Below are 51,125 nucleotides of genomic sequence, written 5' to 3' on the forward strand. Positions count from 1 at the left end.
AGCCCAGTACGGACCATACAAAATGGAGTGTGGTCGCACAGGGGTCAGTGCGGACCGCACAAAATGGAGTGCGGTCCTCATAGGGGTGGGGTTCAGAATACCCACCCTTTGTATCTAGCCAGTGCAGACTGCACAAAATAGTAGTGCAGCCGCACAAGGGCCAATACGGTCCGCACAAAATATAGTGCGGCCGCACAGGGGCCAGTACGGTCCGCACAAAATGTAGTGCGGCCGCTCTGCCCAAAGTTCAGCTTCCCAGAATTCATCAGTGCGGTCCGCACAAAATGGTACTACAGACCGCACAAGGGCATCACGAACCACATAGAATCGGCTGCGGTCCGCACTACGTGCCTAGTTTTGGCACTAAATTAGGGTTCAAGGATTTTTGCTTTTAAGTCCAATATTTCACCTAATTAGTGTTCCTAAGTGGTTGCCTAGTTCGTTAAACTAACTAATTCTAATCTAATCGAAAAAATTAACAACCTTAACCTACTTAATTGAAGAAAACATGGAAAGCAAATAAAATTAGATGAGAAGAACAGAAAAATAAAGGAAAAAATAACAAAATTAAAGCCATGAAAAAGAAATTAAAGTACCAGATGTGAGATGAAAATGATGATAACAATTCCAATCAATGAAGTACGAGTAAAGAAACAAAGGAATAGTGATTTAGGCTCTGAGTTTCAAAATTGCGAAAAGAGTAAAAGGAGGGCCTCAGGCCATATTTATAGAAAAGGACCTGGGGCCCAGTCTCACCTACCAGTGCGGACCGCAACCCGCACTGAACTGTTATGTTCAAACTTGAAAAGGCAATGCTTTGCGGTCCGCACAAAAGGGATTACGGCCGCAGAGATCCACCGCGGACAACACAAAATGTAGTGTGACCGCGGTGGCAAACTTCAGAGAGGCTATAGTTTACCCTTCACCAGTGCGGTCCACACAGAATGTAGTGCGGCCGCACTGGAAACTTTAGAGACATGTGCATTTTTTTCCACTATGTCTTACACTGCATCAACACAACCCTGTAACATCTCACAATCAGTTAGCCCAAAAATCAATCCTATACTTCAAAGAAAAATCAAAGAAGAACAAAAAGAAAAACACATGGGTTGCCTCCCAAGAAGCGCCTGATTTAACATCGCGGCACGACGCAGATTACCATCACATCATTTGAAATGAAGAAGTTCCACCACATGGCTGTCATCAATTTTTCCAAGATAATGCTTGACCCGATTCCCATTAACTCTGAAAACTTCACCATTTTTGTTCTTTAAATCAAGAGCACCAAACAGGGTCACACACACCACTTCAAAAGGTCCACTCCATTTTGATTTGAGCTTTCCTGGAAACAGACGTAATCGGGAGTTGAACAAGAGAACCAAATCACCTACTTTGAACTCCTTTCCACGAGCATATTTATCATGAAGGTACTTCATCTTGTCCTTATACAAGGACGTACTGGAGTAGGCATGGAATCTGAATTCATCAAGTTCATTGAGTTGCTCCACACGAAGATTGGCTGCAACATCCCACTCAAGATTAAGCTTTCAAAGCCCACATGGCTTTGTGCTCTAACTCAACCGGTAGATGGCAAGCTTTCCCAAACCCCAACCGATACGGGGACATACCAATCGAAGTCTTGAAAGTCGTCATATAAGCCCATAGAGTGTCATCCAACTTCTTCAACCAATCGGTCCTATTTGCATTGACCGTCTTTGACAGTATGCTTTTGATTTCCCTGTTGGAGACTTCCACTTGACCACTTGCTTGAGGATGATAGGGGTAGAAACTTTGTGATTGACACCATACTTAGAAAGCAACGTGTCGAAAGATTTATTGCAAAAATGAGACCCCCCATCACTTATGATTGCATGAGGAGTACCAAACCTTGTAAAAATGCTTTTCTTGAGAAATGCAACAACACTCCGGGCTTCATTATTGGGTAAAGCCACTGGTTCAACCCACTTTGAAACATAGTCCACCGCCACAAGAATGTAAGTGTTCCCACAATAGCTAACAAATGGTCCCGTGAAAACAATGCCATATACATCAAAAATATCAACCTCAAGGATGGTATTGAGAGGCATCTCATCTTTCTTCAAAATTCCACCCGCTTTTTGGCATTCGTCGCATCTCTTCACAAAATTACCCGCATCTTTGAACAAAGTTGGCCAATAAAACCCACAACTAAGAACTTTAGAAGCCGTCCTCACCCCGCCATGATGGCCACCATAGGGAGAGGAATGACAAGCCTCCAAGATACTCAATTGCTCCTTCTCCGGGACACACCTTCGGATCACACCATCCGTGAAAATCTTGAACAAGAATGGCTTATCCCAATAAAAATCCAAACTATCCCGCTTGAGCTTCTTCCTTTAGTTAGAAGAGAGCTCACATGGGATTATTCCGGTTACAAGGTAATTAGCAATATCGGCAAACTATGGCATATCATTTACCGACACCACAAGGAGTTGTTCATCGGGAAATGAATCATTGATCTCTAGGCCATCACTAGGCCTCCCCTACTCCTCCAAATGGGACAAGTGGTCCGCCACTTGGTTCTCACTACCTTTCCGGTCCACAAATTCTAGATCAAACTCTTGAAGTAGTAATCGCATCAACCTTGCCTTGGAGTCTTTCTTTATCATCAAGTACCTAAGGGAGTCATGGTCGGTGTGCACTATGACCTTGGCCCCCATAAGATACGGCCGAAACTTTTCCATTGCAAATACTATGGCCAACAACTCTTTCTCGGTAATCGTGTAGTTCCTTTGAGCCTCAATCATGGTCTTGCTTGTGTAGCACACCGGATGCAACATCTTGTTAACCTTTTGACCCAAGACAGGCCCAATCGCAACGTCACTTGCGTCACACATGAGCTCGAAAGGCAAGTTCCAATTTGGTGCGGTAGTGATAGGGGTAGTGGTCAACTTAAGCTTGAGAAGCTCAAATGCTTGCATACATACCTCATCGAACACAAACTTTGCATCCTTTTCTAGTAGCTTGCACAAGGGGTCTACCACCTTTGAGTAATCTTTTATAAACCTCCAGTAGAACCCCACGTGCCCAAGAAAACTCCTCACCCCCTAGACGGAAATGGGGGGAGGAAGCCTTGAAATCACCTCTATCTTGGCTTTGTCAACTTCAATCTCACGCTTTGAAATCTTGTGGCCCAACACTATGCCTTCCTACTATGAAGTGGCATTTTTCCCAATTAAGTACAAGATTTGTGTCTTCACATCGGGCCAAAACTCTATCAAAATTTCCCAAACACTCTTCAAATGAATCTCCAACCACACTGAAATCGTCCATGAAGACCTCCAAAATATCTTCCACCATGTTGGTGAAAATAGCCATCATGCATCGTTGGAATGTCGTCGGGGCATTACACAACCCAAATGACATCCGAGAGAATGTGTAGGTTCCATATGGACAGGTAAAGGTGGTCTTTTCCTGGTCCTCCAGAGCGATTAAGATTTTATTATACCCCGAGTATCCATCCAAAAAGCAATAAAAAGCATGCCCCGCAAGGCGATCAAACATTTAGTCAAGGAATGGCAATGGGAAGTGATCCTTGCGGGTCACCTTGTTCAGCTTCCGGTAGTCCATGCATACCCTACATACTGTAACTGTTAGAGTAGGAATAAGTTCATTGTTGTCATTTGTCACCACTTTCATACCACCCTTTTTTGGTACACATTGCACCGGAGAAGTCCACGAGCTATCGGAAATGGGGTACATAACCCCACATCCAACCACTTGATCACTTCTTTTTTCACCACCTCTTGCATTGCCTCATTCATTCTTCTTTGATGCTCCAAGGAAGGTTTTGCATCATCCTCCAAGATAACTTTGTGCATATAGAATGCGGGGGTTATTCCCCGAATGTCAGTCAAAGTCCATCCAATTGCCCTATTTCACCTTTGAAGCACCGCCAAAGTGGCCTCAACCTGCATGTTAGTTAGGCAAGAAGAAAAAATAACTGGTAAAGTAGAATTTGAGCCCAAGAACTCATACCTGAGGTATGGAGGCAGTGGTTTCAACTCCAACACCGATGGCTCCTCAATTGATGGTTTTGTTGGTGGAGTTTTCCGGTTTTCAATATCCAAAGACAATTTTCTAGGCTCACAGGAATAAGAGCTCATCCCATGTAAGGCATTCACGCACTCCAATCTGCTTGCATCATCATTGACATCAAGATTTAATAGCATGGCCTCAAGGGGGTCCTCCACGTTGATCATAACACTGGTGTCATCCACAATCACAGTTGTGACAAGGTCTACAAATGAGCACACCTCCGTGCTATTGGGTTGCTTCATAGATTTGCAAACATGAAAGATGACCTTTTCATCTCCCACTCGGAAAGTGAGCTCACCCACTTCAACATCAACCAATGTCTTCCCCATCACAAGGAAAGGCCTCCCTAGAATGATTGGGACCTCATAGTCCACTTCACAGTCCAAAATCACAAAGTCGGCAGACAATATGAATTTGTCCACCCGGACAAGCACGCCATCAATAATGCCCAAAGGTCACTTCATCGATCAATCCGCCATTTGTAACCTCATGGAAGTCGGTCTAGGTTGCCCAATACTTAAAGTTTTGAAAACTGAGTAAGGAATCAGATTGATACTAGCTCCCAAGTCACATAAAGCCTTGGCAAAATCCGCACTCCCAATGGTGCAAGGAATGGTGAAAGCACCGGGATCCTCAAGCTTCGGGGCCATTGAATGCACTATAGCACTAACTTGGTGAGTCATCTTTATAATATCACAATCCATAGAACACATCTTTGTGACCAAGTCTTTCATGAACTTTGCATAGCCCGGCATTTGTTCAAGAGCCTCCACTAAAGGCACATTGATGGACAAGCTCTTCATCATATCAATAAACTTTTTGAACTGATTATCATTTCTCTGCTTTGCGAGCCTTTGAGGATAAGGTGGAGGTGGCCTTGGCAAAGGAGCCTTGGCTTTTCGCACAACCAGCTCTAGCATGTCAATCATGTGTTCCCTAAACGGGTTCATGACATCTTAAGTTTCCACCTCGGCCTCATTAATGTCAATCCTCACTTCATTGTTCACATTGTCATCAACCACATCTTCAACTACCAAAGGAACTTCATCTTCTTGCAACTCAACATCATCATCCACAACTTGCTTTTGTTTCGAGGCATTCATATCACGCCTCTCCCACTTCTTGTTGTAATCGCTATGACATGATTGTTCCCACCCTTCGGGTTCACTACCATATCACTTAGTAGAGCACCCTTAGGGTGAGTATTCAATGACTGAGAGATTTGGCCTAATTGTACCTCCATGTTTCGGATAGAGGTATTGTGAGAAGCCAACTGTGCGTCAGAATCCGCATTCTTCTTCATCATTTGCTCGAACATCATTTCAATTCTACCCATATCATTACCCGAAGAACTAGGACCTTGAGATAGAAATAGGGGTGGATTATTTGGTTGTTGGTACATTTGGGGCCTTTGAAAGCCTTGCCCCCGGTTCCCTTGGTTTCCATTAATCCATCCTCCTTGGTTATTATTGTCACCCCAATTATTGTTGTTACCATTCCAATTCCCTTGATTGTCTTGATTATTGTTCTGATTGCCCCAGTTGTTGTTTTGGTTGTTGTTCCCCCAATTATCATTGTTTTGTTGTTGGTTGCCCCAATTTCCTTGAGGTCGTCACTGTTGTTAGTTGGAAGAGTTGCCCCGTTGGCCTTGATAGTTGACATATTGAACCTCTTCACTTTGGTCATCATAACCATCATTTTGAAACCTATCACATGCATCATCATATTGCTCAGAATTCCCTTGGTTTTGTTGCCTACTTTGCCTTCTCTTGTTGACAAGCATACTTACACCCTCCATTGCATTCACTTGGCGAGGATTTTAGACTTGTTGCAACTGTGCCTTAGCCAATTGGTTCAAGGTAGTCGTCAACTCCGCTATAGCTTGCCCATGGTCATGTAATTTCTTATGCAAATGAATAACCGTAGGGTCACCTTGAGGCACATTGGCTCTACTTTGTCATGCAAAAGAAGTGTTAGCCATCTCATCAAATACATAACATGCCTCATCATATGACAGCTTTATAAAGTTGCCCCCGACAAGTTGGTTCACTATGCATTGATTTGTTGTATTGATGCCCCAATAGAAGGTTTGTTGTATCATAGCCTTGGTCATATCATTGTTGGGGCATTCCTTCACCATCGTTCTATACCGCTCCCAAATCTCATGCAAAGGTTCCGTGGGCTCTTGCTTGAAAGCCAATATCTCATCTCGAAGTGCCGCCATATGCTCGGGTGAAATGAATTTAGCAATGAATTTATCCGCCAACTCATCCCAAGTTGTGATGGAATGGTTGGGAAGTCTCTCGAGCTAATCTAATGCCTTCCCCCGAAGTGAGAATGGGAAAAGTCTCAATCTAAGAGCATTCTCGGACACATTCGTCTGTTTGCTCTCCCAACATGTATCCACGAACCCCTTGAGATGTTTGTAGGAATTTTGATCTGCAGCGCCCGTGAATTACCCACGCTGCTCAAGTAAGGTCAACATCACATTGGTTATCTGAAAGTTGCCCGCCCGGATTTTGGGTGGGACAATAGCACTTGCATATACCTGGTTCGGAAGTACTCTGGGAGCCACTCTTGGAGGTGGCGGAGGAGGGTCTGGAATATTGTCATTTGGATTAGCATTGGCATTGCGACCTCTACATTGTCTTTGAGGTATAAGAGGCACCTCATCTTGTTCAACATCAACTACCTCATCCCGCGCAATCACATTTCCAAGAGGTTCATTTGCATTGTTCAATGCCATTTTAGTACCTGGGTAGTGACACAAACAAGTAAGTAACAAAGAAGGAAAAAAGAACAATACACAAAACTAACTAAATAGATAGCCAAACCATTAGCTCCCCGGCAACGGCGCCAAAAAGTGACCGCAGCCTACTCCGCACCACTAATAAGTACTGAGAGAGGGTTGCAATAGCTTTTACCCAATTTTGGATCGGGATCGATTTCCATAGAGAGCTAGAAATGGAGTGGTGTATCTATTCATCTTTGGATTGTGCAGAGTTCCAAATTGCACTTCTCATAATTTTGGGGGTTTTCTTTTAATTCTACTTTTAATAAACTACAAATTGTAAGTTAAGCTAAGAGTTAAATGCTACAGGTTATTCAAATAGTTTAAAGGCACTAGGGTAGTGATATCCGCTTAGGTGGTCAATTGACGGGTACTTGAAACTGAGGCACAATTGACATGATTGGGGAGTATGATATAACCGTTGCACTACTTTACCCACTCTACACCTCTCAGTGGTTCAATTGATTTTGCCCAATTGACTTTCTCAAGACCAATTGGGTATGCAAATTTGCACAAGCAACTTAGGGTTCAAGTCGGATATTACTCTCTCGAGGTTTAACTCTTTTATTGGGGCTATCAATCTCTTGAGTACGCCCCAATATCTTATTGGATCAATTTCAGAAACTTAGGCTCTCTTTCTCAAGAAGATCCCTAGTCAACTAAATACAAACTAGTATTTGCAACCACTAATTCGGCAATTAACCATGAAATTGACCCAAATATCAGACACCCATAGTCAATTTAGCCCTAAAATGCAAGACCCATCAATTACCCACACTAGGGTTGAGCGATAACCCTAGCTATGGGGTCTAGCTACTCATATTTAAAGAAGAAAAACAAGAAATAGATGAAGATAAGCACATATTAATTAATTGCTAAGTTAAATACAAAAATTCAAGGATAAAAAGTTAGTAAAATTGCCCAAAATGGCTATAAGAGTCATTCCCACGAGCCTAGCTGCTTCTATAATCTGTCTCCTCACCTAAAAATGGAAAAAGGTTCTATTTATACTAAGCTGAAAAATCTGGACAAAAATGCCCCTGCGGGGTTAGTGCGGACCGCACAAAATGGACTGCGGCCGCACTAGGACTCTTGGCTTCAAAATCCAGCTCTCTAAACTCAGGCTCCGCGGACCGCACAGAATGGACTGTGGTCGCGGTGACTTCTAGTGCGGTCCGCACAAAGTGGACTGCAGACCGCATTAGCTTGAAAGCTCCAACTTCAACTTCTCTGAATCTTGGCTCTACGGATCGCACAGAATGGTAGTGTGGCCACATGGAGTCCAGTGCGGACCACACTAAATCTAGTGCAGTCGTATTGCCTTTTAGCCTGAAAAACCTACTCTCTGAACCTCCTAGTGCGGACCGCAGAATGGTCTGTGGCCGCACTAGACCTATTTTGCCTGAGCTTGTCTTGTCTTTGGCACTTGTGCATGTTTCACTCCTTTTGAGTTGATCTTTGACATCTTGTCACTTTGTTGATCAAACCTGCAATCAAGCACAATTTATGAGCCTTTTGGGACTATTTTGTATGAATATTTAACCAAAGCATAAGCAAGAAGGAGTATAAAATGCATCAAAATCCCTAGTTATCTCATTACTCGGGAGAAGTGTATATTTAGGTAGTTGTTGAACATAATCACTCCTAACGTATATGTGGGATCAATACGAAGGGTTTAAAGGTGGGATTAGGGATAACGAAACCTTGGGTGCGATCCGAGTGAGATGTACTTAAAGCTAGCCAGCGTAATTCGGGAGAATATGTCTAGTATATTGTTGGAATTACTCAGGAGAGAGTTACGACAGCCAGAGTGCTCATGATTGATAGAGAATACTTAAGTAAATTTGTAGCAAACATAGTAGAAAGGATTCCAACAATAGGTAAAATCAGAACCTTAGATCATTCCCATTCTTGCTTACAAACCGTTTATAGTTAGTTCTTAATTACTGCATTTTTATTATGTAAGATTTAGTTAATAAACATCCAATTTGTTGCTCAATTATCTCTGAGATTGAATACGTGAATTTCTGTAAGTTCAATAGCTGTGATTGATAGGTTAATTCCATGTGGGATTCGACTCTGGACTTGTTAACCGGAATATATTTGCAGCGACCGCTTTGTCCTTTTAATAAGGCATAATTGGGCGTTATCAAATTTTGGCGTTGTTGTCGGGGAATTAACGATGTTATTAATTGTAGTTAAAAAGAAGTGCAAAAATTCTTACTATAGTCAATTTTCTTCAATTCAAACTAATCATTGAAATTCTAACATTTATAGTCTTGGGTGTTACAGGTGCATGCCAAGAAACTCCTCAAGAACTGATGAGTTGTTAGAAGCATTATCGGATCCTAAGAAAGTTTTCAAGGCATTGAATCGTGCAAACAAGAAAGGCAAACCACAATAAAACTCATCAGAGCAAATCGAACCAGACATGGAAGACGATCATCTAAACAACCAAAACAATGAGAATGACCCAAACAATCAGGGTGTGGTACCTCTTGTGCCAGAAGCATCACTGTACGATTGGGCGCAACCCACTGCTGACAACTTAGCAACTGCCATTGTAGTCCCTCAGATACAAGCGAATTCATTCCAAATCACAAATAATATGCTACATTTGTTGCAGAACAATGGACTGTTCTCTGGGTCATACGTTGAAAATCTTCAACAACATCTGAAGAATTTCCTGTCAATCTGTGCCACACAGAGGCAACATAACGTGACACCGGAAGCAATACAACTGTTGTTATTTCCATTCTCAGTGACGAGAGCAACTCAGACTTGGCTTAATTCACTCCCTATAAACTCCATCACAACTTGGGATGAATTAGTCAAGCAATTTGTGAACAAATTTCACCCACCCAACAAGACTACTCAGCAAATTGATGATTATTGAGCTTCAAACAAAAACCAACAAAGACGTTACAAGAAACGTGGGGAAGATTCAAGGATCTACTGGTTACGTGTCCACATCATGGTATTCTGGAGCAGATGTTGGGGTACATGGGTTTGGAAGATAGTTTGAAAGCCAATGTTGATGCTTCAGCAGGTGGAGCATTTTTTAGCAAAACTTTCAGAGAAAGAAAGATCCTACTTGACAAGATGGCAGAAAACTCTGGATGGACAACAAGAAATGCTCCAATCACTCCTGTAGTTCACTCAGTGGCATTAGACCCAACTACTCCATAGCTGAAAATATGGCCACTCTACTGACACAAATGAGCATCCTCACCAAAAAGGTTGATGAATCAGGCCAGAAGTAGCAGGTACACATAGTTGATGCAACTAATGGGGGTTATGTATATCATGCATTAATCAACCATATGTTTGCTCGTGGAGTGTTGAAGGTGATAACCAACAATATAAAGAGAACATGAATTATGTGGACAACTACGGGGGACCGAGACCAGGTGGTCAGAATTGGGGTCAGCAGAATCAACAATATAGACCAGCTCAGCAGCAGTACAACAACAGCAATAACCATGGGGCGATGCGACCACAGGGCCAAATGGTGCCTTACTAAAGGTAACAAGGTTACAACCCGCAAAATTAGCAGCAGGCTTATCAACAACCTCAACATCAATAGACTGTGAGACATAAAGATGGGTTTGCTAAACTTGAGGGAATGATGCAATAAGTAATTGGGTCCACTGGAAAACTAACTGACAGAGTAGACTCACATGATTAATAATTAGTTAGGTATTTTCCCCACTAATCAATAATTAACCAATTACCTACATAATTAAGAATTATCTCAAATTACTTAAAATTCTACTTATTTTTAATATACTTCATACATCATATTATCACAGTCATATGGTACTAGTCCATAAATATCGGGTATTATAGCTCGGCCCGTATTTTATCCCAAATCAACAACCTTAAACTAAACTCATTTTCTTTAATTCGTATACCCTTTATTCTTCATGGCCCTTACTTATTTCTTGTTATAAATAGCATAAATATGCTAATCTCAAGATAATCTCATCCCTGAGTCTACGTCAATTAACTAAAGATGAAACTTTACCGTATGAAAAACGCGAGATGTAACATCCTTCCCCCCTTAGAAACATTTGTCCTCGAATGTTTACTCTTAAATACCATGAAATTTTTTTTGCCAGAGTCTCCTTCGTATACTAGACTGAAACCAACCTGTACGCAGACAGAAAATATAATATACACACCACACATGGCAACTGTCTATACATAGTAACACTTGGCTTCACAAAACTGTTCATCATAAATTATGACAGTCAAAATGAGAGCTTACCTGATGGCCTACTGGCCTGAGTAGAGTTCTGCTGAGGTATCCCACAAATCGCGAGCCATATCTCCAGTTTGAAATAGGTGGGGGTATTTAGATTTCATTTCTTCCTCCGCTTCCCACATCATCTCTTCCACATTCTTGTTTCTCCATAAGACTTTTCCGGAGGCTACCTCCTTATTCCATAACTTGCGGATTTGTCGGTCTAGGATGGCAATCGAAATTTTCTCGTATGACAAGTCCTGTGTAATATGTACATCATCCATGGGCACCACTCAGGTAGGATCGCCAATGCACTTTTGTAACACAGATATGTGAAAAACTGGATGAACAGACTCCAATTCCGAGGGCAATTCTAACTCATAAGCTACTTGGCCCACTCTCCGAATGATCCTATAAGGTCCAATATACCGTGGGCTAAGTTTGCCTTTCTTGCCAAACCTCATCACACCTTTCATAGGTGACACCTTTAAGAATACCCAATCATCAACCTCGAACTCTAAATCTCGTTGCCGCACATCAGAATATGACTTCTGATGACTCTGAGCTGTCAACAGTCGCTCCCAAATAGGCTTTACTTTTTCTATGGCCTGCTGAACCAGATCTAGCCCATGTAACCCAGATTCTCCAATATCAAACCACCCTATAGGAGATCTACACCTGTACCCATACAAAGCCTTGTACGGAGCCATCTGGATACTGAAGTGATAACTGTTATTATATGCAAACTCTATAAGAGGTAGATGTTTATCCCAACACCTTTTAAAATCCATCACACATGCTCGTAACATATCCTTGAGCGTCTGAATTGTGCGTTCGGCTTGTCCATCAGTTTGTGGATGAGAAGCTCTGCTGAGATTCACCTGAGTACCTAGACCTTTCTGAAATGACCTCAAAAAATGTACTGTAAACTAGGCCCCATGGTCAGATATAATAGATATTGGCACTTCGTGTAGTCGCACTATCTCTTTAATATATAACTTTGCATAATCTTCTGCTGTATATGTAGATCTGACTGGTAGGAAATGGGCTAATTTCGTGAGTCTATCGACTATTACCCATATGGAATTGAACTTACGTTGAGAACGAGGTAAGCCCGTGATAAAGTCCATGTTTATCGCCTCCCATTTCCATGTCAGGATCTCTATAGTCTGCATTAGCCCTCCGAGCTTCTGGTGCTCTATCTTCACATGCTGGCAACTACGGCATTGAGCAACATACTCAACAATGTTCTTTTTCATATCATTCCACCAATATACCTCCTTAATTTCAATGATACATCTTCGTCGACCCAGGGTGAATGACGTACCACGAATAATGTGTCTCTAACATAATCCTATCTCGTAGCCTTGCTACATCTGGAACACATAAACGACCCATGTATATGAGAACCCCATCTCCTTTGAGTTCTAACAATGGCTTCTTCTGTTGTGGGACCCGCTCTCTCAACTCGACTAACTCTGGGTCCTCGTACTGCCTCTCCTTTACTTCAGCTATGAGAGATGATTTGACAGTATTTTGGAGTACAACTCCTCCATTACCAGAGTCTACTAACTAAACCCCCAAACAAGCCAATTGACTACATGTGCTAAGCTACCCATAGATCGGCGCCTTAAGGCATCTGCTACAACATTAGCTTTCCCTGGATGGTAGAGAATGTTAACATCATAATCTTTTAATAACTCAAGCCACCGCCTCTGTCACAAGTTCAATTCTTTGTGCTTGAAGATATATTGTAGGCTTTTATGATCTGTGAATATATCAACATGAACACCATATAAATAATGCCGCCATATCTTAAGTGCATGGACAACCCCAGCTAATTCGAGGTCATGGGTCGGATACTTCCATTCGTGCTTCCTTAACTTCCTTGAATCATACGCAATTACTTTCCCATGTTGCATCAGAACACATCCTAACCCAACACCTGAGGCATCACAATACATGGCATAACCATCTGGATCCTCTAGAAGTGCTAGAACTGGCACTGAGGTCAACCTGTTCTTAAGCTCTTGGAAACTCTACTCACAGGCCTCTGTCCACTGAAACTTAGTCTCTTTCTGCATCAACTTCGTTAATGGTGCTGAAAGAGAAGAAAAACCCTTTACGAACCTCCGGTAGTATCCTACTAAGCCTAAAAAGCTACGAATCTCTGTCAGAATGGTAGGTCTAGGCCAGAATTTCACAACCTCAATCTTCTGAGTGTCTACCTTTATACCTCCGTCGGCTACAATGTGCCCCAATAATGCTACAGACTTCAACTAGAACTCACACTTAGAAAAGTTAGCATACGATTTATTATCACAGAGGGTATGAAGTACCGCTCATAGGTGGTCCACATGCTCATCCTCTGAATGTGAATAAACCAGAATATCATCAATAAAGACTATCACAAACAGATCTAAATATGGACGAAATAGGCTATTCATCAAGTCCATAAATATGGCAGGTGCATTCGTCAACCCCAAGGACATGACAAAGAACTCGAAGTGGCCATATCGGGTCCTGAAGGCTGTCTTGGGAATATCTTTCTCCCGAACTCTGACCTGGTGGTATCCTAACCTCAAATCTATCTTTGAAAAGTATCTAGCTCCCTGTAACTAATCAAACAAGTCGTCTATCCTTGGAAGTGGATATTTATTCTTAATAGTTACCTTGTTCAGTTGCCTATAATCGATACACATCCTCAGCGAGCCGTCTTTCCTTCGTATAAAAAGTACTGGTGCACCCCAAGGTGAAGTACTGGGTTTGATGAAACCTTTCTCCAGTAAATCTTTTAACTACTCCTTCAACTCTTTCAATTCGGTAGGTGCCATTCTATATGGAGGGATGGATATTGGTTGCGTTCCCAGAAGCAAATCGATGCCAAAATCAATCTCTCGCTCTAGAGGAATACCTGGAAGTTTATTTGGAAATACATCCGCGTACTCTTTGAATACTGGAATAGATTGAAGTGTAGGTATCTCAGCATTCACATCTTTAACTCGCACAATATGATAAATGCACCCTTTTGCAATCATTTTCATTGCCTTTAGATACGAAATAAACCTACCTCTGGGTGTCACTGTATTACCTACCCATTTAAGGACTGGCTTATCCGGAAAATGAAATCTGACTGTCTCTGCTCGATAATAAACTATGGCATAACAAGCTGCCAACCAGTCCATGCCTATGATAGCATGAAAATCCAACATCTCTAGCTCAACTAGGTTGGCCGAGGTCTGACGACCACAAACTGATACTGTACAACCTCGGTAAACCCATCTAGTGATAATCGATTCTCCGACCAATGTAGATACCGCAAAAGGATCACTTAGTATTTCAGGCACTATACCAAATTTCATCGTGACAAATGGGGTAATACATGATAAAGTAGATCATGGGTCTATCAAGGCATAAACATCGTGAGAACAAATGGTCAACATACATGTCACAACGTCTGGTGAGGACTCTTGGTCCTGTCGACCTGCTAGCGCATAGATACAATTCTGGTTACCACCTGAACTAGACCCTCTACCTCTGCCTCGGCCTCTACCCGCCGAAGACTGAGACTCACGCCCTGAAGGATGCACGAACATATCTGATCCTGTTGTTGAATTCGCTGGTTGCGTCATACCCCTAGAATCTCAATTTGGGCAATCTCGCATCATATACCCTGGACATCCACATGTATAACAAGCATCAGAACCGGCAACATTGTCCCAAGTATCCTCTATCGCAACTGGCACACCGCGGCGGAAATGGCCATGTCTGCCCCGAACCTCGTTATCGCTATAAACTTGATGCTTGGGAGCTCTCACCTAGTCCTGACTGAGTATAACGATCATACCTATTACTGAGGTGGCGGAGGTCTAGGTGGTCGTTCGAAGTACTGGGGCTTATAACTACCCCGAGACTTCTCCTGAGATCTAGGAAATCTCATGCTCTTCCGTTGCCCTAACTCAGTCCTCTCCGTACCCTACTGCCGACGCCTACCCCTTTCTATATTTTGGGCAAACGCCTGAATCGGGGAGATATCCATACTGTCCTATAATGCAGTGGTGGCACATGCCTCGGTCAACTCTGGGGCCAACCCTACTATAAACCTGTGGATCCTGTCCCATAGTAGCAACTATGAATGGTGCATATCTGGCCAATGAGTCAAAACAGAGACTATACTCTCGAACACTCATATTGCCCTGCTTGAGGGCTAGAAACTGATCGATTCGGGCCTGTGGGATCTCTTGCGGTAAGCACTAGGCATCTAAAAAATTCTCCCAAATAGCAGGAGGTGCATCACATTCCCTGGACCTTTCCCATCCCTCGTACCAAAGGATAGCTATATCTCGAAGTCGAAAAGCTACTAACTCAACTTCATCTTTCTCCGTGGCATGCATAACCCGAAAGATTCTATGAAGTTGATCTATGAAATCCTAGGGGTCCTCCATCTGATCTGTCCCCGTGAACTCTGGGGGATTCAAAGCAATAAACTCTCGGACCCTTGAACTCTCAGATCCCATAGAAGGTCCTGCACTAGTGGATGCCTTAGCCTGTTGTTGGGTAGCCACCAACTGTGCCAACAAATGCACCGCACTTCTCAAGTCCTGATCTGATGGAAGCGGAGGGGGAATTGGATGTACGGTCTCCCTAGGAATCTCCTCTGGTGGCGGAGGAGCCGGCAATTGATGGGTAGGGTTCTCTCCTTGGGACTCTAATTGGGCCCTATCTGCTGGGGGTACCCTACTAGTCCCCTCACCTACTGTTGTTTCTCTCCTCTGGCTAGCCGTAGTCTTCCTAGCTACCGTCATTTGTGCATGCACACGTCAACATGTAAGTTTAGCTCAAATTTCCTATAACTTAGTGCTACAATACGATTTAGATTTGAAAGAAGGGTAACCAACTCCTAAATGCCCTGTAGTCCCCTACTTATATAATATGGTGGACCACACAACTATAAACAAGACCCTACTAGACACGGCTTGTAGACTCCCTAGGACAAAACTGCTCTGATACCACTTTTATCATGCCCCAAGCCTGGGGGCGAGACTGGCACCCAGTGCCTCACCTATCCTTGCATACCACTTGCGACTAAGAGACTCTGAACATGTAATGTCATACTTTGGCTATGGGCCACATTGCAAGATAATGTGCGATGCAAAATATAAAACTGAATAGAGACTAATGCTGACTAAATGTCAACATAAAGCTGGGCCGGCAAGACCGTCATAATTACTACAACTGACAAGCCAACAAAATATATGTACAAGACCTATAAGCCCAACATACTGCACTAACTGATAAGATATATCTACAAGCCTCTACTGATAGATGTATTGTGATCAGAACAGGGCCCTGACCTACATGTAACCTATTTATATATATGCACAAGATGTACACCAAACTGCTAGACCCAGCAACTTCGAAAGACGGGGAGCTTACCGATAAGGCTGAACTCAGGCAAACACCTACTAAGGAGGTCTACCCGTCTGTCTGTCCGAACCTGTACACATGAAATGTAGTGCCCCCAGAAAGGGACATTAGTACGAAATAATGTACCGAATATGTAAGGAAATATACTGAAAGCTGAAACTAAACTGATAACTTGAACATATGCTTACATGCTGATACTGACTCAATTCTCTCAATATAATAAGTAAAATAGCTGTCCAACCCTATAAGGCTCGGTATAAATATATAACTGCTCTGCCGTAGTAGGCTTGTTCATAGTCACTCAGCCATACTAGGCTCTATAGCCCAGCCAATTGGGCTCGCTCATAGGCGCTCGGGCCCAATTGGCTCGGTGTATAACTTACCATCTGATCAGAGGTTGCCCAATAGGGGCCTGCCCATCGATTATAGCTCGATGGTAATGAAAATACTAATAATACTGTATATATAGACTCTCTTCTCTCTTGGCTGGAAGAAGAAAATACTTAAATGAATATGAAGTCCAGGTAAAGAGAATATTGTAACTTACGAAACTAGGAAAATATACGTAACTTGCGAGACTAGCAAAATATACGTAATCTGGGTTATGAAATTTTCTTTATGCGTCGTTATCAAACTCGTCACTACAACATATTTGCCCTAAGACCACACTAATTTTAGACAATGCTTAGAAAGCGTAGCCAAAAGTGTCTATAGGAATGCTTTATAAGTGTAGCCTTTATTTTGAGCTTTTGGCCACGAAAGTTTAAGCTACGTTTCTAAAGTGTACTTTATAAATGTAAAGATAACACGGTTTAAGTGTTGCCAAATCATAAAATATTTAGCAACACTTATTCATTTATATACAACGCTTTTAAAATGTGTTTTCTTTTTAATAATAAAAGCAACACTTAACAACAACAACAACAACAACAACCCAGTGTAATCTCACTTAGTGGGGTATGGGGAGGATAGTGTGTATGCAGACCTTACCCTTACCCTGGGTAGAGAGACTGTTTTCAAATAAACCCCCGACATACTTCCCTCCAAGAACTTCCTATCTTGCTCTTAGGGAGACTCGAACTCACAACCTCTTGGTTGGAATGGAGGTTGCTTACCATCAGAGCAGCCCCTCTTGTCCCAAAAGCAAACACTTAACAAGTGTGCTCTAAAATAAAAATAAAAAATTCATCAAAAAATTCCCTCCATTGTTTCATTGAGCGAAAGTTTCCCCCTATTTTCAAAGGCAAAAGAAATTAACACTTTCTCAAATTTTCATTGTACCCCTCTACTGAGTATCGGCCCATAAATCTCCATCTAGGCCACCATCACACCGCTGGTTCCACTGCTACCAAATCCAACATCGACTGAAATTTTCTTCTCCATTGACCCAATACCTACATCTAAGAAAGAGAGATTTCAGCATTCAAAAGGTATGATCTCTTGATTAAAGTTATTTTATTTCTTTACATATTCATCTACAGCTTAAGCCCCCTTTGATTCTTCTGGGTATTTTGTTGTTGTGTCGTTATCGGTTGGACTGGACTTCACGTCTACGCCTAATTAAGAACTGATTTGATTAGTTTCTAATGAAAACTAAATAGAGTTATTGATACTCCAACAAAACTGCCAAAACAAGGAAACCGTACTATTTGTTTGTTGGAATTGTTTGTTGATAGTGGTATTCGATTGGTTTGCCAAAATTCCTCTTCATTAGGCTTTGTGGCTTTGATTGTTCTTTGTATTAGGGTTTTCAAGTGTTAAATCAACCGATTATTTCATGGGTATTTTTTTAATTCATATCAATGGCATCATAGGATTGGGAACATCGTGTGTATATTAATATTTTTTCCTTTGCTTCCATATTCAAAAATAAGCAAGCTTTGGTAATGAAAAAAATAAGCATATTCTTAGTGTAATCCAACTCTTATCTCCTTTAAAGCTGCAAATATTGCATAATATTCGAGTATTGATTTTATGCCATTATTCAACCTTAACTAATTTAAGATCATATAATAATTATTTTCTTGGTACAATATTATATAAATATTTATGCTTTAGCATATATTGCTCGTAATCACATCATATAAAAAGGGGGATAAAGGGTAGTAACCTTTAATTGTTGTTTCTTCCTTTCAAATATCGATCATTGAACTTCGTGAAAATATGGCCAAATTGGTTAAAATCTTGGATGATTTGCTAATGGTGGCCATTGATATTGTGGCTGGGATTCTTGAAACGAGGATAGAGAGTGTGTATATACAGGAAAAGAAAGTGGGATAGAGAATATCTATATACAAAAATTAATATACGCACGATTGGTATAGAAGGTTTTTGAAGATTAATCTGATGACAACCTTACTGTTATAACTTAGTACCTTCTTGCCTGACTTCTTCATTGTTCAGATTCATTAGTTGGATGAGTGTGTTCATATCATTTTAATATGGAAAGGAAGAAGTTGACATTTGGATAGTGTTTTTGTGTTTCTGCAATTTCTGCATTTCTGCACAGCATTTCAAAGTTTCTGCATTTGTGGACAGTAATCTTTGCGTTTCTGCACGGTTTTTCTGCATTTTTTGTATTTCTGCACAACATTTCGGTAATTTTTGTATTTTTGCACAGCGTTTTTGCGTTTCTACACAATTTTTCTGCATTTTCTGCATTCTATAGAGCTGTGACGACCCGACCGGTCGTCTTAAGAAATTATCCCCGATCCCCTATTAACTGCTTTCCCCGAGTTTATTTCTGCTATTTTGATTTACCGGGATGTTCGGTTTTGAGTTTCGGAGAGTTTTAGGACACTTAGTCCCTAAATGAGAGTTTAAGTATTGAAAAGTTGACTGTTATCGGAACAGTGTGAAGACGGCCTCAGAATGGAAATCCGATGGTTCCGTTAGCTCCATTGGGTGATTTCAGGCTTAGCGGCGTGTTCGGATTGTATTTTGGAGGTCCATAGCTAATTTAGGCTTGAAATACCGAAAGGTCGAATTTTGAAGTTTCCGGTTCAATAGTGAGATTTTGATCCGAGGGTCAGAATGGAATTTCGGAAGTTAGAGTAGCTTCGTAGTGTTGAATGTGACATATGTGCGAATTTTTAGGTCATTCGGACGAGGTTTGATAGACTTTTTGATCGAAAGCGTATTTTTAGAGTTTTTAGAATTCTTAGGCTTGAATCCGATGAAAAATAGGTCTTTTGATGTTGTTTTGAGCATTTCGAAGGTTGGAGCAAGTTTGAATGATGTTTTAGGATTGGTTGGCATGTTTGGTTGAGGTCCCGGGGGCCTTGGGTGTGTTTTGGATGCTCAACGGGTCATTTTTAGACTTAGAGAATTGCAGAAAATGCAGTAGGTCTCCAGTTCTGGTTTCCTTCTTCGCGTTCGTGAGTGGGGTCTCGCGTTCGCGAAGAGGAGCTAGGGCGGGTGGAAGCTTAATGCTTCGCATTCACGATGATGGCCCCGCGTTCGCGAAGCTGTGAGGTCGTATGCCTACGTGTTCGCGAAGAGGGTCCCGCGTTCGCGTAGGAGGGAGAAGGCTCCTACCGCATTCGCGACAGGAGCATCGTGTTCGCGATGAAGGAAATCTAGGTCAAGCAAAGTTGTGCTTCGCGAACGCGAGGTTCCTTCCGCGTTCGCGAAGAAGGATTTACCTAGGCAGATTATAAAATTTCAAAGTCGAGGGTTTAGCCATTTTTATCAAAACTAGAGTTTGGGAGCTCGGATTTGAGCGAGATTTTGAGGGATTTTCAGAGATATCAATTGGGTAACTATTCCTTACTTATTTTTGCTTGTAACCCATTAATCTAAACATGAATTCATCATTTAATTTCGGATTGGAGATGAAAATTGGGGAAAAGTTGGAAGAAAGTTTTTAGACCTAGAATTAAACTTTTGATTGGGATTTTGACCTTAGATTTGGATAATTTTGGTATGCATGAACTCGTGAGAGTATGATGATTCTAAAAATATAAATTTTACCCAATTTCGAGACGCGGGCCCGAGGGCATTTTGGTCATTTTACCTAATTTCGCGTATTAGCTTAGAACGTCTTTGTAGAATCAGTTACTTGAAGTGTTATTTACATTATGTAATTGAATTGAATAGATTTGAGCCATTTGGAGTCGAGTACTCGTGGCAAAGACGTACGTGGTTTTGGGTTGATTATTGAGCCGGTTCGAGGTAAATGGCTTGCCTAACCTTGTGTGTGGGACATTCCCCTTAGGACTTGGTATATTTGATATTTGAAATGCCTTGTACGTGAGGTTACGAGTGCGTACTTGAACTAATTGTTGAAAATCTGGTTTTCTTTAAGTAATTTCAATTGTGTTCCTTTTCCTGTTTCATTTTACTTGCAATTTAAACCTGCTGTTAGCTTAGAAAAAGCATGTCTAATTGACTTAACTGTTTATTTGCTTAAACTACCTTAATTGAATTATGTGAAGCACATTAGATTAGAATTACTTGTTTACTTGATACGAAATTGAGCTTAATTGAGTATTCTTGTGTTGCTGCTATGTGTTTTACTTTGGGATTACGAGACGACATCCCAGGAGATCCCCTGTTTGTATTTATGATTTAAACTGAGGTGCGGGATACCAAGAGATCCCTATCATGTATATTGAGGATACCAAGAGATTCTCGGGATACCAAGAGATCCCTAGCATACATTGAGGATACCGAGAGATCCTCGGGATACCAAGAGATCCCTAGTATATATTGAGGATACCGAGAGATCCTCGGGATACCAAGAGATCCCTGGCATATATTGAGGGTACTAAGAGATCCTCGAGATACTGATAGATCCCCGGTTATTTCCTTGTGATTGTTTTTGCCTCTGTTTCAGTTATTGAATTCCTTGTTTCCCTGTATTAAATTCTTAGTGTTAGTTTTTGACTGTACTGCTTATCTTATACTGTCATATCTTAATTTTTATTTTAAACTCAGTAGGGCCCTGACCTTCTTCGTCACTACTCGACCGAGGTTAGGCTTGACACTTACTGAGTACCGCTGTGGTGTACTCATGCCCTTTCTGCGCATGTTTTTCATGTGCAGATCCAGGTACTTCGACTCAGTCGTACTACCCTTGAGGTGAAGGCGACCCTTCGGAGACTTCGAGGTATATCTGTCGCATCCGCAAACCGAAGAGTCTCTCTCTATTTTCTCTTGTAGTTACGACCCTTTTGTATTTTTTTGTTTTAGACTATTCTGGAGTTAGAGCACTATGTAACATCCTTAGCTTGTGATTCATGAGTTTCCAGGTTTTGGGAGTGATGTTTATTGGATTTGAGAGTTATATTTTGTATGCCGAGCGACACTTTTTAAAACGCTGTTTTATTACATTATTTCTGTTTTAAATTGTATTCTTCCGCGAATTTGTTTATTTTCTGCGTTTTAGGCTTACCTAGTCGTAGAGACTAGGTGCCGTCATGATGGTTCACGGAGGGTGAACCGGGGTCGTGACAAGTTGGTATCAGAGCTCTAGGTTCATAGGAGTCTTGGATCATAAGTTGGTTTATTAGTGTCTCGCTTATTGGTGCGGAGATGTTTGTACTTATCTACGACAGACTATGTAACCGTTAGGAAAATTCTACTTCATTTGATTTCCTTGACGTGCGAGATTTTGATATCACAATTCTAAACTTCTGTCTTCTATTCTCTCATAGATGGTGATGACACGTGCTAGCCGAGATGATTAGGCACCAGTGCCCCATACTGCAACCGTCAGAGGCCGGGGCCAGGGTAAAGGCCGAGGACGCGCACGTGGTGCAGCTAGAGCACCTACGCGAGCTACCGCCGAGGTACCACCAGCAGATCTAGCTGGAGTTCAGGAACCTAATACGCCTACTGCTACTACTACTCCAGCACTTCAGAAGACTCTGGCACAGTTCATGAGCATATACACCATGTTGGCTCAGGCAGGGTTACTTTCCCTTGCTGCAACTACATCTCAGGCCGGGGGAGGAGCACAGACTCCCGCCGCCCGCACTCTTGAGCAGCGAGTGCATGTTGAGCAGGTCTTTGAGATTATTCTTGTACAGCCTGCAGTCCGAGATCAGCCCGAGGACTGGGCAGCGGCTTCTGAGGATGAACAACTGAGGCTTGAGAGGTTCAAGAAGTACAAGCCTCCTCTATTCAGTGGTCTAGCATCGGATGATGCTCTGGGATTTCTAGATGAGTGTTACTGCATTCTCCGTACCATGGGTATATCAGGATCGAGCGGGGTTTTCTTCATTACTTTCCAGCTTCGAGGTGCCGCCTATGAGTGGTGGCGCACCTATGAGTTAGACAGTCCGGATGAGGCTGCTTCACTGACTTGGACTCAGTTTTCAGATCTGTTCCTGAGGGAGTATGTTCCTTAGAGCCTCAGGGACGCATGGCGCACAAAGTTTTGAGCATTTGCGCCAGGGTGCTATGACTGTCTCAGAGTATGTTGTCCGTTACACTAGTTTGGTTAGGCATGCACCAGCTTTGGTTTTTACTGTTCGCGAGAGGGTTCGCCGGTTTATTGAGGGGCTTATTCCCATCATCAGGTCTAACATGGCTCGTGAGTTGGAGATGGATATTTCTTATTAGCAGTTGGTGAGCATTGCTAGGAGGATTGAGGGTATGCATGCTAGGGAGAGAAAGGAGAGGGAGGCCAAGAGGTCTCGAGAGTCGGGCCATTATTCTAGTGCTAGTGCCCCAGCTGCAGGTCGCCATGGTAGGGGTTATATGAGTTTCCCTATTCATTCAGCTCTTCCAACAGCCAGTGGTATTCTAGCTCCTCTTAGACCTCAGAAGCCTTATTATGCACCTCCAGTATCTAGCGTGCCTCCTGTGCGGGGTGCTTTCAGAGGTCAGTCTAGCAGACTTGGCCTGAGCCAGTCACAACCACCACATCCTCCTAGAGCTTTCTTTGAGTGTGGTGACACACGCCATGTGGTGAGGGATTGCCCTAGACTTGGGAGGAGTGCCCCTCTACAGACTTCTCAGCCACAGCGCACCCCGCAGAGCTCTCAGGCTATGGTTACAGCTCCAGTTGCTACCCCACCTGCTTAGCCAGCTAGAGGTTGAGGTCGGGGAGGTAGAGGTCGCCCTAGAGGGGGAGGCCAAGCCAGAAACTATGCCCTTCTTTCCTGTACCGAGACTGTTGCCTCCGATTTTGTCATCACAGGTATTATATTGGTTTGTCACAGAGATGCATCAGTTCTATTTGATCCAGGTCCACTTATTCTTATGTGTTTTCTTATTTTGATCCGCATTTGGGTATATCTTGGGATTCTTTGAGTTTCCCTGTTTATGTTTCTACTCTTGTGGGAGATTCTCTTGTTGTGGACCGCATTTATCGGTCGTGTTTGGTTGCGCTTAGTGGTTTTGAGACCAGAGTCGATTTATTGTTGCTCAGCATGGTAGATTTTGACATTATCTTGGGCATGAACTGGTTGTCGCCCCATTATGCTATTCTTGATTGTCACACCAAAACCGTGATGCTAGCTATGCCAGGTGTACCGCGTGTTGAGTGGAGGGGTACTTTAGATCATACTCCCAGTAGAGTTATTTATTTTCTTAAATCTCAGCGTATGGTTGAGAAGGCTTGTGACGTGTATTTGGCTTATGTGAGAGTTGTCAGTATTTATACCCCTTCAGTTGATTCAGTTCCAGTAGTACGGGATTTTCCCAATGTGTTTCTAGCCGATCTTCCGTACATGCCTCCTGATAGAGATATTGATTTTGGCATTGATCTGTTGCCGGGAACTCAACCTATTTCTATTCCTCCGTATCATATGGCTCTTCCTGAGTTGAAGGATCAGTTGCAAGAATTGCTTGATAAGGGTTTTATTCGGCCCAGTGTATCACCTTGGGGTGCTCCTGTCTTGTTTGTGAAGAAAAAGGATGGTTCTATGCGTATGTGTATCGATTATCGCCAGTTGAACAAGGTTACAGTGAAGAACCGTTATCCTTTGCCTCGTATTGATGAACTGTTTGACCACCTTCAGGGCGCACATGTGTTTTCTAAGATTGACTTGCGCTCAGGTTACCATTAGTTGAAGATTCGGGAGCCAGATATTCCGCAGACTGCTTTCAAGACTCGGTATGGTCATACGAGTTCTTTGTCATGTCATTTGGGCTGACCAATGCCCCAACAGCTTTTATGCACTTGATGCACAGTGTGTTTCGGCCGTATCTTTACTCGTGCGTCATTATTTTTATTGATGATATTCTAGTGTATTCCAGGAGTCAGAAAGATCATGAGCAGCACCTGAGGACTGTGCTTCAGACTCCGAGAGACAAGAAGTTATATGCTAAGTTCTCAAAATGTGAGTTTTGGTTAGATTCGGTGGCATTCTTAGGCCACGTGGTATCGAGTGAGGGTATTCAGGTGGATTCGAAGAAAATAGAGGCCGTGCAGAGTTGGTCCAGATCATCCTCAGCTACAGAGATCCGCAGTTTCCTTGGCTTGGCGGGTTACTACCGCCGTTTTGTTGAGGGGTTTTCATCGATTGCAGCCTCTATGACCAGACTGACCCAGAAGGGTGCTCCGTTCCAGTGGACGGAGGAGTGTGAGGCTAGCTTTCAAAAGCTCAAGACAGCTTTGACTGCACCCCCAATTTTGATACTTCCTACAGGTTCGGGGTCTTATAGGGTTTATTGTGATGCCTCGAGGATTGGCCTCTGAGCGGTGTTGATGTAGGACGGTAGGGTGATTGCCTACGCGTCCAGACAGTTGAAGGTACATGAGAAGAATTATCTGGTCCACGAACTTGAGTTAGCTGCCATTGTTCACGCCCTGAAGATCTGGCGCCATTATTTATATGGTGTGCCTTGTGAGATTTATACTGACCATTGGAGCTTGCAACACTTGTTCAAGTAAAAGGACCTAAATTTGCGCTAGAGGAGGTGGTTAGAGTTGTTGAAGGACTATGACATCACTATTTTGTATCACCCGGGCAAGGCCAATGTGGTGGCTGATGCCTTGAGTCGCCGGACAGAGAGTTTGGGGAGTTTGGCTTATTTACCAGCATCAGAGAGGCCTAGGGAGAAGGATGTTCATGCCTTAGCCAGCCAGTTTGTGAGATTGGATCTTTCGGAGCCCAATTGGGTTCTAGCTTGCGTGGTTTCCCAGTCTTCCTTATTTGATCGTATCAGGGAGCGGCAGTATGATGACATTCATTTGCTTGTCCTCAAGGACAAGGTTCAGCACGACGATGCCAGAGATGTGACTATTGGTAATGATGGGGTATTGAGGATGCAGGGTCGGATTTGTGTACCCAATGTCGATGGGCTTCGGGAGTTGATTCTGGAGGAGGCCCATAGCTCGCGGTATTCCATTCATTCGGGTGTCACGAAGATGTATCAGGATTTGAGGCAACACTACTGGTGGAGGCGGATGAAGAAAGATATAGTTGGAGTTGTAGCTCGGTGCCTCAACTGTCAGCAAGTGAAGTATGAGCACCAGAGATCGGGTGGGTTGCTTCAGCAGATAGAGATTCCGGAGTGGAAGTGAGAGCGGATCACCATGGACTTTGTAGTTGGGCTCCCACAGACTTTGATAAAGTTTGACGCTATTTGGTGATTGTGGATCGACTGACCAAGTCCGCTCACGTCATTCCTGTGTGTACTACTTATTCTTCGGAGCGGCTGGCGGAAATCTGTATCCGAGAGATTGTTCGCCTGCATGGTATTCCAGTTTCCATCATTTCAGATAGAGGTACTCAGTTTACATCACGATTCTGGAGAGCCGTTCAGCATGAGTTGGGTACTCGGGTGGAGTTGAGTACAACATTTCACTCTCAGACGGACGGACAATCCGAGCGCACTATTCAAATTCTTGAGGATATGCTCCGTGCGTGTGTGATTGAGTTTGGAGGGTCTTGGGATCAATTCTTGCCATTGGCGGAGTTTGCCTACAACAATAGCTATCAGTCCAACATTCAGATGGCACTGTATGAGGCTTTATATGGTAGGCGGTGTAGATCCCCGGTGGGTTGGTTTGAATGGGTGAGGCTAGACTATTGGACACAGACTTGTTTCAAGATGCTTTAGAGAAGGTTAAGGTGATTTAGGATAAACTCCGTACAGCCCAGTACAGATAGAAGACTTACGCGGACCGGAAGGTTCATGAGGTTTCCTATATGGTTGGAGAGCGGGTTCTACTTCAGGTTTCGCCTATGAAGAGCGTTGTGAGATTTGGGAAGAAAGGGAAGTTGAGTCCGAGGTTTATTAGCCCTTTTGAGATATTGAGGCATGTTGGGGAGGTTGCTTATGAGCTTGCCTTACCTCCCAGCTTGGCAGGAGTTCATCCGGTATTTCATGTTCGATGCTCCGGAGGTATCATAGTGATCCGTCGCACGTGTTGAATTTCAGTTCAGTCCAATTGGACAAGGATCTATCTTATGTTAAGGAGCCAGTGGCAATACTGGACAGGCAGGTTAGAAAGTTGAGGTCAAAGAACATTGCATCGGTAAAGGTTCAGCGGTGGGGTCAGCCGGTCGAGGAGGCGACATGGGAGACCGAGCAGAATATGCGCAGCCATTACCCTTATCTTTTCACTACTTCAGGTATGTCTTTATGCTCGTTCGAGGACGAACGAATGTTTAAGTGTAGGAGGATGTGACGACCCGGCCGGTCGTCTTAAGAAATTACGCCCCGATCCCCTATTAACTGCTTTCCCCGAGTTTATTTCTGCTATTTTGATTTGTCGGGATGTTCGGTTTTGAGTTTCGGAGAGTTTTGGGACACTTAGTCCCTAAATAAGAGCTTAAGTGTTAGAAAGTTGACCGTAGTTGGAACAGTGTGAAGACGACATCGAAATGGAAATCCGATGGTTCCGTTAGCTCCGTTGGGTGATTTCGGGCTTAGGGGCGTGTTCGGATTGTGTTTTGGAGGTCCATAGCTAATTTAGGCTTGAAATACCGAAAGGTCGAATTTTGAAGTTTCCGGTTCGATAGTGAGATTTTGATCCGAGGGTCAGAATAGAATTTCGGAAGCTGGATTAACTCCGTAGTGTTGAATGTGACGTGTGTGCAAAATATCAGGTCATTTGGACGAGGTGTGATAGACTTTTTGACCGAAAGCGTATTTTTAGAGTTTTTGGAATTCATAGGCTTAAATCCGATAAAGAATAGGTGTTTTGATGTTGTTTTGAGTATTTCGAAGGTTGGAACAAGTTTGAATGATGTTTTAGGATTGGTTGGCATGTTTGGTTGAGGTTTCGGGGTCCTCGGGTGTGTTTTGGATGCTTAACGGGTCATTTTTGACTTAGAGAATTGCAGAAAATGTAGCAGGTCTCCAGTTCTGGTTTCCTTCGCATTTGTGAGTGGGGTCTCGCGTTCGTGAAGAGAAGCTGGGGCTGAAGGAAGCTAAACGCTTTGCGTTCGTGATGATGTCCCCGTGTTCGCGAAGCTGTGAGGTCGTATGCCTACGCATTCGCGAAGAGGGTCCCGCATTCGCGTAGGAGGGAGAAGGCTGCTACTGCGTTTGTGACAGGGGCATCGCGTTCGCGATGAAGGAAATCTGGGCCAAGCGAAGTTGTGCTTCACGAATACGAGGGTCCTTCCGCGTTCGCGGAGAAGGATTTACCTGGGCAGATTATAAAATTTCAAAGTCGAGGCTTTAGCAATTTTTATCAAAACTAGAGTTTGGGAGCTCGGATTTGAGCGAGATTTTGAGGAATTTTTAGAGATATCAATTGGGTAACTGTTCCTTACTCCTTTTTGCTTGTAACCTATTAATCTAAACATGAATTCATCATTTAATTTCGGATTGGAGATGAAAATTGGGGAAAAATTGGAAGAAAGTTCTTAAACCTAGAATTCGACTTTTGATTGAGAATTTGACATTAGATTTGGATAATTTTGGTATGCATGAACTCGTGAGAGTATGGGGATTCTAAAAATATAAATTTTACCTGATTCCGAGATGTGGGCCCGAGGGGCATTTTGGTTATTTTACCTAATTTCGCGTATTAGCTTAGAATTTCTTTGTATAATCAATTACTTTAACTGTTATTTACGTTATGCAATTGAATTGAATAGATTTGGGCCATTTGGTGTCGAGTACTCGTGGAAAAGACGTGGTTTCGGGTTAATTATTGAGCCGGTTCGAGGTAAATGACTTGCCTAACCTTGTGTGGGGGATCTTCCCCTTAGGATTTGGTATATTTGATATTTGAAATGCCTTGTACGTGAGGTGACGAGTGCCTACTTGAGCTAATTGTTGAAAATCCTATTTTCTTTAAGTAATTTCAATTGTGTTCTTTTTCCTGTTTCATTTTACTTGCAATTTAAACCTGCTGTTAGCTTAGAAAAAGCATGTCTAATTGACTGAACTGTTTATTTGCCTAAACTGCGTTAATTGAATTATGTGAAGCATGTTAGATTAGAATTACTTGTGTACTTGATACGAAATTGAGCTTAATTGAGTATTGTTGTGTTGCTGCTGTGTGTTTTACTTTGGGACTACGAGACGGCATCCCGGGAGATCCCCTGTACGTATTTATGATTTGAACTGAGGTGCGGGATACCGAGAGATCCCTGGCACATATATTGAGGATACCAAGAGATCCTCGGGATGCCAAGAGATCCCTGACACATATATTGAGGATACCAAGAGATCCCTGACATATATTGAGGATACCGAGAGATCCTCGGGATACCAAGAGATCCCTGGCATATATTGAGGGTACTAAGAGATCCTCGAGATACTGAGCGATCCCCGGTTATTTCCTTGTGATTGTTTTTGCCTCTATTTCAGTTATTGAATTCTTTGTTTCCCTAAATTAAATTCTTAGTGTTAGTTTTTGAATGTACTGCTTATCTTATACCGTCATATCTTATATTTTTATTTTACCTTAGTAGGGCTCTGACCTTCATCGTTACTACCCGATCGAGGTTAGGCTTGACATTTACTAAGTACCGCTGTAGTGTACTCATGCCCTTTCTGCGCATATTTTTCATGTGCAGATCCAGGTACCTTGACTCAGACTTACCATCCTTGAGGTGAGGCGACCCTTCGGAGACTTCGAGGTATATCTGTCGCATCCGCAGACCAAGAAGTCTCTCTCTATTCTCTCTTGTAGTTACAACCCTTCTCTATATACTTGTTTTAGACTATTCTGGAGTTGGAGCATTATGTAATATCCTTAGCTTGTGATTCATGGGTTTCCGGGTTTTGGGAGAAATGTATATTGGATTTGAGAGTTATATTTTGTATGCCGAGCGACACTTTTTAAAATGTTGTTTTATTATATTATTTCTGTTTTAAATTGTATTCTTCCGCAAATTTGTTTATATTCTGCATTTTAGGCTTACCTAGTCGTAGAGACTAGGTGCCGTCACGATGGTTCACGGAGGGCAAACCGGGGTCGTGACAAGAGTGTTTCGGCAATTTCTGCAATTCTGCACACTGTTTTTGTGATTCTGCACAGTGTTTCTATATTTTCTGCATAGCATTTCGGCATTTCTACACATTATTTCTGCATTTTTGAACAGTGTATTTTCTGCATATTATTTTTGGGTTTCTGCACTATATTTCAGAATTTTTTGTATTTCTAAACAGTGTTTTTTGCGTTTCTGCACAGGTTTTCCTGCATTTTCTGCATATCTGCGCAACATTTTGGCAAATTTTGCATTTCTACACAGTTTTTCTGCATTTCTGCACAGCGTTTCGGCAATTTCTGCAATTCTACATAGTGTTTCTACATTTTCACATAGCGTTCCAGCAATTTTTGGACAGGAAGAAGTTGGCAAGGATGACTGTGTTAGAGACGAAGCTATGGACGTTGATTCTGCTACAGGTGGTATGTCTTAAACCTTGCAATTTTGTGTGTTTATTGTATTCTTTTCCTTATGTCTTGTATATTACATAAGTATAGGGATATCAGATAAGAAGAAAGTTCGAGGGCAAACAAAATGTAAGATGATTCACGCAAGAAATTTTGAGGAAAGAGAGGAAGTCACATTTGATAAAGGGCAAGCTATTGGACCAACCTGCAAAAGAGTATTTGAGTTAAGCAACTTTATAGGAACAATTACCAGGAATCCCAGATTTATCACCTTGTTGTTCATTAATTGGCATGCTGTCTTTGATGATATTAAACAACGAATGTGGGAATATGTCAATGTAAGAACAATCAATTTTGATGCAAGTAGCGCACAGGTTGTAACCAACCTTCTCCAGTTGATGCAAGTAGCGCACAGGTTGTAAAAGGCCATTCCACACTCTTCTGGGTCAACCCATGATCCAATTCTTGAAAAGGTATTTAGACTCCACATTTCCACCAAACTTAAATGCTTTCCGCTTTGTATTGAGTTTATTGTCGAAATTTTTGGTCTTGAATTAGGTGATGTAGATCTTAGAGTTAGTTTAGCAAATATAGAAAGATTAGCTACTATCCGGTTGCTACGCTTGTTATTCTTTGTGTCAGATTGTCGTTGATGTGTTGGTGATTGGCTTGTTGTGTGTAGTACCTAGCCAGTACCTTTGCCCCTTGATTTTTCATCCTTAGAAGTTGTTCGAGCCACAGTAGTGTTCAATGCAATAGTTGGTTTCAGAATCTCTGTTGTTGCTTGCTTTATTCCAGCTGAGATTTGAGGTTGCTTAGTCACTACATTCATCAACTTATATCCTGTTGAAGCTGCATACTCCAATTCCATTACATCTACATTGAGTTTCCTCAACTGTAGCACCCATATCTGTTGCTCCATCAGCTAATTCAACCAATGTAACAGTACGTGTATCAGCATCTGTCACACCAATTTGTTTTCTTGCAGTAGCAGCATTCAATCTAGCACTCCCAACATATGAGCCACCATACATAGTTGCATTAGTAGTTTTGGTCTCCACTTCTTCCTGCACATTGTTAGATCTAAAAAACTTACCATACTCCTTAGTAACTCCAGTTGAAGCAGGACTATTTTGCCCAGTATTGATCCTCAGTAATTGCTGCAACTGGGATTTTATCTGCTGTCCCTCAATTTGTTCAACTGCAACATTTTTTGGCAATGTAGCAGGAGTTGCTATTGGTTTGGCCATCTGTGAGTATTCAGGAGTTGGAAGTACATCTCGAGCTAATACAGTAGCATTTTCCATATTGATAGCAGCAGCTACACCTTCCAATTTCTACCCCTCATATTGCATAGTGTTACAGGGCTACTGAAGATTGGACTGGTACTGCTGTTTCTCACATTGTTCAGCTGTTGCAATAGCATTAGAAGCTGCTGCAACAGGGGTAGTGATGGAAACAACATCTGATTCTTTATTTAACTCATCACACCCTTGGTTCCCAGGATTCCTAACAACTTGAAAACCTAATGCAACTTGAACACCAGCTGAAATTCCTACGTCTGCTGCACTATTTTGCCCAGGATTTTTTTGCCCTGCAGTTCCATGATTTTCAAATCCATCATCTGCTACAATTTGTTTTCCATCACCCCTATAAGGATGCTACTTTTAGATTTTCAGAGGTGTTTAAATTGAAGTAGTGGGGGAAAACACCTTGGTTAGTTGACTAAAATTGAATGTGCATAATTTCCTTTAAGTCAACGTGAGAATGGATATCTGGCAGCCTTGATCATTGAAGGTCTATTGTTAGAGGCAACTTGTGGCATTGCAACTGCAGATGTTCACATATGGTATGCAAGCCACCAATAAACCAACTACTACTATGTCTGTGTAATGCTACCGATCAGAATTTTCAATTGTAGTTTTTCTCTTTTAGTAGTGAATTCACTTGATGTATATTGGATTTACAGGAGCATATTGCATTTTCTTGATTAAGTGCGATAATAAATATTTGTCTGCACATGCTAGAATTTAAATTTGATGCCCTTGACTTGATTATTATTTTAGCAGATCCCAATTCATTTGCTTCTGAATTTGTGTATTAACCTCTGCATTCTCTATTTTAGGACTTTATGATACTGTATTTGATGTTGACCGTGACAAAGAGAGAGCACAACAGTGTGGTCTTGAACTAAATGGATTCAGCTTTGATGGAGCTGATGCTGCCGGAGTTGATTATGCTCTAAATAGGCAAGTATACTTGCTTTTTTCATTTAAGGTCTTTTAGTCTTTGCATTTTTAGCTATGTTGCTCCGACATGGCAATTCATGTATTGCATGGTTACTCATTAATTATTTTTTTTATTGTGACTAAAAAATATGTAAAATATGGTGCTATTATATGTTATCCTCGTCTTTGTTCTTCTTGGCGAAAGATCAAAGTTTAGTTTCTATCTAATTATATTTTTTTTATGTATAGGATAATATGGGTGATGTTACTGAAAATGGTGGCGGAATGTCAATTTGATCTTAATGTGAACGTGAAGAATTATTGGATAATTAGGATGTCTAATATTCATGATACTATATGAATATACTCACTTTTGTAAAATTTATTGTTAATGGGCATTTTGACTCATTGTTTTATTAGTATGTGTATTCATTTGAATTATTATTTTTTGGTACTTATTAGCTAATTTAGTTCTTTCTACCATCAAAATATATGATAATAATGGATATGCTTGAAATAACTGTAATTACAGGATTTTATGCAAAATGTAAATTTATAAAAAAATCAAAATATAAATTGTATACTCTAGCCAATTTGCCACACTTTAAAAGTGTTGCCATATGTTTGTACACCATGCTTTGAAAGTGTTCTTTTAGAAGCCACACTTAACAAGTGTGGCCTATAAGATAATAAATGCCACGCTTTTCGAGTGTAGCTGTAAGATATAAAAGCGTTCTCATATGGGGTATAATAAGCGTTGTCTTTGTCATCTAATAGGCCACGCTTTTAAGCTTGGCTGATAAGGCAACAATTGAAAAGCGTGCCCTTAGGTCAAAGGTTACGCTTGTTTTGGCCACCCCCAATAAAGGCGTTGCCTAAAGTTGAAAAGTGTGGCCTTTAATCAAAGGTCACACTTTTTGCTAGTTTAGGCCACACTTGTTCGGGGTGGTCGTAGGCCTAAAATGTTGTAGTGCGTGTAATTACGAGAGCATGCCTAAATAAAGGAAGAGCTTAGCCTTAACATACCTGGAGTGGAAAAAATTTGTATGATGTTCTCGGAAAAGGTTGCACCTACTCCTTTAGAATCGTAAAATTTTACGTTGGACTGTGAAAGTTGTAGGTTACTATATGCCTTAAACACGCTACTTAATGTGTACAAATTCTTGAGAGAATTGGTGAATTTGTAGCAATTCGTTAGTTTTTGGTTGTAAGGACTTAGTTGAATATCTCTTTAAGAAATCTCCTCTTTGAGCCAATATGAGGGTGTAGTCATTTTGCCTTGGAAAATGTTAGTATGAGGTGTAGTTTAGTTAGCACCTTAAATTGCCACCTACCCGACATGACTAAAGAGTCATTTGGGTTGGGTGGTGGCTTGATGCCACATAGGGTGGGGAAGGGTTTTTATTAAATCTTATTCTATAATTAATAATTAATTAGGTATTATCCCGCTACCTGATAATTAATCAATTACCCACATAATTAAGAATTATCTCAAATTACTTAAAATTTTACTTATTTTAAATATACTTTATACATCATATTATCATGGTCATATGGTACCTTGTATGGTACTAGTCTATAAATATCGGGTATTGTCGCTCGGCCCGTATTTTATCCCACATCGACAACCTTCAACGAAACTCATTTTCTTTAATTCGTGCACCCTTTATCCTTCATGGCCCTTACCGATTGCTTGTTATAAATAACATAAATATGCTAATCTCAAGATAATCTCATCCCCGAGTCTACGTCAATTAAATGAAGACGAAGCTTTAATGTACGAAAAATGCGAGATGTAACAACAACAATCAAGCAACATAGAAAGCATAGGTGCAACTATAATAACTCAGGATAAAGGCATAAATGTATATGCAATGGAAAGATAACATAATATAATGCATTACTCTCGCCCTCACATGCACGAAAATATCCTTCGTTCCATGAACTCCCATCCTCACATTATAATATAAAAATTATTGCACGACATCAACATTCTTGCTTTTACTCTCTTCATCATCTGATAATATAAAGCAATGGTACGACATCACCCTTCGCGCTTTTAAACAATGACACGAGATTACCTTCGTGCTTTTACTCTCATCCTTACATGATAATGTAAATACAATGCACGACATCGCCTTTTGTTTTTTACACTCTTCCTCACCAAGCATATATACATCAACAACAAGCAGGGTAGGAAGCATGGATAATATCAAGAAGAGTGGTTAAGCAAAATACACCACCTGAACGACAATCAAATCTCTTGCACCAATAAACAATTAAATAAACTTCAAGAACCATATTTAAGTATCTCAACAAAGCTAAAACATGATCTTCAGCACAAATATGAAACCCAATGTTTACTGTGAAAATGGTAATAACAATTAAATTTGTTGCTGGGACTCTAAAAATACGTGATCTATTTTTATGCTAGTTGTTAAGCAATTGATGCTAGATATGTGAAGATAAAAGATGAAATGCGAGATAAAATTGAATTATAATCGAACCAAGGGGTTAACTATTCTGGCCTCGGACTGACCGATGAGGGGCTTCGAGGTCGATGCCTGGGGTCGGGCTCAAGCTATCGGGGATAATTGGGAAAGGGCTAATAGTTAGGATATAATTAAAGGAGGATTTTTATGGACAATGACGAGCAATAAGTGAAGAACAAGTATGAATGCAATAAATATGAGCAATAATATCGAGAGGGTAAGTTAGAGAGAAAATAGAGAGAGAGAGAGAGAGGGAGAGTTGTTATTTATCTTGTGTAGAATTGTTGGAGCAACAACAACCCTTTACAAATGGTAAGGATCCCCTTTATATAAGAGGGGAATCCCGTCATAGTACAAAATACATTAATTGTAAAGGTATGAAGATGGGACGGCTAGACATGACACCTTGATACAAGTTCCAGGCAGGCCGGCTTTGTTAGACTTAGCCACGTGCCTTGGGAATTCCCCATTTTTACTCTAACCTCGATCGACATTCCCTTTAGGTCGGGCCTCGACGAGCTTTGAGGGAGGGAACTCGATCACAGCTTCGCGTCCTCGATGCCTTGAGGTATTCTTCTAAAATGAACTAATAGCAAGAAATTAGACCCCCTAATTTCGCTGCATACAGATAGTCTGTGCGTTTCCTAGAACGAAGTGATGGGAAACGATTCTGATGCCCGACTCCTTGAGCTTCCCGTGATGACATCATGCCGATGATGTAACCTATGGCATGAATTTTCACGATAACTGGGACATCCCATGGACTTGTCTTTTTGACGCCATTCAATGAGCTGTCGATTCCCGTTCTTCAAAGTGACAGTACCGCTGTCGATTCAGTTCTTCAAGAACACAGTAATTGTACCTACCAGTTAGTCTTCCAAAGACATAAATGGTCGTTCTATTATCTCCTATAAATGGGGGTATTCTGGCATTATTTTTCTATCCAAGTGCCTTCCTCCATTCATTCATCCCTTTCTTCTCGCCATCTTTCTTTATTGTTAATCACCATGTTTGGAGTTCACGGCTTTAAGGTTGTTTGGCAGCATTCCCATCGGCTGCGCGGTGGCCTTCTGCCTGAGTTTCCCCTTGTCGAGCGAGATCATATCGTCTTGTCATTACTGTCATTGTTGTTATGCCTGCTAGTGCTGTCGCTATTGGATCGGGATGATGATGATATACGGGGGATCGACTTTCCCCATTTTAGAAAGGTATTCGGACTGTACACCGCTACTTACGGGGGAGGGGGGCTCAGATTATACACCGCTGCTTACCTTCATACCTCGGCTCGACGTGGCGCTTCCCCGCAGGCTGGCAGCTTGCACGACTCATTGTCCCAAGAAGTGGATTCAAATTAGCCGTGCAAGCGAGGCCAACGTTCGCCAAGTCTGTTGCCTCTCCGAGGTTCTCTTGGCTAGTGAGGGTACTCGACCTTTGGCGGGCTATGGCATTCTTTCATCCCTTCCTGCTTCTCCCCTCTCCTCCTCTTCGACTTATCCCTTGGGGATATCAGTGTGGAAGACCGGGATGAGGCTCCCGAGGAAACAACACTTCGGAAGATATTGTCTTTGAGGACGCATGCAGGAAGAGAGGATGTCCGAAGGCTTTGCTACAGAATATGGACCTTCGAGAGTAGACTAGGCTCTAGGCTCTCTCTACGTGTATCTCTTTGATTCTTTGTTTCTATGTAGAGACCCTTTGTAGGATTTTGTAATCATATGTAAGGACCCCTCGAGGGCCATTGTAGGCGAATGTTTATGAATATAAAGATATTTTCTTGACTTCCACCTTTGATACTTGCCATATTCTTTTGTAATTGTAGGAATTCTGAATGTATGCCTCTATTAACGATTGTCAATATCTAACTCAGATGCGAGTATTCCTTACGGTCTTTAGTTGATAGAAATGGCTCCTTTCCTAGCCCATCGTTGTTCCTCGGACCAAGCCGAAAATGGTCCGTTAGACTCGGGTCATCGGGACCCTCGAGTCACATGAAGATAGCGTATCGAACCTTGAAATTTTTGAGAGTGGTCTCTGAGTGAAGGTCAGTTTCAGGCACCTAGAGGTTTACTTTGAACTTGATGTAGATAACCTTTTAAGGCATTGTAGATAGGTCCTTGAGTAGGGGTTACCCATATTTAGGCGATGTCCTGAGGTCGAGCCCTCATGGATGGAGCTCAAAATGCTTACTTTTCTTCTTGAGAGGAACCTTCGAGGTCGGATACCACCTCAGAACTAGAGATGATGTTTTTGGCCTTTTGAGGCCTAAATTCTCTTTGATGGAGGTCCTCGAGGTCAGGTACCACCTCGGGATTGGAGATGATGTGGCTGGATTTTTGAAGCCTAACTTCTCTTTGATGGAGGTCCTCGAGGTCGGGTACCTCCTCGGAACTCGTATTGAAGTCACTGGCCTCCCGGGGCCTAACTTGGGTAGGTGGACCGTTGTTGTTTCCCCACATATATATGGGGTTGCTACCGCTTCTTGGGAAATCCCACTATTTTAGATAGCTATCCTTTCGTTTCGGCGTCGAGTCCATTATTACCTTAGCACCAAAGTTTTTGTGTAGGTTCCCGCTTTAGTTTGCTAGTCCCGCCATGGCCATGACTGCTACTTTAGGGTCTGCCTGGTAGGGAGGGGAGAGTTCCACTCCCAGTGCTCAGGATCCACGGGAGTTTACCTTGAAGACTATGTCTTCGATAAGAGAGGAACACCTTGAGTTGGTGAGGAGAGACTGCGAATGGTGCGAGAGGGTAGCGCTACAAGCATTTCCCCCGGATGAAGGTATTACGGACGTTGCCGATGGATTCCTTAACGTGTACTTGTACCCTTTTGCACTAGGCCCCCTTGATAGGGTCATGCTCGATTTCTGTTCAAAGTATCGGGTTACTTTAGCGCAGATACATCCATCGTTCTGGCGAATAGTGCTGATGATGAGGTTCTTTGCGAAGAAGGCAGGGCTTGAATTCACGCTTAGTCATCTTGTCAGGATGTACCGACCCTTTCATCATCGAGGCCTGCTAACCTTACGGTGCCATTCGTCTATGCCCTTTGTTGTTGACGATGGGGAAGATGGAGATCGAGAGTGGATTAGTCGATTCGTCCAGGTCCGGACGACTGACATTATTCCCGTGGAACTTATGCCATTCCCCAAAAAATAGAATTATACGCGTAAGTAGAGGGTCTCGTGCTTTCTCAGTCTTGCTCATGGTGGAAGCTAGTTTAGTAATCATGTTTCCTCCTTTTCTGTAGCAATTTCGTGGGCGCTGGGCGAAGTTCCTGATCTGCCTGGCTGGTTCCAGAAGTTGGCGACCCATTCGACCTGTGACGAGCGTAGGTGGCTAGTTGTGTCCCGGGGTAGGTGGGAAGCAAAATATCATGGTATGTGTGTATACTGCCTTTTCCTTCTCCCTGGTACATTTGGGAAGAAAGTTTCCCCTTTTCATGTATTAATCTTGCCGTCGTGGGTATCAGTGGGTCTACGAGGGCAAGGCTGTGCTCCTCCGGCGAGGGGGAGGGGTTGCCAGCTTCCGAGCTAAAGGAAGACAATAATAAACGGGATATGCATTTGCAGTGTGATGTCACTCACAGCAGGGCAAAACGTGGCCAAGTCCTTGAGGAGAAAACATCGTCCGAGCCTGCTGCACTCGAAGTTCTCGATTTTGGAGAGGTGGTTCCTACGAGCGATCATGCTTCGACCGAGGTTGATTCTTCCATGGCCGAGGGGGCTAGATCAAAATAGGTGGTCTCGGCCTTCGAGGAAGTCCGTCGACTTCACTTTGCGGTGAGATTTGGCACAGGCCTTCTGAATCTCGCGTCTTCCCTTCCTTATCGAGTTTTTCTTTTGCAGGCCTTTGGCAGGCTTAGGTCTGAGCTGCTCCATCATGGGGCTAGGCTCCAGAAAGCTCTAGATGAGGGTAGGTCCCTTGGGCTCCTTTGCGAGGAGAAGGAAGTTGAGCTGGCACTGGCGATATGAGGCGTACCGGAGCTTGAATTACGAGAGCTATTTGATGGAGCAGGTAACTTCCCGTCCCGGGCAAGTATGCGTTTCGCTTTTTAACTTCTCAGGTTAACTCTTTGCCTATCCCAGCTGCAGAAAAAGACGGAGGCCCTGGAATGCCTTAAAGGTGAAGCCGACCGAATCAGGAATGACTGCGGCGAGCTAAGAGCTCAAGTGCAGGCTCAAGCTTCAGAGGAGAAAGGTGCCTTGGCTAAAGTTCCTACCTTCGAGGTCCAACTCCGCTTAGCTCGTGATAATGCTTCAGTTCAAGCGGATATGATCACGAATCTCGAATCCGAACTTTCAAAGGTCAGGGCTGAGATTGTTGATTCTCGGACCGAAGCGGCACTAAGTCGGATTAAAGCCGATCAGGAGATGGTAATTTATTTAAAGGATGCTGCCGACGCCCAAGCCGAGTTGAAGAGGGTCCTCGATCGTGAAGAGAGGATCAAAGAATATGCTCGTTGCAGATCTCGAAGAAGGGTTCTCGAAGAGATCGGTGCCAGGGGTTTTGTTCTCCCGGAAGAGTTGGCCTGAGCGAGGGTAGACGAGCGTGGTGCTCGGTCATTCCTGTCCGACGCCGAGGAGAGTGAAGATGAAGCTGATAGGTCGTAGCCCTCAGGGGCGGGGCGTAGACTTTGCCATTTTGTATGCGATACCTTCAGAGCGTGTTTGTAGATGGAGAATGCACTTTTTCACGTATGTAAATAAAAGAAAACTTGAGGCTTTATTTCTTCTGTACCCCTTTCTGCTTCGCTTCTGACTAGGTAGACTAGTTTCAGAGTTGGTGAGAATCCTTATATTCGTGATATGGCTCTGAGGCTCATTAGGCAGGCCCGGGGGCTCTTACACATTTGGTCGATGCGACCTTTAGCGTAAGCTGGCGTTAGAGCTCTTATGCTTTTGCTCAACTATTTTGGGTTTAGTCTCTGAATCGGGCTTCGACTCGAGCTCATTTGACCATCAAGTTCTGTATTTGCGTGGGCTGGGAACAACGACTCTTACACCTTGGGTCGAAGTGACCTTTTATATGCACGACCCCGAGGCTCATTAAGCTGGAGACAATGGCTCTTACGCTTCACCCTTATGCATGTATAGTTAACTATTTTGGGTCCGGTCTCCGAATGGGGTTATGACTTGAGCTTATTTTGACCCTCAAGTTCTGTATTTATGTAGGTTGGCGACAACGACTCTTACGTCTTGGGTTGAAGCGACCTTTTATATGCACAACCCTGAGGCTCATTAAGCTGGCGACAATGGCTCTTACACTTTGCCCTTAGGCATGTATAGTTAACTATTTTGGGTCCGATCTCCAAATCGGGTTACGACTCAAGCTCATTTTGACCCTTAAGCTTTCAAATTTCAAGTTGGCGATAGTGGCTCTTACGCTTTTGGTCGTTGCGACCTTTTAGTATGTGTGGCCCTGGGGCTCATTAGGCTGGCGACAATGGCTCTTACGCGCTTGGTCGATGTGACCTTTTATGTAGGCTTTATTTTCCTCTCGTTAAGGACTTGTGAAATGATTTTGCCTAACCCATCGTCGGTTCGGGAAGAACCTCGATTTCAAGTAATTTGTGGCGATGTTCGAGCACCTCGGAAGGTTTAGCTCGTAGGCTGAGTAGCTCGAACCCTTATGATTTGGAGCTGACATGGTCGAAGCTCTTTTTCCTGTCGAGGGTAGCCTGTTTAACCGGTTCTTTTCGAAGTAGATTCAAAGTAATGGCCTATGATTTGGTAGTGACGGTCGGGCGTCCCCGAGTCGCGTTAATTTGGCTGGTACAGCCGTATGACCGTAGTCATTTGTGTTTGGCCGGAGCCATTTTTGGTCCCCGAGTGTAATAGTTTAAGCATCTATATTGAGGGTATGCCCTTTCGGGAGTCTTACAAATGTGATGTATAGCCTAAACTTCGGGATTGAGTTTATGCCTGTGGTAAGGTCTTACAAAAGTTTCATGCCTTTTGAGGTCTTACAGTTTTGTTGATGCTTGGTACAAGTATGATTCATGCCTTGCTTGAGGTCTTACAGTTTTCGTTGATACTTGGTACAAGTATGATTCATGCCTTTTGAGGTCTTACATTTTTGTCGATACTTGGTACAAGTATGATTCATGCCTTGCTTGAGGTCTTACAGTTTTCGTTGATACTTGGTACAAGTATTATTCATGCCTTACTTGAGCTCTTACAGTTTTCGTTGATACTTGTGTAAGTTTCACAAGACCGTGTCTGCCCGCTCGGGGTTTTACGGCCTCGGGTTTTTTAATGAATGGCGATTGGCGACAGTCTCCGAGTCATCGAGTTTGTTTAGGCTCTGGAACCATTACCTGTAAGCTCGGAATTGCCTTGTTGAGGGCTTACGATTTTGGAGATTCCAACCATGAGGTCACGATGCCAGTCTCCGAATGTTCAGGCGTTTTTCTTTCTTGGAGATGTTTCGTGATTTTTGTGCTGCCTTATTGAGGGCTTATGATTTTGGGGTTCCGACCTTGAGGTCATGCGGGTGTCAAGTTGATGACACTAGTCTCCAAGTATTTCGGGGCATCCTCGGCGGAGGGATCTTTGTTGTGACAATGCTGAGTTTCCTTTGGAGTACAAGATGTTTTGGTAAAAGACATTCTTTGATTGCTTGGCACAAGTACATGTCGTTTTGTTGCCGTGGGTCCGGCTTATACGGACACGGTTCATTCGACCGTTTGGCTCGGTATATCATTTCCTACTGGAAACTTGCTCGACATTCCTTGGTTTTTCCGAATGGATGACCTTTCGAGGGGATGCCCTCCAGTTTTCGGGGTTGATTGCAAAAGAAGCCTTGAATACTTGTTGGATCCCCCTTAAGTTCTTCGAGTTGGGCTAGCGTTCTGACCGATTTGGTCGGGCACCTGCATAAGGGTTAGTCTGAAATACGATATGAAAAGGGAGATGGTTGTACCTTAATGTGAGATGCGCCGGCGATGTTTTGAGGATCGATATGTTTCAATCATTCAAGAGGAGGATGCGGTACAGTCCTTTATTTCGTTTAATCGGGCTTGATTGAGGGTGTGGTTCAATTACCCTTTGGCTCTTTTGCGGGCGGAGGTGCGAGCGCCAGTGCCACGTCGTGCACCGCGAACATTTCCCTTGCCACATGTTGTTCCCCGTTGACGGTTTTAATTTCGTCCTTTGTTGGGAATTTCATCATTTGGTAAAGAGTGGATGGTACCACTCTCACGCAGCGTATCCATGGTCGCCCGAATAAGGCGTCGTATCTTATGTCTCCTTCATGGAATTTGACATTTTGGGTCGTGCCGGCCACGCTGACTGGGAAAGTAATCTCTTCTTTTGTTGTTTCAATCGCCGTGTTAAATCCGTTAAAGACTCGAGAGGCGGGCACGATTTGGTCTAGCAGTCCGAGCTGCTTTATTACCCTCGACCCGATGATGTTGGTCGAGCTACCTGGATCCATAAACACATGTTTTATTCGAAATGAATTAACGAGGAAAGAGGTTACCAGTGCATCGTTATGAGGTTGGGACGAGGTTTCAGAGTCCTCCTCGCTGAATGCGAGGGCATCTCCGGGTACGTTTCCCCGGGTTTGCTTTTCTCTGGTGATGGATATTTTGTCCTCCTCATCACGGGTTCCGGGGGAGTGTTGACGCCCCCCAATATCACGTGGATAACATGTTGTGGCTCATTTGCTTCGTTCTTCTTGGCCGCATCTCTTTCTTGGAACTGAATTTTAGCCTGATCGCTCAAACATTCTCTGAGGTGACTTTTATTGAGTAGCCTGGCTATTTCTTCTCGGAGCTGGTGGCGATCTTCTGTCATATGGCCGTACGTATTATGAAGTTCACATACTAAATTGTGGTTCCCTTGGGAAGGATCCGACTGAATAGGCTTGGGCCATTTTGTGTCCCCGGTTTTGCTGATGGAGAGCACGATGTCCGATATGTTAACATTGAAGTTGTATTCTGATAGACACGGTACCCCTGTTGGCTCCATGTTTCTGTCGAATTTGGCTCTGTTGATGAGTCCTCGAGGGTTCTATCCTCGGTTCACCAATCGACCGTTGTGAGGCGAATTGCGTCTCGAGGCCTTCCTCCTATCTTTGGGGTACGACTGATACCTCTCTTTGTTTCTACTAATTCGCCAGGAGTTTGCTCGGATATACTGAGCCCAAGGGGGCTCCCAGCTGGTCATCCTTGACCCTGATCTTTGAATGATACCGGTTGTGGATGTTCGACCAGGTTACGGCGGGATACTCGATCAGATTTTCTTTCAGCTGCCTTGAGGCCACTGAGCATCATTCATTCAGGCCTTGAGTGAAGGCCTGCACCGCCCAGTCATCGGAGACTGGGGGTAGTTCCATTCGTTTCGTTTGGAAGCGAGATACGAATTCTCGCAGCATTTCATTCTCCCTATGCTTAATCTTGAATATGTCGGACTTCCTTGTTGCTACTTTGATGGCACCGGCATGTGCCTTTATGAAAGAGTCTACTAGCAAATGAGTCTATGGAGTTGGGAGCTAGGTTGTGATACCATATCATGGCCCCCTTCGAGAGTGTTTCTCTGAACTTCTTCAGTAAGACGGACTCGATCTCGTCGTCTTTTATGTCGTTGCCCTTTACTGCGCACGTATAGGCAGTGGTGTGTTCGTTTGGGATCTGAGGTCCCATTGTATTTTGGGAGTTCTGGCATTCTAAACTTCTTTGGAATGGGTTTCGGATCTGCTTCCTCTAGGAACGGCCGTTGCACGAACTTCTTCGAATCTACAACTTTCAGGACCGGGGGTATGTCCGGGATTTGGTCGACCCTAAAGTTATAGGTTTCGACCTTCTTATCGTTGGATGCTATCATTTTCTCGCCCGACTCGATCCTTTTGGTGAGGTCCTCGAGCATTTTTACGATGGCAGGATCGGCTACCGATCCGTTGTTGCTCGATCTCTCCGGTACCTGTTCGGCCAGGGGAGTAGCTTCCGGTGCTATTGTGCTGGGAGTCTTCAGGTGGCTTTGCAGCTGAGCGATAGCCAGTTGTTTTGCCTACAACATTTCAAGAATAACATGAAGACTAACTTCCTGTTCTTCCCAAGTTGGGGTTTTTTGGGCTTCCTGTTGGTTGCCATGTTGTATGCTCCTATCGGTGTGTGAGGTTTCGTCAACCTGCTGTGTATCTTGCGAACCCGCGTCCGCTGGAATCGGTCCAGGTGCGTTATCGGGGTTCTGTGGTGGCGCGCCAACGATTGGAACAACCACATCGTTTTCTCCGTGGTTTTCAAGGTTGTCGTTCTCAACTTTGTTTACTTGACCAGACATTTTGACCTGAAATCGAAGATCTTGGACAAGAAAAAGTGTGAAAGATAACTTGCATTGTGTAACGAAACCAGGAAAAAAATAATCACTATTATTTTTAGCCCCACGGTGGGCGTCAAACTGTTTACTGTGAAAATGGTAATAACAATTAAATTTGTTGATGGAACTCTAAAAATATGTAATTTATTTTTATGCTAGTTGTTAAGCAGTTGATGCTAGATATGTGAAGATAAAAGATGAAATGCGAGCTAAAATGGAATTATAATCGAACGAAGGGGTTAGCTACTCTGGCCTCGGATTGACCGATGAAGGGCCTCGAGGTCGATGCCTAGGGTCGGGCTCGAGCTATCGGGGATAATCGGGAAAGGACTAACAGTTAGGATATAATTAAAGGAGTCTCTTTATGGCCAATGACGAGTAATAAGTGAAGAATAAGTATGAAGGCAATAAATATGATCAATAATATCGAGAGGGTAAGTTAGAGAGAAGAGAGAGAGAGAGAGAGAAAGAGAGAGAGAGAGAGAGAGAGAGAGAGAGAGAAAGAGAGAGAGAGAGTTGTTATTTATCTTGTGTAGAATTGTTGGAGCAACAACAGCCCTTTACAAAATGGTAAGGATCCCCGTTATATAGGAGGAGAATCCTGTCATAGTACAAAATACATTAATTGTAAAGGTATGGAGATGAGACGGCTAGACGTGACACCTTGATAGAAGTTCGAGGCAGGCCGGCTTTGTTAGACTTAGCCGCGTGCCTTGGGAATTCCCCATTTTTACTCTAACATCGATCGACATTCCCTTTAGGTCGGGCCTCGACGAGCTTCGAGGGAGGGAACTCGTCACAGCTTCGCGTCCTCGAGGCCTTGAGGTATTCTTCTAAAATGAACTAATAGAAAGAAATTGGGCCCCTTGTTTTCGCCACATACACCCAAGTATACCAAGAATAATGGACATAGCAATGTATTCGTGATTTAGGTATATTTATGACCGAATTTAGCACATCAATAGTTTTACAAAGGGGCAATCTTATTTTATCAAGTTGTAGTAGGCTGAAGTATGGTCTCTAGCATTGAAATTGTGATCATATTATAGAAGTCAAGTAAAATATGAAGCAAGGAAACTACAAAGTCCAACAAGGTACAAAGCATCATATAATCTACTCCCAAGCATGGATAACTCCAACACATGCATATACGCTCGTCACCTCGCATGTACATCACCTCCGCATGTAGCAAACAATATTATTTTATTAGGAAATATTCTCTCAATAAAATTAAGCAAGACACTTACCTCAAATAAGCCAAAATAATACTCTAAAATGTCATCCTATGTGAATCGACATCCGATCGGCTCGAATCTAGCCAAAAGCAACTCAAAAATATCAAATAATGCCATAAGAAATAAACATAAATAATAAATGTCGAATCTTTAACCAAATACTCAAAGTCAACCAAAAAATCACCCCCAATCTCGGAACCTGACAAAATCAAATTTCGAATACGAGTCCAACCATATTAGTTTTCACTCAAATCTGACTCCAAATCGATGTTCAAAACCCAATTATTCACTTTGAGAAAGTTTAGCCAAAACCCCCAATTTCTCTTTTAGATTCATCAATCAAATGTCAGAATTAAAGATGGAATCATGTATAATAATCAAATCCAAGTCGAAAATACTTACCCCAATCCAAATGGTAAAAACCCCTTCAAAAATCACCCAAATCTGAGCTCCCAATCTCAGACTCAAACCCTCGAAATAAAGTCCTTAAAATATATGCCCATTGATACCCATCGCGATTGAAGAATATCCATCGCGATACCGAAGAACAAATTAGCACTGCCTAGAAAAATGTCTTACGTGATCGTGTATGTGCCCGCGATTGCGACAACCACTGAACCAAAGAAGCACGAACACGAGCTTCAACTGCGAATGCGGAGGCCAACGAACAATTGCCTCAAGCAACCCTCCGCCAACGTGAACTTCCAAGCATGAATGCGAAAGCCAGCTCCACCACCTTACACAAATGTGAGACCTCTCTGCAAACACGATGAACAGATCAGCTAGCTGCCCTACAACCTTCTATGCGATCGTGAATCTCATCTCGCACACGATTATGAATAAAATAGATGCACATGAAACCAACAACACATAAACCATCCAAAATAATCTGATACCATCCTGAATCACACCCGAGGCCCTTGAGACCCCGTTCAATCATGCAAACAAGTACATAAGCCTCATACGAACTCGCTCGGCGCTCAGATCATCAAAATAATATGAAAAATCATGATTCAAACACCAAAACGCATCAAAATCACTATGAAACTTCCAAAAAACGTAACCAAGCATCTGATTCCTATCAAACCAACTCGGAATGAGATAAAACTTTGCACACAAGTCCCAAATAGTATAACAAACCTATTCCAACTCCTGGAACAATAATCCAAACTTGATAACATCGAAGTCAACTCCCGGTTAAACCTATGAACTTTCCAAACCTTCAAATTGTCGATTTTTGCCAAATAGGTCCAAAACCTTTAGAGACATCCAAATGCAAGTCCGGGCATACGCCCAAGTCCAAAATCACTATCTGAAGCTAACAAAACCCTCAAAACTCTGATCTGAGGTCAAATACGCACAAGTCAAACTTGGTCAACTCTCCCAACTTAAAGCTTCTAATAAGAATTATTCTTCCAAATCAATCCCAAACCACTAAAAAACTAAAGCCGACCATACATGGAAGTCATAATATATCATATGAAACCATTCATGACCTCAAACCACTGAACAAAAATGCAAATGCTTAAAACCACCGGCTGGATCCATATAATATTTTTCTTCAAACGTTACATCCTTCTAAAACTAAAAAGTACCAAATCCAAAATCTGCTCTTTCAAATAAAAAGGGTACATATAACTTCTAGAGCATCTTATTGGAGAACCAAATTTGAATGTGAAATTTATATCATCTACATGGGCAAAAATTCGTTAAGACATAGATCATTCACAGTATGATCATTGTAATAATAACTTCTCAATCTAACTAGTACTCTATATTATTTTATGCACTGCGCGCATTAGTAATTAACTTCTTGAAAAAATTGTTTTGTTTATATAATGAGTGGATATGATTTAGCTAATTGTCTATTGATAATGTCAAATAATAAGTAGTTTAGGACTTTTTAGCTAGTTTAATTACAATTCATATAGAGTTTTGGAACAATATTAATCATGTGTAATGTGTTGGTGACTCTCCTTTTTCTCCCTAGAACTCTGATGTACTTGTAAAAAGCGTGGGGGAAAGTTTGTAAATCCAACTTGTATTAGGAGTAAGTGATAAATCGTCATAATAATAAACATGTTTCTAAATCAAGTAGACTTGGGAATTGAACTGATTAAAAATTCATCTACTATAAATATACGCAGGTGTCTTTGCCTTTCTGTCGGAGTTAATTACTAGGGCAAACAATAGAAGTGTTTTTTTTGTGTGTGTAGAAACACGTACAACATGAGTAGTGTAGATTCGGAGATATTGGACGTCTCTTTTCCAGCAAGTCCATGTGTAGAGTGGATTAATTTATACTATAATTATGAGTGTCAGTGTAAGGAAGACCTTGTGCTTTGCAGAGAAGACATGGAAGGGTTTCGGAGAAATATAAGAAGCAGCATCAACGGCTTACGAATTGGATTTGTGCAGTGTTTTGAGTTTTTGAAGCTGCTACTACGGATTAATTAACTAGAAGCTTAATAACAGCACGTCTCCTCTCTCATTTCTTTCTTTTTTTCTTTCTTTCTTTTTCTTTGTATCCTCCTTTTAAGGTCATAAATTAATTATGAAATTGAGTTCAAAGCTCAATATATTTTAAAATATTAGTGATTTTTCACATGTATATTTATGTTGTTTGAAATATTTGGTTCTCATAAACCCTAGAACATAGATTCCATGTACCTTTGTTATTTTACATCCTTTGAACAGTCTGTGATCGATGTTTATGCACACCAAGCAAAACCGCAACGGTACTAAGTCAGCATATTGTTTAACCAAAAATCTGAGTCTTTGGTCAAAGCTAAAAAGAAATTCGGGTTACTGATAATCAAGAGACGAAAATAAAATGTTTTTGAGAATGATGGTAAAACAGTAAATAGTTTTGTATTTCAGTAAGATCCCAATAGTATTTCGTATCCTTACAGATGGTGAGTTCTTCTCCTTTTATAGTTAATTCTAGGAGAAGATGTAATGCCTTTGTCTTAATGAGGCAATTATGAGCAATAAATGACATTAAAAGAAACGTTACACAATCATTTCTTTTTAATTCAAATATTCTAACGTATTTGATATTTAATGTTGTATTTAGACTCTTTTACGTCATCAGATTCGTATCTTCAACTTCTTCCGATCTTCGGTCTTTAAATGACTTGGATAGGTACGAGACTCGTACCTATTTTAGTAACGGTCCACACCTATGTTGCTTTCTTTTTCCCTTATCTGTTGTCGCCCGTGCCTCTTGGCTATTTATTGTGTTTTGACCGTTTGACCAGTTCACGTGTCATGCCACGTCACCTACAATGTAAATTCAGTTTTTTTCCAATACAGATAGTCCCCCCACTTTCCATTTATTTATCAAGTAAATAATTGGGAAGTGGATCTTCATAAAAAAGGAATTTTTGCCATAATTAATATTATGACAAATACTGACGCTTCAATTGTCCCTTCCATTTAATGCTTTACATATGTGTCACCTTTTGATTGGTTCTGCAATTCTACACCCTTTTTTCGAGACTTCTTCATTCACACTATTCTCGAAATGATAGTTGCCTTTATTATAGGCTTTTCATCATTGCACTTCTAAGTTTGACGGTTGTCATTATAAGCATTTTTAATCCTCTTTCGTTTACCTTCTTCTTCATAGATCTTCAACAAGCAATTTCTTACTTACTTGTATTTTCTCTCCCCTTTAGTACATCCTTCTTCAACAATGTCATCTCCAAACCCTAACCCTAGAAAAGTTCCAATTCTCGATCACTTCCCCAATGCTCCCACAAGACATAGGAGATGCAGAGGAGGTAGGCTTTGGAGCTTGGGCCTAGGGTCCGCTCGTGATGGTTTATCTGGTCCTGCTTCTTCTTCTCCTAGTATCAGGAGTTCTATTCCGAAGACCCCTTCTTCTAAAGGTAAAGAAATCCTTGATTCTTCTCAAGAACCTTTAGTCGATGAAATTGTTCCCAGTGATTTGTCTTTTGGGAGTGATAGAAAGTCTCTTTAAAAGCAAATTGTAAATTTAGAAAAAGCTGACACTTATCCTTCATTAGTAACCAAGCTTACAATTCCTACCATCAAAAGGGATTGTAACTGGAGCAATAGTCTTCGAATGTCAATTCCTTCCCCAAATCAAAGAATTTCTTCCTTTAAAAGTGGTTACTCTTTTGTTTATACTTACCCCTTTACTTTGGGTTTTAATCCTCCGGTTGACCCAGTCATTATTGACTTTTGCCGTTTCTTTAAAATCTGTTTGGCCCAAGTCGGTCCCCTAGTGTGGAGAGCAGTGGCTTGTCTGAGATACTTATCTGCGAAAGCCAATGTCAACTTTACCTTTTCTCACCTTATTCATTTATACCATCCCAATTTAATGCGCCATGAGGTTTTTACCTTAACTGCAAGAAGCAAAAAGGTTTTGGTAAACCCTGAAGATGACAGAGATCGTGGATGGTATACCCGTTACGTTGCTGTACGTACGGTGGACTTACTTGGTGAAACAAATATTCCCTTCCCTGAGAAGTGGAATTTTGCATTCCTTTTATTTACCGCACCTATTTTTGAGAATTCCGATTCTTTTTCTAACTTCGCCTCTTTTTGGTTTTTTGTAGCAACCATGGGAGATGTGGAACTTATTCATGACTTCCGTGGTTGGGTAGATTCAATTTTGAAGATTGCTCCTAAGGATCAAAGAACTTGGAAATCAATTTCTTCTTTACATGGCTGGAAGGTGAAAACACATGGTATGTCCCTTTTTGTCTTTTTACATGTTAAGCACCTTTTTCTCAATGTTGATTATGTATCCTTCTTTTAATCAGGATTTGGTGTTAGAGGAATGACAGTTGATGTAGCTATGGCCATTCGCATGTCTGCTAATGCTGCTCTTGATTTGAACAAGGCTCGAGCTTTGCTTCCCAAAAGGAAAGCTATAGGAGAAAGTTCTGAGAATGAGGAAGAGGAAGATACCTCTTTAATTGCCAGGCCAAGAGTTAGGAGACGAGTCATTAATAATGATGAAATTGAAGATACTCCTGCTCAAATCTCATCCGCCGAGCCTGTTTTGATTCATTCTGACGAGGACACCGTGCCAAGAGATACTAATGAATCAATTCTACGTCTTTTTGATAGTGGTTTTGAGAGTGGCGAGCTCGGCCCTGTTTTTGATGAAGCTCCTCTCTCCTCATTCGTTCCTATTTCCTCTATTCCTTTGCCAGTTTAAACTGCCCCTGCTTCCGTTCCTGTGTTGGTTTCTTCATCTTCTCCTTCCATCCCTTCTTTGACTCTTATGACTCCTGCTGCTGTGTTTACCTTTTCTACGACTCCTCCTTCCATGGCTCCTCCTCCCTTCGTTCAGCATACAGAGGCGGGTTCTAGCAGTAGAACCATAGCTATGAGAAGTGTTACTCCTGAAGTTCCTGCCAACCATAGCCTTTTGAGAAAGACTGGTAGAGCTGATGTTTGGCTCGAGCCTCTAATCGGTGATATTGAGAAGAAGAAGATGGAGAGCCACAGCTGCCTGACTCTGATGAATGACATAGTTCATTCTACTTTGAAGGTATTTTTCCCTTACCAACAAGTTTT

At 42.2% G+C, this 51,125-nt stretch overlaps 1 non-coding gene across 9 annotated transcripts; it reads left to right on the forward strand.

Annotated features, from left to right (window-relative positions):
* The first annotated feature begins 17,484 nt into the window (after window positions 1–17,484).
* LOC107802750 (uncharacterized) lies at window positions 17,485–32,966 on the forward strand. Of its 9 annotated transcripts, none has more exons than XR_012696638.1 (10): window positions 17,485–17,971; window positions 20,640–20,714; window positions 21,588–21,651; window positions 22,199–28,207; window positions 28,550–28,620; window positions 29,477–29,539; window positions 30,094–30,309; window positions 30,388–30,770; window positions 32,423–32,546; window positions 32,775–32,966. It is a non-coding gene; the product is annotated as an uncharacterized LOC107802750 (transcript). The 9 variants fall into 9 exon arrangements; XR_012696634.1 differs by having other exon boundaries at window positions 17,486–17,971; window positions 30,094–30,312; XR_012696639.1 differs by lacking the exons at window positions 21,588–21,651; window positions 22,199–28,207; window positions 28,550–28,620 and having other exon boundaries at window positions 17,743–17,971; window positions 30,094–30,312.
* Window positions 32,967–51,125: the final 18,159 nt, after the last annotated feature.

This window comes from Nicotiana tabacum, chromosome 11 (genome assembly GCF_000715075.1).
Source record: "Nicotiana tabacum cultivar K326 chromosome 11, ASM71507v2, whole genome shotgun sequence".
In the NCBI taxonomy this organism is placed as follows: domain Eukaryota; kingdom Viridiplantae; phylum Streptophyta; class Magnoliopsida; order Solanales; family Solanaceae; genus Nicotiana; species Nicotiana tabacum.